The sequence below is a fragment of the Diplotaxodon limnothrissa genome, linkage group LG20, assembly GCF_057381915.1.
Source record: "Diplotaxodon limnothrissa isolate DT_005_m linkage group LG20, D_limnothrissa_male_GT1.1, whole genome shotgun sequence".
NCBI lineage: Eukaryota > Metazoa > Chordata > Actinopteri > Cichliformes > Cichlidae > Diplotaxodon > Diplotaxodon limnothrissa.
Window position 1 is genome coordinate 29,961,546 of NC_140615.1, and position 72,089 is coordinate 30,033,634.

A 72,089-nucleotide genomic window follows, 5' to 3' on the forward strand; every position below is an offset into this window, starting at 1 on the left:
ACCAGACTTGTAGAGAGGGCCTTGACTCTATTTCAATCTGCAGTCAAATATAAGGATGTCCATAAGTGCACATGGCACCACAACACCCTAGGGCACAGGTCGATGATTGATTTTGGAATTCTTTCATCGGATCTGTGGCTGTATGTTCTGAACCTTCACGTAAAGAGAGAGACTGACAGGGTGCACCCAAGTGTATAGTGAGGGATCACTGGGAACGTGTTGCAGAGGCCGAAAGTATGTCTGTAATCCCACTGACACGCTTTCTATAGAGGAAACAGCGTCTCGGGATGAGGGGAGGGTGACCCTAATCCTTGGCTGACATGCCTCTGAAATGTCACGTGGAGATCTGGGGAGGTGCCTCCGGACTGACAGACTGGGGTAGTGGTTCCTATGTTTAAGAAAGGGGACTCGAGCGCCTGCCTGTCAGGGAAGGTGTACGCCAAGGTTTGCCTGTTAGTCAAACCTTAGATACGGGATAAATAATGTGGGTTTTTTTTGTCCTGGTCACAAAACAGTGGACCAGGGTCTTCATCCTCAAGGACATCTGAGGGTGCACAGGACTCCAGCCAGACAAAGATCATCTAATGAAACTCATTTTTAAATGCCTTCCTGTTGACCTGTAGGCACATTCACAACTCTCAGAGATTCTGGGTTCTTCTGTTTATGTTAAGTTGATTATTACAATTTAAAATGAAGACATTTGAGAATTCAACATGTCAGCACAACCATCTTTAACGTGCGTGGCAAGTATGCCCACCTGATATGGTCGTAGTCTACGCCCTCAAAGAAAGGATTGGACTTGATCTCCTCCACACCCGAAGCCCCAATCCTGTGCTCCTCCTCACAGCAGAACCTGTAAACTCACGATCAGTTAGTACAATGCAATACAAACACCTCAGGTGTTAGAAGCCATTAGAAAGTTGACATTTTTTAAACCTCCATGGTCCGCATACAAAACAAGAGTGACAACAGCATGAACTACTATGACAGGATGGGAGATGAAGGAAAGCAGAGGTGCACTTGCCTGAGAATGAGGTCTTTGGCCTTCTCCGATATAGGCACCTCTGGAGGAAAGACGAGTGTTTCTCTCCAGTTCATCACTTTTCTGTACGTCTCCTGTGGCGTCTCTGAGCAAAATGGAGGATAACCTGCACAGACCAAAAAACAGGAATCAGATATTATAAAAGTCCATCTTATAATAACCTCAAAAGGTGAATAAGATTCATTTCCTGAAAAATTACCTATCAGCATCTCATACATGATCACACCCAGGCTCCACCAGTCACACAGTTTGTTGTATCCATTTTGCATGAAGACCTCTGGAGCAATGTAGTCCGGTGTTCCCACTGTGGAGAATGCCTGATGGATAAAGGAAGGGGGTCAATACATAGGATGAAAGGATGGGAAAAGCTACCACCTTTGTTTAAATGTTACACTTCCCACAGACAGGCTTCACAAAGACATTGCTTTGTCTGCACCGGGTAAGATCAAGATTTAACTCAGGGCTGATCTAATCAAAACAAAAGGAAGTGAGATTGTAATTCTAGCCACACAATGTCATGCTTCCTTTGTGCCATACATTTACATTATTATAATAAATGAATATGAGCTTTATATGTCGGTAACATGCAGGACTTTATTGACCGTGAAAAGCATAACACTGTGCTTTCATCCTTCAAATGCTGCTGTCGTCATAAGTTTCAAGAAGAGCACATTATTACACTTTTTCTGTAGATTCAATGAATTAATAGTTTAAATAATGAGCATTTCATTACAGCGGGGGCAGAGGAGTGAGGGGAAGACATGCGGGGTGGACTCGAACCCGGCCGTCCGCTCTCAGCCTTATGGCATGTGGTCGCCCGCTCCACGCACTGAGCATTTCTTTTTTACATTTCAAATTGTACAATCAAATACTCCCGTGGGTTTCTCTTTTTATTCACAACTAGTAACATTTGGCTCTGGGGTTTATCGTGAGCCCCTGACTGTGGCGCCATGTACGATTTCTAACAACTATCCCAATGACAAAAATATTTCCATTAACATTGTTTTTGTGGTGTTACCAAATCCAATCGAGCACAATACCAAATAGCAGACATTTTCTACACTTTCTAATCACATGTGTGTTCAAACCTACCAGCTGCCTCCTGTTCCTCTTCCAGGTCTCTGCTTTCCTCTTAGAGTTCATGTTCTGGGATGCTGTGTAGGCAAGACAACTCCATATTAAAAGCTACGACTCCATCACTGTGCATACAAACAGCGAGGCTCTCATCAGTCATTGAATACATAACATTTGTGCCACTGAAGGTGAGTGCAAGTCTTCCTCACGGTCAGGCCTGCTGTTTCAGCATGATGTCTATGATCACTGTGTGAACACAACTGTGAAAAGGCTGAGGTGTGCCAAACTATACAAGAACCAGACTGAAACCAGTCACAACAGCTCATGTTTTGAGGCTGCACTTCAGCCAATGCTTCAATACACAGAAATGTACCATCTGGTACACCATCTGGAAAGTATCTGATTGCCAGTGGCTTAATTTGTCCAGCATGACAATGATTTCACCCACACTGCCAAAGCAGTGAAACCATTCTTGGATAGACAAACACACAATGGAATACACTCAGACTGGCCTGCCCAGATCCCAGCATTATGGAGGCAGAGTGGGATCACGCTGAAAGGATGATACAAATGGGCAGCCATCATCCAAATAAGAGCTTTAGAGTGTTCAGGAGAAGTACTCCTGAAGACTCCTTACAGAAATAATTAAAGAGCGAGAGAGAGAGAGCGAGAGAGAGAGCGCGCGCACCTGTGCTGAGGAATAAAAGTGTCCGACTTTCAAGTAAGGCTGCAGCGATTCATCAAGTATTTGGAATAATTCAACACATTTGGAGCTAAAAACAAACCTGCAATAGAAACGTATTTAGAAGCAGCGCGTGAATAAAACGTATAACGAGCCCACACAGCCGCTAGTTTTAAACAAAAACACTGATGAATATGATGCTGTCATAGTTTGATCACACACACACACAAACACAAAGAGGTGGAGTCCTTACAGACAGTGAGTGAAAGAAAGTGTTTGTCGTCCAAAACAGCAGCGCTGCTCCTGCGATCACCATTAAAACCTTTACTTTGAAAAAGTAAGTGTCCTTCATCAAAGCAGCTGATCAACAAACTCCAACATGAAGAAAAGCAAACTCAGCAGCTGCTGTTTGTTTCACACAGAAATCTGCAGTAAGCCTCCAGAGATTGCATTTAAACCTGCAGATGAACTGCTAACTTAGCCTGTTTGTACAGCAGCTTTCCTATTTGATGCCTGCAGCAAACGGGGGGAGTCTAAAGGGGGGCATTGGGTGTACTGGACCATATTAAGCCTTTGTAACACTTTTCAGATTAAAAGTGTTAATTGAAATGAATTAAACATTAATATTTAAAAATAAATAAACACCTTTTCACAAGCCAGTAAAACTAAGACACTGAGCCAAGCAATTTTAGGTTGTTATCAGAATGAATGAACATCTGCATCACAACATCTGTTTCAGCAGCACAGCAAACTGGCCTTCCTTCACTGCAGCCAGCACACGCTCCGTGTAAGGCTTACAGTCACTGGCTGCACACAAACCCACACACAAACACTGAACATGTGCACACCAGATACCTCATCCACGAGATAAAACACTGTCAGAGAGAACTTTAGAGCATTTATAGATTTTGGCACTTAAGGAAGTGTTTTCTTTTAAAATTTTAATGTAATATTTTATATAAAAACAGCCTAAGGGTTGAGTTAATGTTACAGTTTCTAAAATGGAAACCACTGAGCAGTTCATTTTAAAAGACCCGTGTTTATTCTCTTTGTATATTAAATATTTATTATTGCAAAGCTATTTCTTATACGATTCATCGATGGAATAATCGATAGATTACTCAATTACTAAAATAATCAATCGCTGCAGCCTGACTTTCATCCTTACTAGAACTGTACAAATTCTGTTGTGTGCACATTTTAATAAAAGTCTTTTGTACAGTACTGTAGGCCCAGATATTATAGTCACCATGTCAAATGTGACTGCAAACACTCAGACACTGTGTAGAAACATCCAACTTATAGCAGTATTCCTAGCAATCCTGCACATTTCCTGTCATCTGATTTATGGAAAACTGAGCAGAGGAGGAAGTCTGCTCACACTGACCGTGGTCAAACTTCTGAGCTGTGAGCACTGTTTTTAAGGAAACAAGTTAAATGCAAGCAAGTGACGGGGGCTGCATGCAAGCCATATTTGAATTAAATGAACTTTGCTGACTTTGCTTACTGAGGTCATTGGGCAGGCTGTGGTTCAGGTTCTTGTAGAACTCAGTCCGATGAGCCCTCTTTAAGCCTGTGCACAGCCCAAAGTCAGACAGCTTCACATGACCCTGAAACCAAGAGCACAACATTACACATAGCAGCAAAGTATGACGTCATACCAGGGTCACAAAACCAGACGTGTGCCCCACTGTGACCAAAGGTCAAAGTTCCTCATAGATAAACAGACCAAACAGAAACTCAGTCTAGCTATGGTCACATGTTCCAATCATTTTAAAAAAAATGGTGTTTCCACAGAAAACGTGAGTGTAGTAAAAACGAGAGCTCGGACGCACCCTGGAGTCCAGCAGCAGGTTGTCTGGTTTGATGTCTCTGTGGATGAAGCCCAACTGGTGGATGGAGTCAATGGCCAGCACCGTCTCTGCTATGTAGAACTGCGTAGCCTCTTCTGACAGAGTGTCCTTCTTCATCAGCAGGGTCATCATGTCGCCTGCACCACAGCAGCAGAGAACAGTCATTCTACAGGACGGATGAATACGGTTTCCAGCACATTTAAGCGGGTTTATTTTACTAATTAGCATCAACGTCTGTGCAATGCATCGAAAAAACAAAAACAAACAAAACACAGAGACATGAGAGTGTTGTTAATGTGAAGCAACAGGATGACTAGTTTTTTCCCCTAAACTATTTTTGACTGTGAGTGATGAAATCATAACTGACTGCCAGACTTATAGAGGGGTGCAGCTACAGTACTATTGAAGATGACAACAGCATTCTTGTGTCACAGCAGTTTTTCATGCTGAGCAGCGCCCCGTTCGTACCTCCAGGTAGAAACTCCATGATGAGGTAAAGGTTCAGCTTATCCTGGAAACTGTAGAACATTTTGACCACCCACAGACTGTCGGCCTCGACCAGAATGTCTCGTTCAGCACGGATGTGACCAACCTGTACATGGACAGGAAGAAGGGGTTACACACAGATGTCAAAGGGCAGCACTCCAGGGTGTGTATCCTGTAGCTCACCTGTTCTTTCTCAAGCATATCAGCTTTGCGGAGGATCTTCATAGCATAAACATGACCGGTGTCTTTCTTCTGCACCAAGCGTACCTGCAAGTAGAAATCAAGAGTGCTCATCAAAAAGCTGATGATGGGTGTGGGAGCTTCTCCTGCCCAGAAGTTAGCCTCTCTTCTTCTTTCACTGATTGACTGCAGGATGGATGGAGAGGACTATGGAAACCCGTTTTTGCCACTAAAAAAAATGTATCCTTAACTCCAAATTTTGAGTTATTTTCTCAAAAATTTCACTTATTAACTCGAAATTTCAAGTTAGCTCTGCCAATCTGCGTGAACGAAGTCATTTTCTTGTTACCCAGAAGCATATGGCGCAGAGTAATGCGCACTCAAAACCGGACCGCAACAGATTTTTCGAGAGTACGTTTGCTGATTTTAACGCCATGTGATTCAGCTAATAACACAAGGATTTCATCATTTGTGAAGCCTGGCTGAAAATACTCAGCAATTCATTCATGTGCATTCATGACTGGCTGTAATACTGGTAGCTTAGCTGTAGCAGTACTTGAGGGCTTTAACTTCCAGGTAACAAGGAAATGACATCATTAACGTAGATTACTGATTGGCAGAGCTAACTCGAAATTTTGAGTTACTTTTCTGAAAATTTCGAGTTAATAAGTCAAAATTTCGAGAAAATAATGTGAAAATTCGAGTTATGGATACTTTTTTTTTTTAGTGGCGGAAATGGGCTTCCATAGAGGACAGATCTACTAATGAAGCAGAGATTCTTTAAATGATGGAATTTTTTTTCTAATCAACCAGGTGAAGCGAGTGCACTACACTCTGCAGTGATATGCTGAGGGACCAGCACTGGAGCTAGTAACATGAGGAATCAGCAACATGTAACAGTCAAGACGTGGTTACTTGTTACATTTGGTTTTTTTAAATGCTGTAACAAAAAATATCTCAAATGTGGACAAAAATAAAGTATTTCTTATCTCATGTTCCGTTGGAGTAAAGTTCTATGTTCACTGAACCTTTAAAGCAACAGTTTAAATCAGAATGAGCTCCCCTCAGTCTCCTAGCATAGACCAGCTACAGTATCAGTTTCAAAATCCCATGTGGGCTTTTTGCCTAGCTATTGCATTCACAAGATTTTTACAAGACTTGACGTCTAACCTTCACCCTGAGGTTTAGGTCACCGACATTTAAACTCATCTGAAATTTTCAGCAGATACACCTACACTATCAATTTGAAACTTCGTCACCTCATTTTAGAGTTATTGCATTAGCAAACTTCAACGTGTACGTCAAAATTGTAATTGGTGCATTTCTACACAGTGATGAGCAGAGTTAGAATTGTTTCCGTTTTTTTCCATGTTTCAAAACAACAGCATCAAATGCTTTTTACCTCTCCGAAAGCTCCTCGGCCAATCACCTTCAGGGATTCAAAGTCCTCCAGACCCAGTCGAGTACGTTTCAAACGCAGAAATTCGGTCTCCTTCCTTGCATGCTCAGAGCGCCGGATACATTTCTGCAGAGGACACAGCACTTTAAATACACTATACTGTTTAATTCACACTTCAGAGGTGTCTTATTTTAAAGCAATAATTAAAATTTACTGTTAAGCAAATTAAGATGTAAGAAAGAAAAATGACTTCCAACAGCCCAGCTTAGATTACTGTCTGGTGGATTTTCAGTGCTTCTAGCTAAAAGAATGAAGAACTGTTTACTGTTTAAGGGACTGCCAGTGAAAGTGGACGGTATAGCCATGATTTTTTAAACATAAAGCTCATTGTTGCAGCCCGAGGTAGCACAAAGGTGATCCCTTAGACTGGTTTATAGTTGAAATCCCCCCGTGTTATTGGTTCTGTTACCAGTTAGTTAACATAAACAAATGGAAGTCTACTGACCAAAAGCAACCAGACTCATTTTTAAAACTTTAAGTTCCGATTTCTTTTTTAAATGCAGCTACAGAGGCTGTTTGAGAGCAGGGCTCCATGCTGTAAATTAGCCTTTGTACATGAAGCGTTTCATGTCCACTGTGAGACTTTATTATACTCTGGAGCAGACACAGACAGCTGGAGATACAACAGCTGATTGGTTGTTCCCGTTACACTCTTTGAGTATAACATTTGAGTGCACTGATTCTTATATAGTGTTTGTCTACTCTCCTGGAGTACTCAAAGCGCTCTATACAACATGCCTCATGCCAATAACACTCATTCATACAAGCACTTTCTTCTATACTTTAGTGCTGTGTAGCTAACATTCATACTCAGATGGTTAGTATCTTGCCCAAGGATATTTGGCAATCCCTGGTAGGGCCAGGGATCGAACCACCAACCTTCCAATCAGTAGCTGACCTGCTCTACCTGACCTACACCAACACGGAGATTACACACACTGTGACATAAGTCTCCAGAACACACGGGTCAGTAAACACCTTACTCACCTCTTCATCAGCCAAGCCCTCCTGATCCATAACTTTCTCCAGCTTCTGCTGCCTGAAACCACAGCACAGCTTATTACTGGTTACAGGCACAAGTTATTATGTTTCTTTATTAAACACATGACAAACACAGAACAAAGCTTTAGTGCACTTTTACTACCCTATCATTTTCATATAGCAAAAACGTTCTGTACTAAAAATGCAATAAACCAGTCAGGACGAGGTTATGACTATACTGTACTGTGAATGTCACAACAGGAAGTGACCCCTCCTCAGTGTAATACTGACAGGAGCCACATCCTGATGAACCAAAACAAACAAAGTGGGTTGTCCATGCATTAGCCATCAGGTTCAGTTGTGCTGCGAATTCAGTGGTTAGTTGTTTTATTTGGAGGACAAATTAATCGGCCCACTGTTTTTTTTTGTAGCTCATAACTAAAGCTAAAATGGCAACGTTAGCCTTTGTTCATGTAAGAAGCACTAAAGCTTGTGAGCGTTACCTCATCTCTCTCTCCTCATGCTGAGCGATGAGGTTACTATAGAAGTTCTCCAGGGTCACTTTGGCCATGGTGACCCTCTCTTTGGTGTGGTTACTCATGGAGGGGTACGAGGTCTGGCTGGTCATTGCCATGCTTTACCTGAGACAATAAAAAGAGCAAAGAGTTGTGCACTGAAGGATGCAGAGAAGACATCTGCTCTATTAAAACATGTTTCGTGTTATGGTAATCTCAGATTTCCCACATCTAAAAATACTAAACTATGAAATAAGAAGACCGTTGGTCCACAGAAAGAGGAAGGAAAGTAGCAGGCTCTGCTGCCTGTGACAATGCTGCTATGAAGAAACAATGAGGAAATCTAACATGTAAAAAAACTGACACCAGACCAGAGGAGGATATTTTAAATATTATGTGGAAGGGCTGGGTTAGAGTTGCATTTAAGTCAGGAAATTGAGCAACTGTTGATTATTGTGCTTTAACACAACTGTGCAAAAGCCTTTTCCCACATGTCACTTTATGTTTTGCTAGGAAACAGTTTGGACCATTTGAACAAGCTTGAACAGTCATACTGATACAACCAGGTATCTATATTACCTTTGAAAACAGCCTGAACTCTCTTAAGCAAGCTTCCAACTATTTCTCTCAGTCATCTTCAGGTTTATCAGGCTTCCTGATGAATATTCCAAAAGCTTTCTTTGGATGATGTCTGCTAGTGATGTGCGCGACTAGTGGACTAGATGATCGTGGACGGTAGGGCAGGGCGATATGGCCAAAAATATATATCATGATATATATTTGAAAATTTGCGATAACGATATAATTTCTGCGAGACAAAATACAACTCCACAACTTTACTAACGCAAAAAAAAAAAAGCTCATCCATTTATTTTACTTAAACAAGCAGCTGGGTTTTTTTTTTTTTTTTTTTTTTAATGTGCATTAAAGCTATATAAACATTTAACAGTGCAAACGCAAATTCCAAGTTTAACCAAAATGCATTTCCAGTAGAAATGGGCTGAGATATCCTGAGCATAACCATGTATAATATCCACTTAAGTTAAAAAAAAAAAGAGGTGCTTTGCTACATTAAACTGCAGTGTGCCAAATAAAAAAGTCAAATACGTATTTTTAGGGCTGCCACAAACGATTATTTTGATAGTCGACTAGTAGGGCTGCTGAATTAATCGAATTTTAATCACGATTACGATCTGGGCTTTCAACGATCATTAAAAATGACTGCGCCGATTATTTGCACCTCCCTCGTGCTTTACTCTCGCGCTGCTTGGGCAAATCAAGCGCACCTCTCTGCATTTCGAACACGCGTCACAACAATTAAGAGAACCCAAGCAAAGCTCGGAAAGCTAAGCAGAAGTTATTTGGAGAGGAGAGAGTGACTGCTGTTGGTTGAAAAGAGAGGTATAAAAAAAAAAAAAAAAAAAAAAACAACAACACTTCAGTGGTGTGGAAACATTATGGGTTCGCGGAGTTAGACGTGGATCAAGTAGACACAGTGTGTAAACTTTGCTGCAGTGTAGCTGGACCACAGAGCAACACTGCAAAGTTAACTAAACATAGATGTTTAAATTTTTCATTTATTTCTTATATTGCAAACATTTGCACTGTATTTGCACACTATTTTATATTATTTTTTTAAAGTCATTATTCAATACATTGTTATTGTTAACCCTTTAAAGCCGGTCAGAGCAGCACGCTCCGTTTTGCGTAACTATTTTTAAATCCCTGTAGAACCGGAACCGCGCAAGCTAGCGCAATAATTTTTTTGCATATGAAACCGGAGTTGTTGTACTTACATCTTATGCCATCAGCTTGTCCTCGGTCACGGTTTCCTTCCACATATAGCTTTGCAAAAATTTTATAAAAAGCGCTTGCAGGAACAAAAACATAATATTCCAGAAACACGCTTTGCCGATCCGATCAGCTGTTCGTAACACTTCCCACATTGAAAAAGACGTCAGCGCGAACTATCGCATGTCCGCCATTTCCTGCCCGAAACCGGAAGTGACGTCATTTTCGCGGAAAATGTAGTTTTTTTACTTGTAGGCCTTAAAAGCCTATACTGGTGTTTTTATAAGTCATGTTTGACTCTATACTTTTCTGAATAGTTTCTGGGATGCTTAGAACTTCAATTGCACTGCTGGAAAAGTTTATTTTGATGCACCTGCTGTTTTCTTTGCAAATTTGCATCATAGGATTGTTTTTCCTGCAGTATATAAAAATTGCTATATCTCCAAAAAAAACTATGAAGACACTCAAAATAAATTTCCTGTTGTTGTAAACTATTTTTTGCAACTTTTTTGTATTTAAAGTTTTGAGGGATAAACCTCTTAAATTTCTCTAACTAGAAATGTATGTAAAAAAACAAAACAAACGATTTTCAATTTTTTTGTAGTTTATTGCACTTTTTTGCAATTAATGTAGTTACTGTGGACTTAATGCATACATATCATTAAAATATGAGTTATAACAGTTGTATTGATGTATAGCAACTTGAAATGCTCCCACAAATGGCACTACAACATGTAAAAAAAATAATATAAGCTCTGGCGGACTTGGTTCTATAGTAGGTCTTAAAGGGTTAAATAAATATCGTCAAATAATCGAGATCTCAATTTCAGTGAAAATAATCGTGATTATCATTTTTGCCATAATCGAGCAGCCCTATCGACTAGTCACCGATTATTTTTGCGATTAGTCGACTAATCAGATCATGCATCCATTGGACGTAAAACGTACAGCTTATTGCACCAGCAGCATCTGCTCTTATATAACTATCATTAGCTTACAGCTTTAAGTGTTTAAGGTATGTGCTAACTAAAAATAAAGACAAGATGATAGTTTATTACATTTTAATGAAATTTGCAGATTGTTTCCGTGAAGTTTAATAAACTCCTTGCTATCTAAAATATAACAGGACACCGGAGTATATTCTCGAGCATCTCACACTTCTGATAATCAGTTGTCTGCTTGATTCAGCTGTGTAAAAACTTTAATCTCAGACAAACCGATTTACTCAGGAACAAATAAAACACTGGAAAAAGCCAAACAATAACATTTTTAAATGGTAGACGGCCTGCATTTGTATAGCGCTTTTCTAGTCCATAGGACCCCAAAGCGCTTTACACTATTCAGTCATTCACCCATTCACACACACATTCACACACTGGCGATAGCAAGCTACATTGTAGCCACAGCTGCCCTGGGGCGCACTGACAGAGGCGAGGCTGCCGGACACAGGCGCCACCGGGCCCTCTGACCACCACCAGTAGGCAAACATGGGGTTAGTATCTTGCCCAAGGATATTTGGCATGCAGCCAGGATGCAGCCTGGGATTGAACCACCGACCTTCTGATTAGTGGCTGACCTGCTCTGCCACCTGAGCTACAGCCAGGTTTAAGTTATCTAAGTGACTTATATATGTTTAACCTGAGTAGCGAAAGATGGCGGTGGGTTTGAAAACTATTTGCCAGGAGTCCGGTGTTCTCACCGGCTCTAGTGAGCCTTGCCCCCGGCGAGCTATCGAGCTAGTGGGTAACAGATGTCTCCGAAAACGTCTGAGCGCTTTTGAAAATATGTGTTCTTGATAAACTGAGCAGATATTTGAGGTTTACACAGCTACATTCTCGACTGAAAATATGTTAAACGTTTATTTTGTGACCCAGAAAGAATAATAAGAGTAATATTAAAACTAACTAGCTGCCGCCATTGTTGGAAACTGAGCTGGGCTGCGCTATAAATTCTGGGACACAGCTTCTTCTTCTTCTTCTGGGTTTAACGGCAGCTGGCATCCTTGTACACGCAGTGCTGCCATCTTCTGTTTCAGTCCGTTATTACACTCTTAAATCCCACTACTTATTCCTGCGTCTTTTGTGACCTTACAAAGCTTCAAACGACGCGTCGACTATTAAATCAGTCGTCTGCGATTTTGATAATCGACATAATCGTGACTAGTCGACTAATCATGGCAGCCCTAGTATTTTTCGGACTATAAGGTGCACGGGGTTATAAGGCACATTAAGCGAAACAAAGCAGTCAGATAAATCAAACTTTATTCAATTCATTCTTCTTGCTTCCTCCACTTCTGTACCATTGATTCGTTAATGCTGTATTCTATCACAGCTGCTCTATTCCCATGTTGTTGTAGTATATTAATGACTAACTTCGTATTGTGGCTCAGAATAGAGCTGCTACTCTAAGGAGACAGGAGGCAGTCGAGGAGGTCGCCTCCTGGGTAAAGTATTCCAAAAAATCCCAAAATCCCGAACACCGCTGAAATGGAGCCTCAAACCATGACAGACACTCCACCGTGTTTACAGTTCGCTGTAGACACTCTGAACAACTATTTCTTTAGATTCATTGTACAATCAGACTTGTTGCCACTGATTTTTAGTCTAGTTTTTGTGTAATTTGGCACAGCTCAGCCTTTTCTCCATGTTTCCTTTACTTGAGAATGGCTACTTGACAGCCTACTCTTTCATTCATGCCTGTGCATCTCGCAGGTGCTATGTTAGGGCTTTGGTAGGTCTTTTAGATAATGTTCATCTGTAGACAGTTTTGTCATACTGGGTTTTTTTTTGTGTGTCTTATCAAGTTTCCTCAAATTTTTAAGGAAAATCTGCAAACCTCGCTGAGATTGTGAGTTTTTGAGAATCAAAAGTCAATCAAAAATACTATTTCATTCCTGCCAAACTGTTATGGCTGACGTACAGCTAAAGAAGAAAATAAATCATACATTTGTGACATAGGCTGCTAGTGAAAAAAAAAAAAAAAAAAAAAGCCATACAATTTAAAATTGCATTCAAGTTGTTTGGTATGTGTAGATGAAACACTGGTTCATCCCTTTTGTTTATGATTGAATGATTCATAGGTCAGTTTGTGACACACTGGACCTAAAAAAAAAAAAAAAAAAAAAAAAAAAAAATGCAGCTAACATGTTTCATGAATCACTGTTATGACCTGAAATCCAAATATAAAACTGTCATATTCAAATGTCATGCAGCAGTTATATACAACCATTTATATTAAAATGCATTAAAATGCTGACAATGCCTTGTGAGTTTTTGGGAAACAAAAGAAACAACTAGACTGCACACCAACTACACACTCCAAACACATTAAATGTCACAAATCTCACCACTGTCACAACTTTCCTCAGCAAACAAATGTCACATAATTTATTTGTTGGGTTTGCGAGCACAATCAGCTTGCCTCCAGTATTTCCTTAGACTATCGCCTTTTTATTGTTTCTTTCTGCACGTATTATTAGAATCAGGATTGTCGTTATTTAGCCAAGTTTGTGCACACGGACAAGGAACCTGACTCCAGTTCACACTTTGCTCTTCTGCAAGGAAGAAGACTCTAAAGATGTAAAATTATTGCATATACTGCTTATTTATTTATTAATTTATTAATTAGGGATGTTCAACGTTTCCTCAGATCTCTTAGTCTACTACACGAGGAAAATTTGTTTTGACTAACTGACTAGTCTAAAAACCAAGAAACACGCAGGTATTAGGTTGAATTTGATACGCAAGTAATGGAAAGTGTCAAACTAACAAAGGCACCTGACACCATGAATCACATTCTTCAATAATGAATCATGCTGCTTAAATGCACAGCACCTCACATCACGCCTTGCCAACACTGCACACTTACTGCAGACCGACAACGCAGAAGAAAAATGATGAAAACAAATCGACGTTTAACATGACATGAAAACACAGAACGCGTTCACGCATTACTAAAATATGACATCCGAAAAACGAATGAACTGTGTAGTGTGGTGCTTAGTGCTGTGCACACTGTTTGAATGTTCATGACAGCCACTGAATTAAAAGTTTAAATCTAAAATAACAAAATAATAAATCATCCGCTTATCTGATGTCGGGTTGCAGGGCAGCAGGGAAGCCCAAATCTCCCTCTGCCACCTCCTCCAACTTATCCGGAGAAACATTGAAGAGTTCCCAGGCCAGCCAATCGATATAAGCTTCCCAGTGTGTCCCAGGTCTACGCTGCGGCCTCCTCCAAGTAGGACATGCTTGGTCTAAACACTTTACCGAGGAGGACACAGCTTTAGCCGTGTCCTTTCAATGTGGAGGAGTAGTGGGTCTACTCTGAATCCCTCCCAAATGACTGAACTCTTTATCTGAGGGAGAGCTCATCCACCTTTTGGACAAAGCCAATTTGTATCCGCAATCTAATTCTAATATTGTTAACAAAAAGATTACGCCTACATTTACAGATTCATGGTGTTTCTCAACAACAATGTGTCATCTGGAGGCAGATGGCTAACATTCATGACACAATAATATATCGAATCGTTAGTCTGCCTGCCTGTTGATTCTTGCACTCTCACTACGATCAGCTGATTTCAGTTTGGATATGGACATTAGCTTTATTGCACAAAAGGATGAGAGCGCAATGGTAAAGTGGAGGACAGATACAAATGCCTCATACTGTTAACACAACTTTGGCTCTTTGAAAGCACCTGCACAGCAAGCATGCTAACGCTAAGCCGAGAGCCCACAGTGATGTTAAAGCTGAGTAAATGCTGACCCCAGACCAGCACCGTGATAAAGTGAGCCACAGCTGAACATCAACAGGTAACAAACTGATGAACAGCCAGGCTGCAGCTTCCGTTCTACCTGTTCATGTTCCTACAGTAGAATCTCTGTGGATCACTTTAAAGTGTCTTATATTTGATTTGTGTCATCAGCTCTGTTTTCATACCTAAATGCTCTGAGAAAGCTCAGGTGCGTCCTCATTAGGACAGGGATTTGTGTTGGTTGTAGCCTCGGGTCTATATTGTTAATTGGTCATTATGAGACAGTATTTCAGATCATTCAACATGAAAGTAATGTAACAAATCCTAGGTGTAATCAAGTAACCTACTGCATTACCTTCAAGGAAAGTGTTCTGTGTAATATGTGCATTAATTACTTATTTGAGTAATGACAGGAACACTGATCACAACAAAGAGTGGCAACACCTTCAACATGCACAAACATGCAATTCATTTGCATGAATATGATGACTTTGATATGCTGCTTAGAGATGGTGGTGACTCAAAGTGGAGCCAATGAGAATTGATAAGTGATATCTATAATGGAGTAGAAACTGCTCACTTCTTCCCCATCCCTGATGATTACAGGACCAGTGCTGCTGTTTTGGATGCTGGAAACATGTTTCTCACTCAGCGTCTCAGTAACAGCTCAGCCTCTTTGCTCTTAGTGGTGTGCACGCTCCATGTGACAACATCATATTCACTATGTTATCAGTGTTTTTGTTTATAACTGGGGGCTGTGTGGGCATAATGTTGTTATTCTTTTTATTCACACGCTGCCCCTAAATACTGTTGCAGGTCAGTTTTTAGTCGCACATGTGGGTGAAGCACTCATGCTACAGAGTGGCACATCATTGAAGCAAAACCTTTTACAATTGAATTACTTGATGAATTGTACACTATACTGTTACATAGTTTGTGACAAAGGATTCAAATATGTATAAAGAAGGAACTTATACATTGGACTGTTTAACAATTTGTTAGGAAAGCACACAGGCTTCCACTGTGGGAAATCAGCACATTTCCAACCTCCAAACCACCACTAATCCCTAAGAACCACAAGTATTATCTCACCAAGTTTATAATGGTAGACTGACAATGTCATGATCCCCTGCAGCCTGTACAGCTAACATTAGTAACTTTAGTTACATTTGGTGCGTGGGAGAGTAAATTATTTTTTATGTGTAGTAAACAAATTCTATGAAATTATGCACCACGTAACACAATTAGAGAAAAACAGGGGGGGGGCTATGTCATGTTTTGTCAGACGTTTATGACGTTTCACTGAAGTCCACACCGTCTGCCTTTTTCCGCAAGTTGCATCTGCTCAAAGTTTTATGATCTCAGATAAACAAGTGCATTAAAAGAGGAAATAAATAAAACGCGACGGTCAAGAAATAGCATTTAAACCCGACAGGAGCCAACAACACGTAGTTCCGGACGCACGCAGTGCCGAAAGAGTAAAGTATTACGGATAGAGAATGACTTAAGCCAACACTCACGATCCTTCCTCATTCTCTTGAAGTTTAGAACTTTAAATTTACAAAGTTTCATTAATCTCACTCTACTACACTAACTTGCTATCATTAGTTAGCTAGCTAGTTTGCTATTAAAGTTCCTGCCAGCGTAAAGTCAGCGAGGGAAAACATAAGCGATACCCAATACTTCCTTCAAAATAAAACGGCCCTTTTTCGAGGAAATGTTTCGCCTCAGCTTTGAATGTATGCGTCTTTATTTTTTTAAAGCCTTGACCAGAAAACACCGGCCTTCGTATCCACTGCTTTACAACTTGACTTGAAGTTCTCCAAACCAAACAGCTAAGTGAAAGTTAGCTAGTTAACGTTAGCTACTCTGCTCAAAGCGCCCCAGTCGTTTGTCACAAGTACAATAAGGAACAAAAAAACATATTCGTTACTTGTTTCACAAGGCAGCGAAAAAAAGAAAGCAGCTACTACAGCAACTTGTCGTCGTTTAATTCCACGTTTTTAGAGTTACTCTTTGTTCGCTTACCTTGGTCGAAGGTGCGGTAGCTGTCGCCTCTTGCTCTGCTTTGCGATGAGCGTTGCGTCACCAGCAGTTTGAACTCAGCGGACACCTAGCGGCGCATCATGCCCTCCTCCGTGAGCCAGCACAGGAAAGAGTGGATTTCTCCACTGCTCGTCACATACATGACACTTTGAGCGTTCACTCAAACACGTGGCGACATGTTAATAATTTGATTCTCATAAGACGACCGAGAAACAGCTCAACGGCATTACTGCACTGTACTGTAAGCTAGCAACATTATTTGACAGCAGTAACAAAGCTCTTTATAGAAAATAACAATTTTAAAGGAATATAAAAATAATAATACACATTTAAAGGAAATCAAGAAAGCTTTAAACTCAGCAAACAATAAAGTTACAGCTATAAAATAATAGGCTATTCTCTGCATAAAGAGAAATGAGTGGCCTCAAGTTTCGCAATAATATTTATTTTTGCTCTGTCCGGTATTTAAAGACTCCCTGTGGCCTCTTTTGGATCCTCAAAGTCCAATTTCAGGATAATGTATTGCTGGTAATGCTGGGAAAAGTTTCACACAAGTGTAAATGGATAATTAAAGATTCATAGTTAACTGTATAATTAACCATGAAAAAGTTCGGCTGCAAAGTTTTATTAGAAATCAACCAAGAGTTATTTTTAGGTTTAGTATCACTCACAGCACATGTATGTAGGGTAGACCTCTTGTTACACTATCTACGCATGAATTGCTAATAATTGATAAGTCTTTCAATAATCATTTCTTCATTAAATCAGAGCTTAAGGTGCTGCCTCCAAATGGGAAATGTTTTCATTTTTGCATTTAATTGGAACTAAAAGCCATTACCGTCAACAACAGTCTGATACATTGTATTGTAAGTTTCTGAGAGTTAATAGCTTGAGTGATAGGCGGCTCACAGGACAACTCCAATTCTTTATTTGTACTATCCTTTCATTTCAGAGTGCAATGAGACATCAAACTTCATAATTTTCAATAAAAGAAAAACTGGAAAAATTGGGGTGTTGTTTAAATTTTGACCATAAAAAAATTATTAAATTATTTATGTATGTTTTTCAGATAGAGATGTCAATAAGTTTAAAAATGAACACCACCTAATGCCCCCATGAATTTGAAGCAGTGCTAAATATTATGAAATATTTTACATACAAGCAGTGAAAGGAATGAATTTACAGTACTATATAGCTATTGTTAAAGCCAAAAAACCCAACTGTGGACAGATTCCAAATTCCATGGCTGTATTTTTTGTATTTCTAACTGATGTGTCATTGATATCATTTTAAAGGAAAGAGGTTCCCTACATCTTTTTTGCAAGATTGAGAATAAAAATGAAACACGTCAATATTAAACTGAACTACTCTCCATTTTAAAATCTTGATGCTCAATCATCCAGGTAAGGAACGTCTTATGTTCTCTATTTAAAGGTTGCTAGTCTTGATCCAGTAACTCTATACAGTAACTCACTCAAAGTCACACAAGTCAGTTCTGACCCTGGATTTCCAGGAGTACAATCTCTGTGAGATCAGTTTTGGCAGACAACACATCTAAGCCATTCTTCCTTCTGCTGGCTGTTTGTTTATGGTTTAACACAAACTATTGTGCCAAGACATAAAGAAACAAAAACCCACTGCCTTTCCCCATGCCCTCTTGATAAACATTTGAACCTAGCTAACATATGGCTTTAGCTTTTAATAACTGCCCTTAAAAAAAGAGACTAATATTGTGTTATCTTTTAATATAACAACAACAAGGTGAAAAAAGACCCTGACCCATAAAAAGTACAAAGTACTTTCTCTCCTCAAACTTTTGTGTTTTCCACAAACTGACCACTCGAAAACACAGACAGACTGTCAGGTCAACAGTGTCCTCTAATGTGGCATCCAACCCAACTCTACCCCACAGTGTCGGTGTCCTGCATAGGCCAGTTTAGACTAGGCCTGGGTATCGTCACTGATTTCTAGAATCGATTCAATTCCGATTCACAAGGTCCCGAATCGATTCGATCCACGATTCGATTTAATTCGATTCGATTCGATTTAAATCTGGGAAATTTTGACAGTCAGAAATATTATAATTCAGATCAGTACATTTACATATTTTTGTATCAATAAAAAGGAAGCTGACACACGCAAGACTTTATCACAGGTGTAAGCGTCACAGCAGATGCCTTTGTGTCAAAGTAGCTGAAGATAAAACACAGAAAAACATGAAGGAGATTTTCCTGGCCTGGGATTTTATAAAAATATTCTGCAGTACATCAAAAACGAAAGAAAACCATTAATCAACATATGAACATTACCTCTGAAGTTACAGCGGTTTTATTAGAGACACGGCTAAGCGTTTTGCATTTTGAATAATTTTAAAAAGTTTAAATTTGTTCAGTATTGAACAGCAGAAATGAGGTTTTCTTTTCGGAAGAATGTAAAAGGGAAAAAAACAGCGGCTGACAGCGCTGTAAACAACAGTAGACTTGTGCGTAACAAGCAAGCGAATAATGAAGAAAGGGAAACTGTTCTTGAAGTACAGAGAGAGAGAGAGAGAGGGAGAGAGAGAGAGAAAGAGAGAGAGGGGGAGGGAGAGAGAGAGAGAGCTGTGCATCGTGGTGGAAGCAAAACAGTAAAAGTCAGAGTGAATTCATGACGATGTTTATTCAATATTGTTTGGAGAGAGATCAAACTAACAGCTTTAGAATCAGCGCATAAAGGGCGTGAACACAAAGCGCGGACCCGCCGACAGATCAGAATCAGCGAGCTGTCGGCTTTCAGCCCCGACCGTGAGAAAGGTGACATCTAACTGATTCTGATCCGTGGGTCACGCTGTGTGTTTAAGTCTTTGTGCAGAATCCGTGTACCTGCTCTCATTTACTGTCTTAACTGTTTGGTGGTTCTTGAAATTTTGTGAGGTTTCACCAGAGATTCTGGCATTTCGGGTAAAATAAATTTATATTAAAAAAATCGATTCAGGATTTTAATGAATCGATTTTACGTTATCCAAGCCAGAATCGATTTTAATCGATGAATCGATTTTAAAAACCCACCCCTAGTTTAGACCCTTCTTTGGGTGCTGAAGTGCCCCCAAATTGTATCACAGCACACCTAAAAATAACTATCAGTAGTAACAGTAATGTATAGTATTAATTTCTGGCTTTGTGTTCACCTACAGGATAGAAAGAAAACAGGTTTAACGATCCCGTGTTGTTGGTGTCATAGTGTTACAGTGCGCTCACACAGAGGTGTTTTGGTTGCATTTGTTATCTCTTGAGTTTCAGATTCATTTTTCTTTCCCTACTCTTGTTTCTACCAGACAGACTGTTAGGGCAAATATGTGATATCACAGAATTACACAGTACTCTCTAATGTGGCAGTAACAAGCAATGTGACGACTGACCCAGGTCAATCATCCTCCAAGCTCTAGTGTCTGCTTATTTCCTCTCCTCTAATACAGAACTGCTCAAACCTGGGACTGGTGCTTGTCTTCTTTTTTATCTTTGTCTCTTACCAGTGAAAACCTCTGACAGGGACATGCATCACAATACACACAAGTATATTCTTATAATGTTTCTTCACATTGCTCTGCAGCATACATTTATTATACCAGCAGAGGTCGCTGTACACCCTCCTCATGTACTGTGTGCTGCATTGATTGAAATGTAAATAATCCATATTTGATTTTTAATTGTTTATTGTGATGTCATGATATTTGCTGTAAATCTGTTCCAAATGTTTTTTTCTTCTTTTTCAGCAAACAAAAAAAACTTTGAGGAATTGATTTTAACATTTTAGAACCTTTCATGTCATGAACCTTTCAAGTTCTTCATGTCTTGGTTTCAAAAATATACTAGAACTGCTTTTCCTGTACAGACCCGCAAATCCTGGACCTGCTTAGGGACAAATGAGCTTGAAAGACATTTCATTCTTAATCTATAGCAGGGGTGGGCAACTCTAGGCCTCGAGGGCCAGTGTCCTGCAGGTTTTAGATCTCACCCTGTGTCAACACACCTGAATCAAAGGATTAGTTCATTACCAGGGGCCCGTTCTTCGTACCTCGCTAAGTAGGTTAGCCGGATTAGATTGTTGACGATTTCGCGTGATCCTGGATCAGTCGGTTCCCCGAAGCTCATCCGGGACTTGCTGTCATAGCAACAGAGCCGTAAGCGTAAACCTGCTCGGGAGCAGGTTTACTTTATGTAAACAGGATTAGATCGCGGCCACGCAGGTATGTCCGCTTCATTTATACGAAAGCAACAGCGATATTTTTCCACTGTTTCACCATAAATAAATATTATCAATGTAACTAAAGATAATGCAGCACTTGATCCTTTTATTGATGTCACACAGATACATACAGGTCATTTCCTAAAAAAGGGAAATGAACTATTAACATTCTATTACATGTATGTGATTATTACAGATGTAATTCATATTTCAGAGTAGTAATTGTAAATTACTTCGTGTAATCAAGATGAGAGACCACGGCTATAAAAGCGAAGGTGGATTTGGGAAGCCTGTCGCAGCCATGTCCTGTCCGTATACGCGACCAACCCATTGCGGAAGGTGCAAGATTGATAAGGAGAGTCCTCAGAATTCAGCGTATATTGCGGGACAGACAGGATCCTTTAGCTCAGCGCGACAGTGTGCTCATAGAGAGATATCGATATTCCCGTGAGGGTATTATTTACTTAACCAACTTGTTGACGAGGGGGTGCAGGACCACCACCTGTCTTTTTTTCCTCTGCCCTTTTCTTGGTTGCTGTTATGAACAAACTAACAGAGTATTACAGGCCAGTATTACCTTGCCAAGAGACGCAAAGCAATCTAAGAGATAAATATTACCATTCTGTAGAATACTCCTGTATTCCACTTTTACTTGTTCCCATGTTCTTGTGGGTCCTGTTGTGGCTCTAATGTGAAAGGGGATATAATATAACATATTATAATATAATATAATGCCATATGATATTGGACAATATAGTGTCATATGATAGATCTACCCTACCGCCTACTGGTGTTGGCCAGAGGGGCCGATGGCGCGATATGGCAGCCTGGCTACAACCGTAGCTGCCTCCACCAGTGTGTGAATGTGGGAGTGAATGAATAGTGGTATCGTAAAGCGCTTTGGGTGCCTTGGAAAGCGCTATATAAATCCAATCCATTATTATTATTATTATTAAATTACCTACGAGTTTGATTTGTCAGCAACTTTCTGCCAGCCCTCTCTCCTTGCTTTTGCAGCCTTTGCAGTGTTCTCTTGCGTTTTAATTAAACTCTGAAACTCCTGTAATCCCTCACTCATGAGTTCTTGCTCTGCTGCCGGAAAATACCGAGCACGCCCCTTCGACATTTTCGCCGACCAATCAGCGGGTTGCCGATCAATGTTTCTACTATCGATGCGTAGCCCCTTTTACGACACCCAGTGATGTCACATTCCTGCGTCCAGCTGTAGTAATCGTCAACAGCAGGTGTGTTCGGGGAACCGGATTAGCGAGCTCACGGTTAGCGCGATGATTTGATCTTGGATGTGTCATTTGATCTTGGATGTAGTAAGCGACGTACGAAGAACGGGCCCCAGGCCTCTGGAGAACTTCAGGACATGTTGGCTGTGTCCCAATTAAGAGACTGCACGCTTGAAGTACGCATTTTAAGTGCTTCAAATGCATGCTCCAAATGCGCCGTCGATTTCCCCAAATATCAAGCATGGTCCGGTGCACGCTTCGTGGTCCCATATATCCCACAATTCATAACGCGGCGGTGGGTGTGGATAATTTTGCCGCAAAATACGGCAGACGGGAGCGGCTGAAGAGGTTGTTTTTTTTCCCCAAACTTTATTGAAACCATAAAGCGAACAGTCAGTCATTCCAGTTCAGTTTGTACAGTAGACATACACGGCAAATAAGAGTAACAATATACAGTACAATGAAATAAGAAGGATAAATAAATAAAGGATAAAAAAAGAAGAAAGGGGGGAATGTGACAGACTTCATAACAACTTTGTATTTGAAAGTTGTGACAGCTCATTCGTTAAACATTTCTGAATGAATTTCAATCAATGACAAACCTTTTTTATTGGAAGTTAATTTAAGAGAGTTAAAGTACTATTCAGTTTCAATCAAAAACAAATTAAATGATGGGGTTGAGTTTTGAAATTTACATTTATGTATATGGAATTTCCCTAATAAGATGGAGCGGCCGAAGAGTGAACTGTCAAAAGTACTGAATATGACGTCACTTATTTATGTGCGAATGTGTAATAATTAAAGTCAGTCATATATCCACAAACACAACAAGCTGAAAGTCAGTGATATATATATATATATATATATATATATATACACATACACTCAACAAAAATATAAACGCAACACTTTTGTTTTTGCTCCCATTCCCCATGGGATGGACTTAGAGACCTAAAATTCATTCCAGATACACAATATAACCATCCCTCCCAAACAGTGGTCACAAATCAGTCCAAATGTGTGGTAGTGGGCACATCTGCTATATTGAGATAATCCATCCCACCTCACAGGTGTGCCACATCAGGATGCTGATCTGACATCATGAGTAGTGCACAGGTGTACCTCAGACTGCCCACAACAAAAGGCCACCCTGAAATGTGCAGTTTTGTCTCACAGCAAAATGCCACAGATGCCACAAGCAATGAGGGAGCGTGCAATTGGCATGCTGACAGCAGGAATGTCAACCAGATCTGTCGCCCGTGCATTGAATGTTCATTTCTCAACCATAAGCCGTCTCCACAGGCGTTTCAGAGAATATGGCAGCACATCCAACCGGCCTCACAACCGCAGACCTCGTGTAACCACACCAGCCCAGGACCTCCACATCCAGCAGGTTCACCTCCAAGATCGTCTGAGACCAGCCACCCAGACAGCTGCTGGAACAATTGGTTTGCACAACCAAACAATTTCTGCACAAACTGTCAGAAACCGTCTCAGGGACGCTCAACTGCATGCCCGTCGTCCTCATCGGGGTCTTGACCTGACTCCAGCTCGTCGCCGTAACAGACTTGTGTGGGCAAATGCTCACATTCGATGGCGTCTGGCACGTTGGAGAGGTGTGCGCTTCACGGATGAATCATGGTTCACATTGTTCAGGGCAGATGGCAGCTGAGAATGTCCCAGTTCTTGCATGGCCAGCATACTCACCGGACATGTCACCCATTGAGCATGTTCGGGATGTGCTTGACCGGCGTATACGACAGCGTGTACCAGTTCCCACGAATATCCAACAACCTCGCACAGCCATTGAAGTGGAGTGGACCAACATTCCACAGGCCACAATTGACAATCTGATAGACTCCATGCGACGATGTGTTGCACTGCATGAGGCAAATGGTGGTCACACCAGATACTGACCGGTTCTGGGTCCCCAGACCCCCAATAGAACAAAAAACTGTAAACTTCCAGGGTGGCCTTTTGTTGTGGGCAGTCTGAGGTACACCTGTGGACTACTCATGGTGTCAGATCAGCATCCTGATGTGGCACACCTGTGAGGTGGGATGGATTATCTCAATATAGCAGATGTGCCCACTACCACACATTTGGACTGATTTGTGACCACTGTTTGGGAGGGATGGTTATATTGTGTATCTGGAATGAATTTTAGGTCTCTACGTCCATCCCATGGGGAATGGGAGCAAAAACAAAAGTGTTGCGTTTATATTTTTGTTCAGTGTATATATATATATATATATATATATATATATATATCAACCATAATAATCTGACAATACTATAATATTGGCCATATTATATTTACATTGCCACAGTGAGATGACTTTAGTCTCATGAACAACATTAACTAATTGTTATTTACTAACTAATCTTAAATGACTGTTCAGCACAGAAATGAAGCCCAACAATCATGTTTTACAGTCCTGTGGTCTCAGCCTCAGATACTCAACTAATCAAAGTGATGTAATGACAAAACTGAATGACCAACAAAACATTTTTCTCCTTCATTTCTGTCAAACAAAGCTGTATGTAACGTGTCTCGCGGTTAGTATCATGGTTGCTAGGCAACCTGAACAGCGCGACGATGCGTATACCGTCCCATTTCACAAGCCTCTCACTTCCGCACTTCTCGTACTTATAGTACGCACCGTACGTAGTACGCGTAGTGCGCGTACTTCAAGCGTGCAGTCTCTTAATTAGGACACAGCCGTTGAGGAGGTCATTTAGCCATTTAAATCAGCTGTGTTGGATCAAGGACTCATCTAAAACCTGCAGGACACTGGCCCTCGAGGCCTGGAGTTGCCTACCCCTGCTCTATAGGGTTTAATAAGATGCTGGCTCACCCTTTTTCATGTATAACAGCTTCAAGTCTTTTGGGAAGGCTTTCCACAAGGTTGGAGAGTGTTTAGATAATCTTTGAGCATCTGCCAGAAGCGTATTTGTGAGGTCAGACACTAATTTTGGATGAGAAGGCTTCGTTTGCAGTTTAAGCTCTAATTCATCCCAAAGGTGTCCTGGCAGGTTGAGGCCAGGACTCAGGCCGCACACCAAACCCACCCGTCTTCATTGACCTTGCTTTTTTGCATTAGTGCACAATCATGTGTAAACAGGATGGGGCCATCCCTAAACCATAAAGTTGGGAGCATGAAATTGTCCCAAATGTCTTGGTGTGCTGCATCCGACACTTTGCATTTGATGATGTTAGGCTTGTATGCAGCTGCTCGTCCATGGAAACCCATTCCATGAAACTTTCTAAACATTGTTCTTGAGCCAATCTGGAGGTTACATGAAGTTTGGAGGCCTGTAGGGATCGACTGCAGACAGTTTGTGACCTCTGCATATCCCTCAGCATCCACTTCCACTTTGTTAAAATACTACGAACAGCTGCCTTTGGAATATTTAGCAGCAATGATAACTGGACTTGTTGCACAGGTGGCATCCTATCATGGTACCACGCTGGAACTGACTGAGCTGCTGAGAGCACTGTGGGAGTGTATATAAAAATATATAAACGTTCATATATGTACATACATGGATTTTTTATGTTAAATTTCAGTTATTCACTAAAAATCGGAATCATTTTATATCTTATTCTAATTGTGATATTGCACAGGAGTCTTGATTTAGTCTTAATTTTTTATTTACGTTTCTGGGAAGCATGAGGCAAATCAGTGGAGCTGATTCAAAACACGTTACCTAAAACGTTAGCAACCACAATACTGATACTACAGTTAACATGACTTACAAACTGCCTGCTCGTGTACGTTTGCCCACTAAATTAGTGATGTGTCGGTCGCGAACGAAACGGCTTAGAGCCGGGTCTTTGATGTGAACGACGCGAGCCAGCTCCTTATCGCAAGCCGAGGGTTTTTGTTTTTTTCTTTCTCTCACCCGCTCTCTCACACTTTTTTCTGCTTTACTCCTCATACCAGCCTTGTGCTTTGCGCTGGGAAGAGGGGGGAGGGGCGGGAGTTACACTCTCAGTAGCACAGGAACATACAGAGCAGGAGGGAGAGACAGGTATAGTAATCATCCACAACTATTTTCAGTTGCAGCTGATAAAGGATTTAGAAAGTTTATTCATGCAGGCCCATATGACAGAGAATGTGCATCTTCTTTTTGTTTTATATTTTAATTTACTTAATTGTGTTGTGGTTTGCTGTGTTTTGTGTTGTTTCATTTTAAATTTGTTTAAAAGGAAAAAGCTGAAAATTTAAATAGTTAAAAGTTAAAATGTGAATATTTTGTTTTTGTATTATATGATTTATTTATTACATTTTATGTGGAGTGAATAAATAAAAGTATATTTACGGTGGCCCCTAGAGACAAAGCACGTACAAACTCCAAAACACGTAAAAACTCCGAAGCACGTAAAAACACCAAAACACGTACAAAGGACAACAGAAGTGCTCAAGGATGCTAGGGGCAGTGTTGAGCTTTTGTTACCTAGTGTGGTAGTAACAGGTAAATGAACTTTTTTTTTTTTTAATTATTTGAATATATATGAGTGCTTGTGTATAAATACACAAACAATACACACATGCTTTCAATTGTGTAATTTAAGTGATCTAGGTAGCTCTGTTTTGGAAGTTCAGTTAACGCTAGAAATGTGTTTTGGAGTTTGTACATGCTTTTTGGAGTTTTTGGAGCTGGTTCGGAGCCGAAAGAGTTGTCTTTTTAGTGAGCCGAGCCGAAAGAGCCGGTTCTCTAAAAAGAGCCGGAAAGCCCATCACTACACTAAATAGAGTTAAAATGATTCCTAACACCGGCTGGATCACTAGCTATCATTAGCTAATTTTAGCTTTCAGAACTGCTAGTGTGGTACAGCCCGAGTTCCAGCACTAGCCAAGGAGCCCATATTCAGTTATAATCTGTTCTAAACTTTACTGTCAATGATGTTTCACCTTTTACAAAGACAGAGAGCGAGCAGGGAGGAGAGCGGTAAGAGGTGAGAGTTGGCACATAGTCAAAGTGAACACTGCAGTTATAATGCTAAGCTAGGTTTAGCATTATAACTGCAGTGTTTGTGCGTTTGTGGCAGTGCAAAGATGAAACAAGGACGAAGGAGAGACAGGAGACACACTGAGGTGGAAAAATAAATGTTGAACAAAAAATGTAAAAAAAAATAAAAAAAAAAAAAAAAAATCACAAAATAATTTGAACATGCATTTCATGGATGCTTCACTGCACAGTGAACAATCTACATAGAAGCATCCATGGATATGATCAGTAGCCATTAACAGGATTCACTGCACTCCAAACACAGCTGGAATACAATGGAAAAGTGGGGAAATCGATTTCCCCACTTTTGGATACGGTGTACCCACTGCCCCGCGTTAGTCTGCACAATAAAGTGAGAGTCTGTGTGAATCTGAAAACTTTAATTTAATAAATGTAATGAATGTAATATCTTAACAAGGAATGGAAGCAATTTCTCCAAACTGACAAAAATCAAAGATCCACTTCACAGTGACATTGTGTGTTTTGTGAAGAGGCCATTACTAAACAGATGTAAACTCACAAAGCAGCTAATTATTAATCATTTGATAATTTATTCTGTACAACACTGGCTGATGGTTTCTGACTGTCTCTGTAAAAATAAAATAAAGGTTGGGTCAAATGGATCTGACTACAAACAGGTAGAGCAGTCCCCGCCAACAGCACATCCCTAAAAACAGACATATATACACTATGCATAAAGACATATGTACTCTTTTTCCTGTGCATGCGTTGGGAGTACATGTCTACTTTGAACATTATGCAGAGACAGCCACAGTGTTGGATACAAACTGCTGCTCCACCCAAATATACATCTTCTATCAGTAGCCTTAAAAACAAACTGCAGGTTCATGAACTTAAAAAGCTCGTCTTTATTTGAAATGAGTTCCTGATTATCAGAAAGGCTAAAAACCACCACAGAGAATTTAAGTCCTGCATTCTGCCAGTGTTTCACATTGTGAGGAGCAGTCACACAGACATACAGTAATTCACACATGAGAACATAATTAATATACTCCAAACTACACAACACAGAAAACACAGTGCAATATTCACATCTATATACCCCTTTATACAGCCATATTTCTATGCAGACAGCTAGTGTTTCTTTGTCTTCTCCTTTTTCTTCTTCTCTTGATATTCAAGGATCTTTTTGTGAAATATTCCTGCAGGACAAAGGAAATGCAAATCAGGTTGGACTTTTACTGCAGCACAATTACCAAAGAAGTCAAGTGCATGACTTAACATAAGTCACAAATGTGAGGACTTGCTTGACTAATCTTAAATAAAGACTTGACTTTGTATTCATAGCACAATATTTCTCTGTTTTATTATTGGAAAGCACTTTGGTCAACTTTGTTGTTTTTAAAAGTGCTATATAAATAAAGTTGGATTGGATTGGAATATTTGGGCATCAGACAGACTTTAACTTTCCACCATTTCAAATAAAGAGCTACAAACTTTAAATGAATTATATGCTTAACCAGAAGGAGAGTGACGGAGCCTAATGATCAGAGAGCAATCCTGTACACACACACACAGATTATATATCTACATGTCAGGAACTCAGTGGGGATGTGGCGTACAACACTAGAGGCCAACTTCAAGCCCATAGCGCAAGTCACCATCAAGTGTGGGATCTACCAATGAGACGCTCTATCATGTCATCATTTCGTCCTTTATTTTGCTCAGACTTCTAACACACTGGTGTACATGGTTGTGGGTGTTGCACCCAACCTCATGTGGCTCTTACTCTATTCCAATCAAATGACTGGTTCAGTGAAGCACACAGGCCTTTCCCTCTCCTCCTGTCATTTGTTCTTGAATTGTTGACTGGATTCTGGTGGCGGTGCTCTCACTTGGGTATTGTATCACTTCCTTGTTATCACTGTATCATTTATACTCCAGGGTTAAACTGGGCAGAACAGTTCAGGTGTCCATGTTACATTTGTGGTAGTTCAGCATCAAGCTAGTGCTACTGAAGAGAAACAAGCATGAAAAGAGTCAGGGGTTTTTTAAATTTCAAAGCAAAGTTTCACAAAAAGCTCAACAAACATCAGCAAACACACACTGTGTGTTTGCAGACGTGTCCCTCCCTCACTTTTATGCTCATTGTGTCAGATGTTTAGCTACTCCTCGGCCTCATTTACTAATAACAAAAAGTTGAAGCCTATTTGCAGCTCTGGAGGCCAGGATTAGTGACTTGACCCGGCTTAGCACCCTGGAATATCCTGTGGTAGCCAGGCCCATGTAGTCAGTGGGGTCAAAGGTAGCTGTGGCAGGGGTGTGGTCTCTGACCCGCTGCAGTGAGCTCATCGGGCGGTGCCGGGATGACAGAGGGACAGGTGATTACGATGGGACTAATGACTCTCTACCCTTTTATAGTAAATGGCCTGGTAAATGGCCTGTATTTATATAGCGCTTTACTAGTCCCTAAGGACCCCAAAGCGCTTTACATATCCAGTCATCCACCCATTCACGCACACATTCACACACTGGTGAGAGAGCAGTGTGCAGTGGAGGAAGCCACAAGGGCACCACAAATGTGATAATCTGGAAAAAAAGAAGTAAGCCTAAGGGATTAAATGTTCCACTAGAGAAGTCTTGTGCTGCTACGCTCAGCCTTTGACCAAGTGACAGATATTGTCACTTGGTCAAAGGCTGAGTGCACCCTGGTGCACCCTGAAGTCATGCAGGCACTGTTTTAGGTCGTCTCCCGGGTATCCCGAAAGAAATACTGAGAGCACGTCGTTCATGTCTCACACACTGAAAGAACTGCACGAATAAGTGGGCATTAAAGACTGTAGACTGAAATTATACAATCACAGCTCATATATTTAACAAAACATGCACAGTGAAAAGTGTAGAGTGTGAGTCCCTGGGATTGGGATTACTTCCTTTATTTACGAGCTGTAGTTGAGTACTAACCTTGCTGTGGTCCAGGCTGCTGCTGCTCCACCTCCTGGATAAACAAGTCAAACATCTGCGTCTGAATGAACTTCTTGACAAAGTGTCGAGTGACCTTGGGCTCGATTGCCTTGTAGAAGCTTCTCTTATCAAACACCCCACCTTCTCCAGCTCGTGCGTATTTTACATATGAGGCATAATGGCCAACTGTTTTCACGAAGAATTGCAGGAAGGCTTCAGAAACCACTCGGTTTAGCTCCTCCCCCACTGAAGGAGAGGACAGAAAGCATTTAAGAATGATTGAAGAAACACTGTGCTACATGTGTTCATGTGCTGCTGTTCACCCACCTGATGCATTTTGTCTTGTACTTAGAGCCACTAATATTTCAGCCTGGAGCTTTGGAGGCAGGATAGTGCCTTCATCACCAATCTGCAATTGTGACAGAAGCCCTTTTGTTAGCTACAAATCCTGACCTAAGGACTTTAACATTTTAGGTTTTTCATCATTTGACAACTCTTACTGAAACAATGAATGGGTCCTTTTTATCCTCAGACAAATCAACCACCAGCAGCTGTGTTATACACAAAAAAGGACCAGAGTAAGGACAGAGTGCCAATATTAACACCGTAATATTAACACCATCTTTTTGGTTGTTTTTATGGTCTCCATGTTAACTCACATCAGTCTGGTCAGTGACTTGGTCCAGCAGGCGCTTCTGGACTCCCAGTAGATAGGGGGTAGGTGCCATCACTACATCGATGAGGATTTCTGGAACAATGGAGATGAAGGTATGCTGCCAGGTGAAAGGGTAGAGCAGGGCTGCTACTGCATGAATGACCTGAGACAATGTGCTGCAGACAGACAGAGTCGACATCAGAGGTGGTATCGCGATGGTAACACATGTTTGTGATTAAAAAAACAATTTTTCTCTTCTTCTTTTATAGCTTAAGTACACGTAGCTGCGCCTCACTCAATGTTTTAATATGTTAAGCAGTAATACTGACTGAAAGGTGTAGATACAAAAACACACTGCTTCATGTATTTATACGAGTTTTCTTTTCAAACAATAAACATGTATTATTATTTGAAATTTTGTATCCGATGCAACAAGAACTAAGATGTCAGGGATGGGTTAAAGCTGTGATTGGCTCTGTCCAGTCCCAGTGTTTTCACACAGCAATGCTAGAATCTAATGTAAGAGTGGGATGTAAAGTGGTGCATCAGAGGTGCATAGATACCAGAGACACTAAACTGAGCAGTTGGCAGTGTTTCGTGTTGTGTAATCAAACTGAGCACAGATCAGTTAATTATAAAATCTACAAAGAGCATTCGGTAGTGAACACAAACATAACATTTGTCAACAAGAATCTATCACCCAGAGAGATCTTTGTGTCTGTGGTTAATATCTAAATGTTCGGACTACGGTCGTTTCAGATTTTGGAGAAACTATAAAATTCATTCCTTTGACTTTAGTCTCACATAACATGGCCCAGGATCTTCTTCTGCACATCCTGAACTGTTACTACTATTACACTGTTGGTAAATTACCCACAAATCTTTCTAATCCAGTCGTTTTTGCAGCTGCAGGCCTTACACTGACTTCCCCTGTTTATAGAGTGGTACGACCGGGGCTACGCTGTGCAGTAAATGACATAAAAGTATACCTTGGTATGATTAAAGTATGTGTCTGAGTGTATAGACGATGTGATCTACCCAAGTTCATCTGCGATGAAAATGATCCGTCTCTCCAAGACAGCCGCTGCAAACACCAGCAGCACTTGCTGGTCCGTCAGGCAGCTAAAGAGCGTGGCAAAGTTGACGTGTTCCAGCCAGGAATCCAGCGGCCGGGTCAGACTGATGATCTGGTGGAAAGTCACCACTGTCACAAATATGTCAACAGTGGTGCCAGCATGTCATCACTCAACTGACAGGGCTCTGCTTTTCAGCTCTTTCTATATCACCGTTTCTTTATATTTATTCTTCTTCCACTTTAAAAAACTGCCCATAAAAATGTCTTTACAAAGCCAGAGAACCATGTTGTCCCCCACCCTGAGGTCTGGTCACAAAAAATGACCACCATCAGTGAATACCTGAGATGACTGTGAGCTGTTGAAACATGGTCTATGACGGGTGTCAGGTTTCTGCTCTGAGACAGAGGCTGGGTAATGCAAAACATGTTCAGACAAGTCCTCAGAAACATGCCAGCCTGAGGGATCTCTTATAGTCCCTGGGTTACTGCTCGACATGGAGCAGTAACCCAGGGACTAATGGAGTTAGAAGATGAGATAAATGAGAGTCTTTTCTTAATAGACATCAAAGAGGCGCTCACTCTGACCTCAGTGCCCGACTCAGGAATGAAGCTCTTAATCTCCACTGTGTTCCCTGGTGCTGGGAATTGAGCTTCTCTAAGTTTCTGCATGAATGGATAGATCATGGCCATGGAGATCTGCCGGCGCTTCTCCACCTCGTCGAATATCTGCACACATGGGAGAGAATAGTCACAAACTCAAAGTACGACATATGCTAAAGCAAGATTATTTTATTTTACTTGTGTTGTTATTGACTTAAATATCTAATTTCAATTTGTTCCGTTTTATGGACAAGCTGTCTCAAATCCTCACAGTCAGTAACACAATTAGTTAATCATTTAGTTTCTACCTTCACACTTGAACATATGACATACTTCTGCTTTGGCTCTCGGAGGAGGTGGACGCGTCTTTCACCCCCTCCTTCCCTTATTTTCCCTGCTGCTGCCTCTATGTCCTTGTCTGGTCTCGTCTGACTCTAACCCCGAGAGAGCCTCTCATTCTCGCTCTTGTTCTCTAAAAACTAAAGAAGAAGAACTATGGATTTGATCAACTGGTCCCTGAATGCAATTGACACTCTATTCTCGACGAGAAGCGTCCCAGATGCAGCTGTGCACACTGGCATACTCCCCCATGTTGCTTGTCTTGTGTTTTTATGGTGCGGTGATATTTCTGTTTTTCATGTGCTAGAGTTTTTGTCTTCTCCTCATGCCGACTCCTTTGGGGATCAGTATGAGCAGACATTCTTTTTCTCTCCTGATCTGCCCTTTTGTGTTACATATTTTGTTGTTTTTTCCTTTTGCGCCCTATCCTGACCTGTCTCCCCAATGTGAAGTTTGTGTATTGTATGTACGGTCGGCGAGGTCTGTCATCTACTTCCCATTAACACTGTTGGCATCTTCTGTCGTTGATGGAGAATGAAATGTAAAAACAAAGCTAACTTTCCAGTTTAGATGATTTATCAGCAACACCTTCCCAAGATACTGTAACTTGCTACCTTGTATCCTCGCTGTGTTGATACTGGTACACATGAAATCCCATCTCATCCCAACCTTTGTCTTTTATAGGAATGCCATAATTACGAAGCAGGATTTCATCTTCAAATTCAGGGTTCATTCTGGGTTTTTCTGTACCGAACACGTTTCTCTTCTTCCTCACTACCGGGTATATCGCCATGGTAACTCATGCTGCAACCATAACCTATTGCGGAGCAGATTATGTTCCAGATTAGAGGTCAACAGGTATGAAATCACTGACTACTGACCAGTAATTTCTCTGGAAACTAGTATCAGCAATCCTATAAGACAGTACTGTAGTATAATATATAGTATATAGTAGGATAGTAAGAGGGGCTAAAGTCTTTATAGTCTCTTAATATTTTGTTGTTTCCCAGGTGATCTGTAAAAAAATATAAATTCTTAAGCACAACTTTATTGATTTTTTTCCAGCTGGCTACAAACTATTGTTCTATAATAAAAGGACAATAAAGCAATAAAACACAGAACATCAGCTCATCTGATGTTCTGTGATTATAAAACATCTGTTTGTGGATGACCTAATATCACATTTGCATGTTGAATAAGCTGCTTTTAGATTTTTATTTCTACTGCAGCTGCAGCTCAAAGAATACAAACTAAAACGACTGTTTAAAATCAGTTTCAATGAAAAATTTCAGATTCACACATATGTATAAATACAGAGTTGTGATATTGATTAGTCAGCTTTCTTTCTTGGCTTCAAATAGCTAACATTTATTAAAACAGCACCGGCCTTTTTAACCAAAGCATGTTGCTTTCAGACTATGGGTTTAACTTCCTCATGTATTTCCAACAGTATAGTTTTATCTTGCTTCATATAAGCAGTTGCTTTACTGAAAGTAATAATAATAATAATAATAATAATAATGGATTGGATTTATATAGCACTTTTCAAGGCACTCAAAGTGCTTTACAATTCCACTATTCATTCACTCTCACATTCACACACTGGTGGAGGCAGCTACAGTTGTAGCCACATAAGTACACATAACTGTGATTGAATTGAACTGAATTTGACCAATTTAATTTATAATCGCACCAAATCACAACAACAGCCACCTCAAGGCCCTAAACCCCAACCCCAACACTACCCCTTTCATGTGAATACACAGGGAAATCCATAATGATAACCAGCATTGTGTGACCGTGTATTCTGACTGCGGATGTTAGGATGATGCCCTGGGTGTGTTTAACCTGCTTACAGGGCTTGGTGCCAACTAAACCAAGTACTATTAACTGCTACCAAAGTAATCTGACTACGCACAACCTCTGCAACAAGTTTCCTAAAATTCAGCCAATTTTTCTTCCAGAGCTGTTGTGCTGAACTCACCTTGGAGAAGAGCCCAAAACAAGCCAGTGTACTAATGATGCAGTAAGCCTCAGGTGGTCGCGCTCCTCTCCCTCCTGGCTGTGGATCAGAGAGTGAAACAAATATCAAACAGCAGTTTCCAAATGAGGACACTCTGCAAAGGACAGCTTCTGAACACTGACCAATAATCTCCTGCAGTATCCATTTCTTCTGCTGCCATCGATCTCAGTCAGAACAAAGGAGAAGGTCTCACTGAAAATGGACAACAACAACTGAAAACAGGGGCTGTAGGCTGGTTTACACAGAACAGAACCCTGAATACTGCTCAAAGGTTAAAGACCACCTGATTGACATGCATTACCTGTGGTACTCTGTCAAAGGAGCCCAGTTGATGCCTTCTGGGAAACAAAAAAGTGTGATTGCCTTTAAAGTCTTCTCCTCCTCCTCCTTCTGAGATCTCGCCATTCCATCTCTCTGCAAGTAAATATAAAAGTTTAAATCACTGTTTCCAAATAGATACATACATCATATGTACAACTGATTATAACTGTACAATTGTACAAAACAAAATTAAAGGAATACTTTTTAATCAGAGTATATCATTACGTTAACTGAACCTCTCTGATATAGATTTGGACAGTTAAGTAGCAGAGCAGGTCGTTTCAGCTGCTTTGGTGTTCATTAAATTAATGCAACAATTCCCAGAACAGACATAGTTTTTTTTCACTAGTTTTGCATTTAGCCAGGGTCAGTGTCAGCACTGTTAGCATGTCAGAGAGAATATTATGCTGCCAGTAAAATGACCAAGTGATGGTCTGGCACGCATATTCATGGAGGGACACACAGACCGCCAGAGGCTAGGCAGCGCCACCCCTGACTACTATTAGGTATCAGAATGAAATCCATGGATCCACTGTCAGAACCCTGCTTTGGTGCTCTCCTTAACCAAATCCAAAATAACTCCAGTGAGAGACAAATATATTTTGAATGACTGCTCTATCTACCAGTGGATAGTTTTGCCCCTCTGGTGTTGGTGCCAATTCTTTTCTGGGTCCTTCTCATGTATTGCCATTCCATATACCTGTTCATCTTATCTGCTATAATGGCTGATGTTAGCTTCCATGTTGTGCTGAGACAGATTTTAGCCGGTAGTTGGAAAAGACGGGACCCCTCTGTGGGGATCAGGACTGTCCGGGCTTTCAGTTAGACAGTGGGTTCATGCTCATTTGGGCTGTCAGATGTTCATGGAGTGCAGTTAGTTTTGCCGCATGATGTTAGAGGCAGTGCTGTCCCTTCTCTCAAATCCTTTCTGAGTATCTTCAAAATATACACAGCAATGACATTAGAATGTCATTCGGAGGCCGGGGACTGTGAGTGTCAGCACCACAGTCCAGGATGAGACAACAAACATCCACAAGTACATCAGTAAGATGGCCCCAACTGACCGCATGCTCAGTGAATACCTCAGGCAGCAGAAACCCAAGAAAGAGGAGGAAGAGGAGGAACCATCGTGGAAGGACAGGCCCCTGCACGGTATGCACCAGCGGCAGATAGAGGAAGTGGCTGATATTCAGAAATCCTACCAGTGGCTGGACAAAGCTGGACTGAAAGACAGCACAGAGGCACTAATCATGGCAGCACAGGAACAAGCTCTGAGTACAAGATCCATAGAGGCTGGGGTCTATCACACCAGGCAAGACCCCAGGTGCAGGCTGTGTAAAGATGCCCCTGAGACAATCCAGCACATAACAGCAGGTTGCAAGATGCTAGCAGGCAGGGCATACATGGAACGCCATAACCAAGTGGCCGGCATAGTGTACAGGAACATCTGTGTCGAGTATAACCTGGAAGTCCCGATGTCAAAATGGGAGACGCCCCCAAGGGTGGTGGAGAATGACTGAGCTAAGATCCTGTGGGACTTCCAGATACAGACGGACAAAATGGTGGTGGCTAACCAACCGGACATAGTGGTGGACAAGCATATTTGGCCTTCACGATCATACTGACCTTGGGAAACTGGTAGGTAATCTGAGGTTCGTAGGTATTGCTGTCCTTGGCCTTCTTGAGGCTGACCACCACCAGATACTCAAAGAAGTACTGACCACTGGCATAGCGGTGCTGCCTGGTTGTGTTCTCTGCTGCCTCCAGACCAGGTGGCTCTGTAAGCTCAGGCTCTTTGACTCCTATGTGAAGATAAAAAAGAAAACACAAACACATTTAGTGTGCTTGATCATGCATTTCCCAATAGTTCTTATTTGTATGAATACAACACACCAGTTAGAAATTGGAGAAGTTACAACATTAAAGACCATATATGATACACACAAACACACTAATGAGAGATATAAGAGAGAGAAATGCGAAACACCAGCTACTGTTAGACAGAGCAGTTCCTTGAGACTATAAGAGTAGACTGACGACCCTATTCAACCTATGACTTGATGCCTCACACATGGTACCTGGAATGTCTAGAACTACAGTCTAAAGAGCTTGGAAAAAAAAGTGTCTGGACTGACCTGACTGAGGGGTTCAGGCCTGTACAGAAAAGCAGTGGGGACAGAGCAGCTCCTCCTTACTAAATCCTGCACTTCATGCAGAGTTGTGCTATTGAAGTTGGCCTGTAGTGTTGTTCGCCCCATCCCAGTCTGATGAAAGCTCTTAGATCATGTATAGTTCTAGTCATTCCAGGATTTATGTTTGTGACACAGAGTCATAAGCTTTCTTGTAGTTAATCTAGGTTGTGCACAGTTGGTCAGTCTGGTCTAAAAGTCTAAAGTGACTTTTCTATCTACCAGAAGTAGTTGATAAGTAAAATGCTTGACCTTGTCTTCAGCAGTCAGTTATATCAGTGGATACTGGATTTTCTCAGTGACAGTCCACAGATGGCAAGACTTGTGCCCCACACCCCACTGGTGGTACTCATCTCAAATAGGAATAAGGTGAGGTGCACAGTCTGAGGGGTGCTCCCATAACAACTTCTCCCTAAATCATCATTGCTTTGAAGTAGCAGAGATGGAGCATTGTGAAGGACATCACACTGTCACAATCTTTTCACCCAGCTCCCCTCTGACAAACAGTATAGCTTAGCAAATCCACGAACTGCCAGGTTCATGAGGAACAGTTTTTATCCAACAGCCATCACTAAACTGAACTCTGCCCATCACCCTGTGACACCAAAAACAACTCTCTCCATCAGTATAGATTTTTTAGACATTGTGATTCTGTTGTATGCAACACATGCAATGACAATAAATGTATTGTATTCTACTGGCTGGTAGCTGAACTGGACTTAAGCACTTCGAGGCGTCTGTTGTTGTGATCTGGCGCCATATAAATCAAATTTAATTTAATTCATTTTTAATCATTGTCACTGTTTCCATCTTCTCAAACTTACATTGGAAAAAATAGAAGCTCCTTTCTATAACATTTTATTCACATCCTCACTTTGCAACTACTTTTAGTCCATCCATCCATTCGCTTCAGCTTATCCTTTTCAGGTTCACGGGGGGCACCGGAGCTTATCCCAGCTGGGGTATGTCACACAGTGGAAATTTGTATCTATCTTTTATATTGGACCTGATTTTAGTGTTTACTTCTGAGTGTAGTTTTTATTTGCATGATTTTATGATGTTCCACTGTGGACCTGCTGGGTATGGGACAATTAGCTGATAGTGATCACCTGCTGAGGCATGGGTGTGTCCAGATGTGGCCTATCAGCTGTTTAAAAGACCTATTAAAAGGAAGCTAGGTGAGCACTGGGGGGAGAGAGGCCCCAGAAGGCCAGCGTGGAAAAGAGGGACCTGCTGCCTGATCGTGGGGGTGTGACGACTCATTTGGAGACCGATCTGTCAGCATAATGTGGCGACCCAGTGCCGACAGCGGGAATGGCGCCAGCAGGGCACCTCTGCATGCATTTGTGAGTAGTGTCTCCACTGCTGTTCAAAAAAGGGAAATGCTAAATGGACTGGTTCTTTGGTTCTTATGTAGTGCTTTTCTACTCTGCTTCAGCATAATGGCTTTAAAATTATAATCATTCTATTATTAATTATTCAATTATACTTAAATATTATAATAAATATAGAAACATTTCACTGCCCTGATGTCTGGTGGAGACTGTACTGCACAATATTAAAATCTCTGCCCTTGATGCACTGGGTTATTTAACCAGTACTTCCTGTGTTGTCACAACAAATGCGCGAGAGGAAACGAGATTTAACGCTGGCCAAAAAAGACCTAGCATCTGCAACAGAACACTGCTCACATCAGCTCAGCGGTGCACGTGAGGTCAACCACGACTACAGTCACACATTTGGAAACTGTGTTGACATCTAATCACGACGTGTCCAAATGTCCAGCGGCACCTTCAAAAATCAGTTTTCAACAGGATAATACTCACTGTCCCTTTTGCCTTTGCGGAAGGAGGACCAGATGGCACTAAACCTCTTGAAGGGCCCTTGTCGTCCGTCATCTTCGCCTGATGGAATGGCACCTGGAGAAACCAGCAGCTGCTCAGTACTGAAAACATACGTCGGTGCTCACTTCCCCATACCTCCTCTGCTCGTTTAAAGCCTCATAAATCTCTGTCCTCTTTTCCAGCACTCTAGCTTATCAGATTTCTGTTCAGGTTAAGTCCATTAACACCATTATGCCTGAAATAAATGTGAAACTGTGACTAACATGTCCTATGAGTAGACTATAAAACTCACAAGGCAGTTGTTTTAGTTGAGCATTCTTTAAGACTGACTTTCAGTTATGAAACCATTACTCGAGTACCCAAAGGAAAGATGATCTGCACTTACCATGCTTCTCAGAAACATCCGTGATGATGTTACCCATGGGTTGTTCACCTAAACAACACAACAGAATACGTGAATGAAGATGTCCGAGTCAGCTTCTGTCTATGTTCTGTGCACGTACACAAAAAAATGACAGCTACAGGTATTTGGATTGTATTAATTAAAGTATAAGAATGCAGTGCACTACAACAGTGAGACGTTAGAAACCAATGAGCTGGAATTGAGCCCTTTAGACCCCACGCCTTAAGTCGCCCTGTGTAAATAACAAGCGTAGCTTTATGATTAGCAGCTACGATGTACTGAGACAACAGCCCCTAACATGTTTCTGTTACCTAGCAACAAAGCTTTTGCTACATAGGTCCTCTTTATTAATCCCGTGTTTATACTGCAGCGCTGACAGTCTGCTGAATCATCTGTTTGTTTTACACTCTGAGGAAGGAATTTCCCCCAACTTGTGCTTCACATCATCTCAGAATCAAAAACACTGGAGAGCAAGCCTTTTTGGTAAATAGACAGCATCAACAACAATGTGTTAAATACCATTTAAACTGTACATCACTTAAGAACTTGGTGATAGGCTGGTTTCTATCACCAAGACAAACAAAGACAAAGCTCAAGTTTATCAGTTTGTTTCAAAATCAAAAAGTATTAAAGAGGCAATCAAAGGCAGGGAAAGAAGTGCTTCGGACAACAAAATACATTTAAATATATAGTTAAACAACATTTTGTCCTACAAACTTTGGAAGCTTATCTATCTCACATCCACAGCCAAATAAAAGTGAAAGTCAACTATACCAGTGTTATTTCTGTGGGGTTTTCTTTCTATATTAAATAGATCCATCACCAAGTAAGCAGTTACCATAAAATAAGTAAATCTTTGTGTCTAAAACACAAATAATCATTGCATGGAAGACAGTTAAAGTAAGTCAGAGACATCAGCATCCGAACAAAGACTTAAATTAGTTCCCAGTGGGTTTGTAGTCAGCGGCTCTAAACACCAGTCTTTGTCGCTCCTAAGCTCCCATCTAGTGTTTTTAAGCTGCTAACCCAAACATAGCAGGCTAGATACAACCCTGTTTCCATGCACAACTGGCAGACTAAAGACAAAGGCCAAAAAGAGAAGCCCTGGCTGCAGCAGGGTCACTTGCCTTGGGAGACCAGCACAGCAGCCATACGACGACGAGTGATCGAGATGTGAACCTGCCAGCTGGTCAAAAAATAGAAAAGTAGACAGACTGTCTACTGGCTCACCTATGAAACCATGAAAGTATCACTTCCTCTAAATAGATGGTGTTCACTGAAGGGTCCCTGAGCTCAGATAAACAGAGTGAATTTGGCTCTTTTCTAATCACACTAACCACTCACAGTACTTCAAACCACTGTTTGACCATACAATGAAACTGAGTTTTGTCCCGGAAACTTAAAGTTATCCAAGTTTATCTACCTCACATCCACAGCCAACAATTAGAATAGTATCTGGAAAAAACTCACATGCACAAGGCGATCGTGTAAACTACCAACTGAAACCCCCAGCCAATCAGAGTGTTCAAGCCCTGAACCATTTCTGTCAGTCAAAAACACTAAGTCACATAAAGAGGGGGGCTCTCAGCAGGGAGCAGGTGCTTCAAGAGTCAAGTTGCCAGCTGAACTCAAGACTTCAGGAAGTAACTAGTTTCTATCTTAAGCAAAAAAGTAAAAGTAAAGTTAAAATTAATACATCCATTATAATTCCCAGTCTCTCACACACGCATATTATTATTATTATTATTATTATTATTATTATTATTATTATTATTATTATTACATGCCAACTTTAAGCCAATTGCACAAGTCACCATGAACTGTGGAAGCGATAGATCGATAGATATACACATAATGCAATTAAATAATCATTTTGAAAACATATCACATCATATCAGGAGGCTAAAGTATACGCTGACTGTGTGGTTGGTGGAAAAACAGAAACAAACAAAAACAAACCAAAGACAGTTTCTAGGTTAGATTCAATCGATCCGTCTGAGCTGAACTCTGTTAAACCAAAGTTCACTTTGAACACCACAGCTCTTCTAAATCATTTTGAGCTAACTCGTTTGTGGTTGTCACTCCACTCTTTGCTGCATGTACATGTTGAGCGACCACACTCCACACACAGACAAATTGCAGCCAGAGCAGATTAAATAAGCAGCTGCAGGACACAGTCCAGGTTTCACTTCAGTCTGGCCAAGTCCCTGACAATGTTTACTGAGTCTGCAGTACACAACTTTGGCATTTGCAATCTGTTGTCCTGTGTAAACACCAGTGGCAGTGCCTTCCTACTCAGTAACTTGCAGAACTGTGCTGAATGAGCCCGCGGGACAAAAACACGTCTCAGGTTGTGTTTTAGTGTCAGTTTGACTCTTTCTTGACCCTACACACTGCTGCGTTTTTGAGCTACTTCTTTTCAGCTCTGATGTGATGTGGGTGTAAAAAAAAAAAAAAAAAAAAAAAAAAACAGCCCTCCCTCGGGCCCACAGGGTCTTAAACATGTTATAACAAGATGCTGTCAAGTCAAAGGAGGTGATTAAAGCAAGACTAACTAAAGCTGCCTGATATCCTGTTTCCATGTTCTTGTTCATTCCTGCAGCCTTTATATCACAAATCTGCCAATTTATCTGTTTACCCAATGGAAAGTTTTATCCATGATATAGACTGTTTCCCTTCATAAGCACCATGTGTTTTCCACCTAAGCCTGCGCTGAAAAGGTGTTCTTCCAGCAGCTAATGCAGCTAAAAGCAGCCTTTCAAACTGGCTGTCATTTCACCTCCTGAGGCTACAAGGCAATCTACAGCAACATCCACAACATGCGCACAGTAGATGAACTAAAACAGATGTGAGGGCAAGCTTACAGACCATCACAGTTCAAGCTGACCACAAGCTAAATGATCATATGTGCACCTGACACAGCCCCAAACAACATTTTAGGCTCATACCATGAACACAGCATCACGACAAGCTCAACAAGTTTCATGTCACGGACTGTAAACACATCACAGAGGTCAAGTATTTAGGTCGTAACCTCCACGCTGCACTTTATGTCAGCTGTAAATGAACAGCAGAGGTTTCCCTACAATGAAGTGGAAAAACACCGATACACACATGGGCGCAACCTGTTCGAGATAAGTTACTTCAGCAAGTTTCGGCAGGTACCGTGTTTGTCGAGAAACTACACCGCTCAGTAACATCATGATAATAACTTAGGTGGACTCGGGTTATCCAGCGGTAAGACTTCTCTAATATCCAGTACTCACTCCATCTGTTTTTGGGGTTCGTCAGTCGGACTCCTTTCCGTCTCTTCTTCACAGTCTCACTCATTGCTGCCGCTCTACTGTCGGGGGTTCCTATCAGCACACTCAGTAACAGCACGGCAGTATTTTACCATCGTCATCCCGCTGCATGCTACACACATAGCATTTTAACCTCGCGCTCAACTACTATGTACGCTGAAGTAGGTTACCGCTGTAGGTGCTGCGTTCGCGTTATGTGGGACAAACGAAGTGTTGCGTGTTTCGTTCGGTTCTTCGCGGTTTTATCGTCCCACTCTTGAGGACCTGATTTGCTTCTAGAAACTACCGAGCCAAGAATAAAAAGCCAACAAAAATACCATAAAATAAGTAGAAGAAAGTTAATGAGCGGATGTTGGAGTCATGTTGTCGCAACAAACCCGATATTCATGAACGCAGCACTAGAGCCCTCAAACATTGCTTCATTTAGTTATTTTTCGACGGAAGCGGTTAGCTCTTCCAGCTGTATGCAGCAAGCAGGCGGTGACTTGAAACAGCAGCGTGCCAACTCAACTCCAACTCAAACTCACAAAGCACAGTCAGGCCTCCTTAATTGGTTTTCTGTCAGAGACATGATGAGACTGGATGACACCTCTGAGAAATACTGTTTGTTAGTGAGGGCGCCTACGGGAATTAGTGATCAGGTCAGGTACAATTAAATACGACCTACTCTTTTAAAGAATTCAGAACGCTCTAAAACTGAAAATTGCTCTTTCCACAGGATGAATCCATTTTAGATCAAAAGTGTACAACCACACCATGGTACTATGTCAATTTCAAGTCATTCTGATTTTGCCTTCCAAAATAATGGCCTGTTGAAAATGCCCATAACTTACCTAACTTTCAGTGATTTCAGAATGCTCTAAAAAGGAAATTTTCTGTTTCCACAGAATAATTTCACTTTAAATCAACAGGATACAACCTCACGATGTTACCATGTCAATTTCAAGTCATTCTGATTTTGCTTTCCAAAATAAAAGCCTTTTCAAAGTCAAGGCTGGCTTGACACAAGTGGGAAAACTGGGATGTTGTGAAACACAAAATATAAATGTTTTAATCACAGGGAATGTTATCTTCTGACTGTAATCATTGAGCTTCATGCCAATATGTCGTGTATGAACTATCGTATTTGTCTGAAGGATTGTGTATAGTCCGTGTAATAACGATGCAACCGTAAAATATAAACATTAGTACGCTTCGTTATATTTAATATTACTGTAGGCATAAGGATAAATTATGTTACAGGCTCCTGGGACGAGTTAAAGCTGGATATAATGTACATCAACAAATGAGAAACTTTAGGACATGTTTTACTCAATTACCTGCAGTGTTGGGGAGTAACGGAATACATGTACCGCCGTTACGTATTTAAAATACAAAATATGAGTAACTGTATTTTAATTTTATTCTGCAACCTAGACATCCACATTACTCACTCTCACGTAACACATACTGTACATATAGGGCCTTGGGGGTGGACACGTTTTACAGCATCCAGAGGATGGTCGGTGTACTCCAACCCACCTCTGGCGCTGGTGCCCTACCCTCAATTTTAAATGCATTTAGACACTAAGGGTTTTCGGGAAGAGCTGTGCTGCTCTCTGAGAGGAAGCAGGAACCATGCTCTCCTGAGTTTTAAATGCACTTTAGAACAGCACACATCAACACTACATATGAGCGGGCGTAGGGAGGTTTGAGGTCTTCACTCACCCCGGTTCTGTTAGCCGTCAGGGCTGGGGGGCTGGGAGGAGGTGCTGGCCGTCAGACTGGGGTCTGGGATGTGGGGCCTCCCTGCTACTGCAGATAAGGAGGTGGTTCGCTTGCCTCCACCCCAGAGAGAAGGGTTACATCTCCTGGGTCTAGGTGCGGCTTGCCCCTCTGAGGGCGGGGGTACCTGGACCTGGGATATAGAGTATGTTTGGGGAGTGCGACTGTCTGTGCAGTGTCTATTTGTGTCTGTCTACACGTTGGGTGAGTGCCGAGTATTTGGTTGTGCATATGGGGTGAGAATGCACGTCTGTGTCCGCGTGTGCCTGTTCGTCTGTGTCTATATGTCAGGTTGGGTCTTAGACTCAACCTCTCTGGGTACATCTCAGGCCCTCTAAAGTACGGAGGCCTATCTCCCCTCACCACACTCCCTGCCGGTGGCTGATGCCCTCAGACGTTGGTGTGTTGGTGGTCCTTGTCGTCTGGGGCTGGGCGCTCATGTATGTATCGGCTCACTCCTGGTGGCCGATTGGTGGGGCCGGGCGCCTGTGGCCCAGCTGGGCTCCTTCCGGGGGTGGGATGCCGTCAGGCCTCTGGCCTCTGGGCCTGAAGCTCGGTCCTCTCTGGCACAGCTGGCTGCCGGCAGAGCCCGCGGGCACGCCACTGCAACCCCCTCTGGCCTCTGTAGCTGCGGGGTGACCTCTCCTTTGGGGCTCTACTCAGCTATTCCCAGGAGGGTGGCATGGTTCCCCCCCCCTTTGGTGGTCCTCCTCGGGTCCTTGTACTCTGGGGCCTCTGGATATCTGGGGCCTGGATCTCCTCCATACCTGCTTCATACCCTGGTGGACAGGGCTATGGCTCCCCACACTCCCTAGCAGATCGTTACATGGAGAAACCTTTGGAATACAAGCATGCTGATCCACACAGGTGTACACACGGGTGTTCACAGACGCGGACTACAGCTTTCTTGGCTGCTGCCTCAAAGCACATCGTGCGCTGTCTATCTTGCGTGCTGCACAATATCGTTTATTATTTAGTATCTACTGTTATCTACTGCTAGCTAGTTTATTGTGATGGTGCTGTTTTTTTTATTATGTTGCTCTTTGTTGTTTGCTTTCTCTTCTGTTTTTTTTCTCCATACAGGTGATCCAGGTGTTTTGTTTGTTTGTTTTTTTGTTTGTTTGTTTGTTTTTTCTTCTCTCTCTTCCCCCCCTTTCTCACCGTCTCTTCTCCCCTTTGGTTTTCTTTCTCCCTGTCCTATCCCCCAGTCATGTCTGTCCCGTTTCACAGCAAAATCTCCAGTGTTAAATTAACACTAGAGAGTGTCTATATGGGTCCACACCTCTGAGTGTTAAATACAACACTGTTGAGTGTTAAATTAACACTTCTGACAGTGTTATATGTTTAAAAGTAATGGAATACATTTTAAAAGTAACCTTTCCAACACTGATTACCTGTCATATTCAAAAATACGTGATTTTAAAAGTTAAAATAAATTGATATTCAGTAAACTTTCACGTATTAGTTTGATCTGGTTTACGATGGTTTACTTATCTACAAATGCCCTGTCATGCAAAGAAGAAGCCCGGTGTGAATGCGGCGTCTCCTCTGGGCTGAAGTAGAAAACTCTTCTGACTACAGGCGAAATTTTGCTGTTTGTATTAAAGAGGAGAGAGACCACCCGGCTCGTTCTCAGCGCTCACTTAAAAAACCTGCATCTCTGGTGTGGGTATGCATCAGTGCATCAGTGACTGTAGAATTGTCCACTGAAAGATATATACATGTTTCAGAGCAACGTATCCTCCCATTCAATTTGTCTGTTTGAAGGAAGGGCTGGCAGATTTCAGCAAGATAATGCTAAACTGCACACTGTATCTCTCACAGCAGCACGGCTTCATAATTTTTAATGCACAGGTACAATACACAATCTTCACTTTTCTAATTATTCTAAATATTCTTTGCTATTTAAACATCTTTCAGTAACCTGCTCTGCTCTGTTTGCACACTACAACCTGGGTTTGCCACTTATCTGCACTCTAATTTTAATAACTGTACAGTACTCTGCTTTGGTAACTATTGTCCACGATGTAAATATGTAAAAATTGTGTTTCTGTTCTGTGTCCTGTTCTGTTTGTATATGTGTGTGGGTTTTTTTTTTTTGGGGGGGGGGGGTTTGCTGCTGATACAACCAAATTTCCCCTTGTGGAACAATTAAAGGATTATTCTATTCTTTATTTGGTTTAGATCTACATTTTACAGTGTCGCAACACGAGCTTTGTATTTATTTTAATCTAATCTGACACTCTGTCTGGTTCCAATTAGCTTTTAAGCATTGTCCACAAATTTTCACTAGTGTTAAAGTCACAGCTATGGAAGGATTTCCAAAAGCTTAACATTCGTCTGCCAGTCAGCAATTGCCAGCCGCCTCCCTCCTTAGGGACTCCATCTGTATGGCCTCCTGAAGACCTCTGTCTTCTCAGTCACCACCAGCCTGTTAGCCAGAGGGTTTGTCTTTTATTCTGTCATCACCAGCCCGGGCACCTAAGGAGTCCTGTCACTTCCACAAAAGTAGCCCTCCTTGGCCTTTCTTCCATTTATGGTTTTCTAAGGGGTCCTATCCCCTTTGCCGATGCCAGCCTCCAACCAAACCACTGGAGGTCTTTTTCATCTACACCAGTTGGCCACCTGTGCGGCTCCCAGAACACCTCCTCCGTTGGGCTCCTGGCCGACCCGTCGAGCTGCTCAACTCTTGTCATGGATTATCTAGCCATCACCTGAACTCTTTTTCTGCCTTGGTTTTGTATACGTCTGTTACCTGTTTTTCATTTTGTGTTTTGGTTTCAGTTTTGGTCATTTGACTTTCTCCATTAGTTTCAGCAGTGCTGCCAGGTTTCCCCTCCCCCCCGTGTTGTCTCCTCTTCTTTGTGATGTCCGTCCTCGAGGTTGTTTGTTTTCCCACCCTGCGGTTCCCTGGTGTTGACCTGCATTTGTCTTGGACTTTTTGTAACTTTGTGAATAATCAGCATTAAAACTACATTTCTATCATTTACACCTGGTTTCCTGAGTTCTGCATGTATGCTCACCACACAGCCATTTCCTGACAGCGTCCTCCTTAGAGGGAGTGGATTTGTTGAAAATAGGTCAACCTTGTTTTATGATAATTCATGAAACAAGACCTTTCACATTGTTTTCACTTCTTTTTAAAAATGACTTTCATTTTCATTCTGTATCCGAAAGCTTTTTCTTAGATTCAAACCACCAGTATTTGTGTTATTTGTCTAACTGTGTCTGAACACATCTGGAGAGAAATGCTGACAACACAGCTGCAGTACTTTTGAGGATTGTCTTTATCCACAAGAATTACAACCAAAAGTAACAAGCAAGGCCATTTTTATATACTTTATATAGTCCAGGCTGTTTAAAGACAGTGTTTGAGTGCCATGAGTTTACATTACTGACTCTGCATATTAATGGGGAACCTCTTAGATCAAAATTCCCAAATAAATTGGCTATTTAGGAATACTGCTCACCTTTGTCGGTGAGCAGTATGTTTGAGCTCAGTCATACCTAGCTAAATTTCATCAACAAGAATGACGAGTACCAGAAGCAGTCATGCATGCTCAGTCAACTAAGCATGGGGGAATCATGTGACTACATGATCTCATCTAGTCACATGACTACTTGACTCCTCCATATTTCACACATGAACTGGAAGTATTTGGGTTGTTGCTATGTCCCTTCTTTCCCCACCTTTGGCTTTCTTGGTAAAGATTTTGGTGTTTCTTCACACCTGCATGTTTACCTTGCTTCAGTGTGAGCAATGACATTTCATCTAAAATTCCCTATTTACTGTGTGTGAATAAAATTTTGTATTGTAGAAGTAGTTTAAAGTGTAAATAAAAAAAATTGTCACACACTGCATCTGCAGACGACTCTTTAAGTCAGCTGGTAGTAAGCAGTGTTGGTCAAGTTACTTGAAAAAAGTAATCATTAACTAATTACTGATTACTTCCTCAAAGTAATCCCGTTACTTTACTGATTACTTATTTTCAAAAGTAATTAATTACTTAGTTACTTTTTAAAAACACGATTTACAACCTGAATAGGTGATAAAGTGATAGATCTTTCAGCCCAATTCTACTTTTTCTACATAATCCATCATACAAAATGTAATCAAATGGAAAAGTCCCTTTTTAAAACTTGTTTTATTAGTTTTAATCTTTTAACTTTATGCATCAAGCAAAAATTTAATTATATGCAACATTCTCTGACTGGAAGAAATTTGTTTAATATTTAAACCGATTTTCTGCACATTCCAGCATATAAAACATATCTTTTTTTGTGTGTTTACACTCACTCTTTCAAATAGATGCAAGTAAAACACAGCAGAAAATAAATAAAGTCAAAGACTCAGTGGTCCTTTTGCTCTATTTGCACCTGCAAAGCAGGAGTAGGGTAGGCGGAGGTTTACCCTGGTGCAGGTGTGCCGCAGTGGTCAGTGGAAGAATCCACGAGTTTCTCTGAGTTTCCCCATTACGTCATAGCTACTCGGTGCTTGCTCGGAAGTTCAGGGGTTTTTTTCGCTGTAAAAGAAGTTTTCTTCCCACGCACAACGGACACTAATGTTTTGTCACTTTTTATGGAATCAAACTCAAAGTAAGGTCAGTACTTCCACGCTTTAAACGCTGCACGCTCATACTCTCTCCCGCACTAAATACATGATCCATTGTTGATCTGCACACAGCTGTTGTCACGAACGTCGCACTTGCTTACGTCACTGTCGTGAGACATTCTCGCAAAAAAAAATCACGATTTTAGTAACGCAGCGTTCCTACGGGAAAGTAACAGTAATCTAATTACCATTTTGCAATAGTAATCCATTACTTTACTTGTTACTTGAAAAAGTAATTGGATTACAGTAACCCATCTCTGGTAGTAAGTGAAGGAGGTTATTGTGGAGTGTGATAAACCGCTGATGGTGATTAGCCAGTTCTGGGCACATGAAGATGCACAGGTGTTGAAATATCCATGGGAACAATACTGAACACAGAGCTGCCCCAGTGAGTCCATCACAGTGTGAACATTAGCTAGAACTTGTAGTAGAAGGAGCTTTGCATGTTTGAGTAGAAAGGTGTTATATTAGTACCAGTCCACATTAGCATTCATGTTAAACACATACCTGTCTTCATCATGTGTTTCTCACCACCTGAGAGCTGTGAGTCCCCATCGTCATCTGGAACAGATTCTGGGATTGGAAATGAGTTTGGAGATTATTATTTATTATAAAACATAAAATCAATCAATCAACCCTGACTCAGTTTCATTCTTTACAATGTAATGTCTTGGCACTATCCTATGGATGCTGCAGTTTGATTTGGACTTGGTTTCTCGTCTCGGGCTGACTGTTTTTTCTTTTTCATCTAATCTTTTTTAACATCAGCATTGATTCTGGTTTTCCCTTCATGAGTGAATGTCTGAGGGGAAATGTCACTTTTATGTAGTTGGACCTAAAACACTCTTATTGAAGTTTTTACAGTCACCTTTCTTTGTTTGTTTTTGCCTTAAGGGCGCATGCTTCTCTTTTACAGCATTGTCACTGCTTCACCTCCAGGCAAAGGTGTTTCCTTATTTAGAGAAATGTGACTGTTCTTATATGCAGGTGGTATGCCACTTGGTTTATTTAACTCTGATTTACTAACACAGGTATGATGGGCAGGTGTGATAGATTCTTCCTTAGCCTCCCCTCGTGTGACTGAACTGCCACTGCCAGAAGGTAAACCTGTGTAAACCTTTATTTGTGAGTTACACTGCTCTTGCTAGAATGCTGGTGATTGTTTAAATGAACAATCTTCATCTTTGTTTGTTTATACACTTCTAAATTGTACACTTTGACCAGTTTAGTGATGTAAGTATGTTGGCTGAGAGACACTGTTTGTTCACTGTGGGCCCCTCAGGCTGGGGCCTATCAGTAACACTAACTCCGATGTACACAACAACAGATGGCAACAGATTAGTGATATTACTGATTTATTACAGTTAATTGGTACATTATCAAACATGGATTGATTTAATTGTCAACTTGAAAGGGCTCAGAAAACACTGTTTTCTTTTAGTGCTGTGACACTGTAAATATAAGGCCTTATTTATGAGAATATCTGTGCCTGTGTTTGCATAATGCTGCATGATGGTAGTCAGACTAGCACAACAGGTTTCTGACCTTTTCTTGATGACTCTCGCGTCGATGAAAAAGACCTGAGGCCCCTTCGCCGTGTAAATCCACCGTCTTCACTGTTGATCCTTTCTGGAGGCACAATACAAACCGACTCAATGAAAAAGTTATTACTAAGCTGAACAGAACATTCTTGATTACATGAACACATCTATGAATTTGTATCATCACTGTCCTACTTTTGACTCGGAGAGACGAGAAACCAAAGCTCCTCCTTGTGTTTGTAGACAGTTGCTGCTCCAACTTCTATAAAAAAAAATCAAATGACAACTAAGAAGAAACGACATCTTTGTAAATGTTCAGTACATTCACATTAATGCAGGAGCTGTCAGTGATGACCTGTAATAGTGCAGTAACAGAAGTCAACATGTAATAAGTTTGTGGTGTGTTGCTGAAACATCTTCAGTACGCTCTTGAGGAATGAGGTTTGTGGCACTTTTGTCTTCCTGCAAGTCCTCTGCAGACATCTGTGTATACGTAAGTGCACAACATGTCACTTTGGGGTCATCTAACTAATGAATGTATTTCTCATGTTTTAGTTACAATGACTACTGTAGAGGGAGAGGATGACACACATGCACACAGCTATCTGTGTTTGGCAATCTTTGTGAGATATTTGCTGCCATTGTTAAGTATAAGTCTAACAGCTCAGTGCCAAACTCATTCCTTACCAAGACTTTATTTAACCTGAAGCAAATCTCGACACTCAAACAAGACTTTTAAGGGGCGTAAAAAATTTAAAAACTTCCAACTCTTATATTTCAAACACTATTATTATTGAAAACAAAGATATTTAGATATATTTATAAATAAATTGCCTCACTCTAGAGCAGTGGTTCTTAACCTTGTTAGAGGTACCGAACCCCACCAGTTTCATATGCGCAGTCACTGAACCCCTCTTTAGTGAAAAATAAAATATGATTTTTTTTCAAATTCAGATATGTTTTTTTACTGGTGCGCAAAATAAGCCGTGCATGTCATGGCAGAGGCTCTGCCGAACCCCTGAGACCAACTCACCAAACCCCTAGGGTTTGATCGAACCCAGGTTTGCTCTAGAGAAAGCTGCAACCTGCAATCAGCCATTCTGCATTGCTTTTTACTTTTTATTTTGCAAGCACTGAAACTCTGGGTGTATGTGTTTGGTTTGTTTCTGTGTGTAGATAACTGTTTTAAACTACAGATTAGGGGTGGGTTTTGGTTATCGATTTATCTATTAAAATCGATTCTAGCTTGGATAACGTGATATCGATTCATTAAAATCCTGAATTGATTTTTAAATATAAATTTATTTTGCCCGAAACGCCAGAATCTCAGGTTAAACCTCACGAAATTTCAACAACCACCAAACAGCTAAAACAGTAAATGAGAGCAGTTACACGGATTCTGCACAAAGATGTAAAAGCACGGACCCCACGAAACATCAGAATCAGTGAGATGTCGCCTTTCTCACCCGACAGCACGGGCACGGTCGGGGCTGAAAGCCGACAGCTCACTGATTCTGATGTTTCGGCGGTTCCATGCTTTGTGTTTGCGCCCTTTCTGAAACCGCAGGTTTTTATCTCTCTCCAAACAATATTGACTGAACCAGCAGCAAAAGAAGATCCAAACTATGGATCACAATTCGCTTCACATAAACATCGTCATGAATTTCCTCTAACTTTTGCTGTTTTGCTTCCACCACGATAAAATCACACTTCCTGCACAGCTCTCTCTCTCTGTACTTCAAGAACAGTTTCCCATCTCAAATCTCTGTTTTCTGCATTATTCGCTGCGCTGTCGGCCGCTGTCTTTTTTTTTTTTTTTTTTATAACTTAAATGACCTTGGACAAGAGAGACTAATTTCTGCTGTTCAGTACTGAAGAAATGTAAACTTTTTAAAATTATGTAAAATTGCAGAATATGTTTAAGGTTACCTGCTATAAAAAACCGGGCCAGGAAAATCTCCTTCATGTTTTTCTGTCTGTTATCTTCAGTTACTTTGACACAAAGGCATCTGCTGTGATGCTCACTTTTGATAAAGTCTCGCAAGTGTCAGCTTTCTTTTTATAGATATAATAATAATATGGAAATGTACTGATACGTGATCAGAATTATAATATTTCTGACTGTCTGAGGCAAAATTTCTCCGAATTGAATTGTGGATCAAATCGATTCAGGACCTTGTGATCGTCACTCGAATCTAATCGAGCGATTCGATTTGAATCGATTCTAGAAATCAGTGACGATGCCCAGTCCTACTACAGATCCTGGGTATCTTCATTGGGATATACATTTTGAGAGACAAGCTTGCTTATAGGATATTAAGATTCATCCTTCAGTTAATCCAAAATGCTGCAGCAAGAGTCCTGACAGGGACTAGAAAGAGAGAGCAGATTTCTCCTGTTTTGGCTTCCATTCATTGGCTCCCTGTTAAATCCAGAATTCAAAATCCTGCTCCTCACATACAAGGTCTTAAATAATCAGGCCCCATCTTATCTTAATGACCTTGTAGTACCATATCACCCTAGCACTGCAGGCCTACTTGTTGTTCCTAGAGTATTTAAAAGTAGAATGGGAGGCAGAGCCTTCAGTTTTCAGGCCCCTCTTCTGTGGAACCAGCTTCCAGTTTGGATTCGGGAGACAGACACTATCTCTACTTTTAAGATTAGGCTTAAAACTTTCCTTTTTGCTAAAGCATATAGATAGGGCTGGACCAGGTGACCCTGAATCCTCCCTTAGTTATGCTGCAATAGACATAGGCTGCCGGGGGATTCCCATGATGCATTGAGTTTTTCCTTTCCAGTCACCTTTCTCACTCACTATGTATTAACAGACCTCTCTGCATTGAATCATATCTGTTATTAACCTCTGTCTCTCTTCCACAGCATGTCTTTTATCCTGTATTCCTTCTCTCACCCCAACTGGTCGCAGTACATGGCCCCGCCCCTCCCTGAGCCTGGTTCTGCTGGAGGTTTCTTCCTGTTAAAAGGGAGTTTTTCCTTCCCACTGTCGCTAAAGTGCTTGCTCATAGGGGGTCATATTATTGTTGTGTTTTTCTGCATATGTATTATTGTAGGGTCTCCCTTACAATATAAAGAGCCTTGAGGCAACTGTTGTTGTGATTTGGCGCTATATAAATAAAACTAATTGGACTGAATTATAGCCATCTGGCTGCAGTACACAGTAACCCACCCCAGGTTTTAAAAAATTATTGAAGAAGAAGATGATGAATGGATTGTCCATTTTTGGCTGCCATTTGGAACATTACTTGGAATTCTTCAGGTACCAAGGTGAAAATATAAACTTTGTACAGTATTCGATGTAGACTGACCGCCATGTTTTGTCCTTCTATGTAGCAAGTTTCCAAAAATAGCACCTTAAGTGGTATTTATGTTTAACACTTGTGCGTGTGTGCGTGTGTGTGTGTGTGCGTGCGTGTGTGTGTGTGCGTGTGTGTGCGTGTGTGCGCGCGTGCGCGTGTGAATAGTAAACTGTCACTACTGAATCCCAGTTGTTGATGAGTTTTTCTGACTGTCGACTGAACATACTCAGCTGAGCTGCACATACTGCATGAACATTATTGGTCCTGCATGGAAAGACAGCCACTATTTATAACAGAGCAAAATGACAGGACATGATTAGGCCCTATGGGAAAACTCCCCGGCAATATAAACCACATGTGTAGAAAGGAATGCATCGCAGTAGGATCAGTGGAGCATGGTGGAAAATATTTGAAAAATTAGGTTGCAGCAGTAAAACACAGGTGTTTTTCTTCTTTTGCCAGTAGTCGAAATGATCCCTTATTAAGCTCTGCAGCAGAATGTCCAGGAAGGCTGTTCAGACTGGGGATGATACACAAAGGCAATCAGTGCTTATTTATTATGAATAATTAGAGCTAATGCATAAAGGTGGAAATACAAGTTGGAATTTTGCTTTTTAAAAACAGCTTCTGAATCAAATTGTCACATTTAGCTGACTCACTGATCCTCTTCAGTATAAATATGTGCAATTAATCCAAACATGGTCTCCTCTTTATTTTATTACTTTATGTAGGAGGCAGTAAAGGTCTGTTCAAAGTCTAGAACAAGTCCTGCTAACATCTGTAAAGCTAACAATTACCTTTATCTTTACAATCTATTTTGTTTGATATGTACACAAGCTCCAGCATAAATGTCTATATCTCTCTTTCTCCAGTGTTAGTTTCACATCTGTTTCTCTTTGGCTTTTTATGTTTAAAGTTCAATTTAAAAGCCTTACAGTCTCGAATGATCGAGTCCTTTCATATCTAGTTCTCATGGTACCATATTATCCTGACAGAACACTTTACTGTGAGAGTGAAGGTGCACATGTGGGTTCATGAGTGTCCAATATGGCAGGCTTTCAACTATCAGCCCAACGTGTCAATGCACACATCAAGCAAATATCTCTAAAATTAGAAACATCCTGTCTCAGAGTGACGCTGAAAAACTAGTTCATGCATTCATTACGTCCAGGCTGGACTACTGTAATTCATTATTATCAGGAAGTCCTAAAATCTCCCTGAAAAGCCTTCAGTTAATCCAAAATGCTGCAGCCAGAGTGCTGACAGGGACTAGAAAGAGAGAGCATATTTCTCCTGTATTGGCTTCCCTTCATTGGCTTCCTGTTAAATCCAGAATTCAAAATCCTGCTCCTCACATACAAGGTCTTAAATAATCAGGCCCCATCTTATCTTAATGACCTCACCGTACTGTATCACCCTGTGAGAGCTTGTGGCTCTCAGAGGCAGAGCCTTCAGCGTTTAGCTCTTCTGGGGAATCGGTTCCTAGTTTGCATTTGGGAAACAGACACAATCTCTGCTTTAAAAATGATTAAATGTTTTTTTATGAATATATAACATCTGCAAGGTATTGTGCGGTAATTTCACAGATAGTGTATTTTATTTGACCAAAATTGCTAAAAAAAATGACAGAAAAAAATAGAAATGTATAATTTATATTATTCTTAAGATATCCACAAACTTGATGACTGTGAAAAAGAAATGCCTGTGAAATTACAGGCTTACTTCATTCAAAATATAATCAGTATTAGTTTATATTACTTTATTTACTTTAATTACTTAGTTTTTGTACTATAAAAAATGTTAGTAAGAAGGCAAAGGGTTAAATTACAAAGCTTCCTGCAACCAATTTTACATTTGTGCAGGGCGGGCACTCAACACTGTTTTTATCAGCAGTTATCTTTCAAATCAGCACAGACACACATTGCACGTTATTCTACAAGGATACACTGTGGAATTTCCAACCTTTTGAAAGAGAAGCTGAAGACTTTTGTTCAATAACAGCAACAAGAGAAAATTCAGAGGAGGAAAACTTTATAGTTTGTACCAGGTGAAGAATGAGAAAGGGACCAGACTAAGCAGTGATATAAGCACCACGGACACTCGAACACTATAAAGTTCTTGCAAAAACACCAACAATTATTTTGAGGGAGGACGAAGACCACTCACAGTGTGCAGCAGGTACCACGGTACATGTTGCATCTGTAACCAACTGTAACACACTCAAGCTAAATAGCAATAGCATGCTAACATAACACAGTGTCTTTACGCCAGCTTGGCACCAAATCGTTGTGACCCGTCATATTACACAAATTTAACAAAGGTGTCAACTAACGTTTATTAAACTGTTGAACCAACTCATCCCTCTCATGAAATTAAGATCAGAGTGGGCTCGTTGTTTTTCCAGCCACCTGTACAGCACCAGTGGTAATAATTAGGCTAACGGAATTAAAAGTAGCAGCACAGGAAGTGTCCTAATTGTGTTCGATTTTTTTTTCTTTTAGATGTTTTTAAGGACAAGGGTAGCCCTGCGACAGACTGGCGACCTGTCCAGGGTGTACCCCGCCTTTCGCCCTATGACAGCTGGGATAGGCTCCAGCGCCCCCCGCGACCCTGAAAAGGATAAGCAGAAGCGAATGGATGGATGGATGGATGTTTTTAAGGAGAAATATAGCAAAGTGAACTGTGTTGTTGTTGTATTACAGCAGTACTATGGTACTATAAGTGTAGCTAGTGTTTTATTAAGCTCTATTACAGCTCTATCTTAAGCTCTTAAGCTCAATATTCAAATCCATCAGTATGTGCATCTATAATTAACAGTATATTGTTTACTATTACATTTTATGGATATTTAAAAAATGATAATTCCATTATGTTTATGTCAGACTATACATAAAAACCATTATACAGTTGATACAATAAACGGTAATGAACAGTAGATACTAGTTTAATAAAAGTATTTTTACTATTTTTTTTATTTTAGTTTCATAGGCGCTGTATCATATTATTACAATCACTATGAAATAAACAACATGAATGACATAATAAGCCCCACTAAAGAGGACCTTTCAGTGATTTTAGGCCTGAGTAATTATACCAGGACAGTGTTCGACCACATTATTGGATCATTTCATTGTTTTAACACATCTAAGTACATTTTATTTTGTAAATACAGAAACTTTTGAGACTGTTTGGCCTCCCAGTGTATGTATACAAAACACCGTAACAACAAACTCTGCTAACACCCTTATTATGCCACTAAACATATGTCTTTAAAGAACACATAGAAGCTTTGAATAAACACACCTGATCCAGCCCTAACTATATACTTTTTCAAAAAGGACAGTTGTAAGTCTAGTCGTAAAGGGAGAGAGGGTGTCTGTCTCCCCAGTCCAAACCGGAAGCTGGCCCCATAGAATAAGGGACCGAAGGCTCTGCCTCCCTTTCTCCTGTTACGTACACTAGGAGCCACAACAAGCTCGCCGTCTGAGAGCCACGGGTTCTCAGGGATGATGCGGTGCTATAAGATTATTACGATAACATGGGTCTGATTAGTGAAGACCGTGTATGTGAGGAGCAGGATTCTGACAGAAACTGAACAGTATTCCTGAAAAACTCTGTTTTTGTCTGATCATTTCTTAATAACAAGTAATGAGCACGTCACTAATTTTATATAGTATATGCAAAGAAATCCGACCATAAATTATATGTAATAATCACAAATGACTTTCATCTCTGCTACAAAATACGTACACTGAAGGGGGTTAAATTTGTCCTCAAGAAACAAACTGAAAAAGAATGAAGTTGACATCAAGGCGTAATGAGTTGGTTGTAAACATGTAAGACTCCATTCAGTCCCCACGAGAAGGCGGCAGCAGGGAGAATCTCAGGGTTTGACTCAGGAACTGAAGCTGTATGACGACTGTTGTACATATTTCAGGATGTCGGTGTGGCAGTTTGAGCTCCAGCTGATCTGGCTGTCTGGGGTATTAATGCTTAATATCTGGAGTTAAGAGCACACTTGTTGCCAAAAGCTGTGATTTAATTGGTCAGATCTGTTCATTTGCATCAGCAGAATCTGATAAAACTAAGATTAGTTAATAAATAAATAAATAAATAAATGCAAAAGTAACAAAATTTTTTCACAGATTTTATACAGCCACCGTAGCCAGGCTGATAAGTATTAGTCAATCATTAGTGAAGATCTGCTTATGTCCACAGTATTTTATAGAAATATTTCATAAGAGATTAGAACACGCCCGGGTGGTAAACTTTGAATTATAACTATGTAACTTGGTGCAGCATGGTGGCCCTGTTTGCCTCACAGCAGGAAGGTCCTGGGCACAAATCCACTATATGCCTGTGTGGGTTCTCTCTGGGTATAATGGCTTCCTCTCACAGTCCAAAGACATGCACTTAGTTTGTTAATAGTAGGTTAACTAGTGATATTAAATAGGTGTGAATGATTGTCAGTCTGTGTTGGCCCTGCAACAGGTTGGTGACCTGTCCAAGGTGTGCCCTGCCTCTTCCCTTGGACCTGAACCTTTTTAATAAAGTATGGCTGTTGAAAATCTCTACCACAACAAGGTAGTAAAATATATGCACTGCGTACATGTACTTTAATGTATAACAGCTCCGTTTTTTCAGACACTAACCACCATTTAATACATAAACATTATACAGGAAGTGGCAGAAATAAGGGTTAATAAGTTCTCCAGGCTGCACCTGTCGTGATACTGCAGGTTGTTACAATACAAAGTCATCAAAGGTGGTTTTTAGTCAGTGAAAGGACAGTGTAAGCAGGGTAAAAGTCAAACCTATAACATTATTGCTGTACCAAGCAGCTTTATAGTAAAAAGCAAGTAAAAAGTTGTAGTGTAAAAGCTGATAGCTGAAGTTAAATATAAATATTTTGTGGCTTCAAAAGTCGCAGACACTCAGTCAAAAACCTTGCAGGCGACTGGTGTGTTATTGTGATGTAATTCATGATTGTCAAGGTCAAGATTTGATTTATTTATTTAAACCTTATATATCACCCGTCTTTTCCCCCAGCCGGAAACAGACTACATTTAATCTTGTGCAAAATTAGCCTGAAAATGTCAGGTTAATCAAAAACAGCCACACAAGTGTTGCAGTCCTTGAACTTTAGACACAAAGACGTAATGGAAGTAACAAACTCACCACCTGCGTTTGCTGGGATATCTCGTCCATTTTTCCTGATTTATCCACTGCTAATATTAGGTCTCTGACATACGGTTGATTTTATTTCTTCCCCGGTAAACAAGAAAATGCTCCTCTTGACAGCATATGTGTCAAACAGTAATGAAACAGCAAGTGCACATGCATGAGGAAGTGCAGCTGTTGAAACGTGTGGTTGACGGATTTCACTCTCAGACTGGGATTTCCTCTTTCAGTGTTAAACCACGGTACAGTGACGCAAGCAGCACAATGCTGTTGTGTGCCGTGCAGTCAAACCTGTTCTTTAACTGTATAACTGGTTAAGCGTTGTATTTCTTGGAACATTTATTTTAAGAGCGTGTATAGACCTGCCAGGGTTGTAATCTAATACTGCACAATCTGTCGGCGAGCTTTACGGGCCTGGTGAATGTTGTTTGTTGTAAAAAGTGCTTTGACTTCTCTGAATGAGCCGAAAAGTGCAACAGGAATTTTACTTGTACAGCACATGTCATTATGTTCAAATCGAGGTAACTTAAGGCAGCTTCAAACAAACTTGGATCTAGTTCTAGGACTAGGTGGGACAAAATGTACAGGGTTCAAACCACAGAGCTTTGTGAATTTATACAAAGATTTGAAAGGCATTTCTTAAGGCATTGGAGGCAAAAGAAGAGAACTCAGTGCTGAGGTAACATGGTCACATTTCTGTGAACCTGTAAGCACTCTGGCTGGTGCTGATGATGAGTCCTGCAAAAAGTGCATTTTCTGTCCCTCTTTTTCTGTTGATGTAAAGATCAACTGCAATTTGAGATTTTTTGATATTAGCAAAATATTCTAAAATGAATTTCTCAAAATGCACTATGGTGACAAAAGCATTTGCTCATCTGCCTTCACATGCGTATGAATTTGAACAATATCCTGTTCTTAATCTGCAGGGTTTAATAAGATTTTGTTCCAAGCTTTGCAGATATAACAACTCCAACTGTTCTGGAAAGGCTTTCCACAATGTTCAGGAGAATTTCTGGCCATTATGCCAGAAGCGCATTTGTGTCATCAGACACTGATGTTGGATGAGAGGGCCTGGCTCGCAGTCTCGTCCCCATCGTGTTCTACGGGATTGAGGCTGTGCAGCTCCGTCAGTTCTTCCACACTAATCTCACTCATTCATGTTGTTTTGGACAGCTTTGTGGACTGGTGCGTAGTTATGCTGGTGCAGGAAGGGGCCAACCCCAAATTATTCCCACTAAACTGTCCATGGTGGTTCGATCCCTGGCCTCTTCAGTTTGTATGCCAAATATCTTAGGGCATGATACTAACCTCAGGTTGCTCTCTGATGCATCCATTGGAGTATAAATATGGCATGGTATGAATGGCTAGTAGTGAAAGGTGCCTTGCTTGCTCAGGTACAGTAGAGAAGAGCTATATAAGGTCCATTTACCATTGATCTTGGTATGCTGGTAAGCACCGACCATTTTGCTCGCTGTGTCAGACGCTGATCATGACCCTCACCTATGGTCACAAGTTGTGGGTAGTGACCGAAAGAACAAGATCGGGGATACGAGCAGCAGAAATGGGTTTCCTCTGAAGGTTGGCTGGCCTCTCCCTTAGAGATAGGGTGAGGAGTTCGGCCATCTGGGAGGGGCTCAGAGTAGAGCCGTTCTCCTTCACATCGAACGGAGCCAGTTGAGATGGTTCGGGCATCTGACAAGGATGCCTCCTGGGTGAGGTGTTCCGGGCATGTCCCACCGGGAGGAGGCCCCGGGGCAGACCCAGGACACGCTGGAGAGATTATATCTCTCGGCTGGGAATGCCTTGGTGTTTCTCCAGACAAGCTGGAGGAGGTGGCAGGGGAGAGAGAGGTCTGGGCTTCTCTGCTTGGGCTGCTGCCCCCACGACCCCGCCCCGGCTAAGCAGAAGAAAATTGATGGATGGATCATGTGTCTTTGTGGTTGGTCATGCAGTTCTAGATTTTTGTAACCTGGCACATTGCACCGCGGCCGGGTTGAAGACACGGGCGTATGATCGTGTCAGTTTTTCCCAGCATTTTATGATGTTCCAGTACAGAAATGTAGATACATACAGATATACAGAGGGAGACGTTGGAACAGTTTGAAAACTTGAGTTTGTAAAAAAAAAATGTAACAAAGTCTTGGTTTGTGTTTTAACTTCCTCTCCTCCCATATCATTGCTTATGTGGCATCTAAATGGTGACAACAGAGGCTTCCTTCCTTAACGGCAGGTGTAAGTACAAGTGACTGTGAAACGAGGTTGTGGTGGCGAGCAACCGTTGTGGCGGGATTTCCTTTCACTCCAAATTCACTGCCAATACTGAAAAACATCGCCACACCATAAGTCCCCCTCTACCAAACTTGACAGTTGGCACAGTGCAGTCAGACACGTTCTGTTCTCCTGGCAGCCACCAAACCCACACTGGATTCGTCAGTCCAGAGAACCATGGCTCGAGAATCCAATGGCGGTGACATAAGCACAGGATGCAATGGCTGCAGCTGAAAGTGACTTCTATCAGGTAAACATGTTTGCTGAGGGCTTTTTTGGTGCATGAATACAAAATTACAAGTTCTCCATAAAGTGACTTGTGCTGCTGTTAAGCCATTAATAATTGAAAAAACTTTGGCAAAAATGTATTTTATCTACTGAGTGAGACCTCGTACAAATCCGTAACACATATATTATGATATTTTTTTTTTTTAAAAACCCAAAAAACTAGTTTGCACACGCTGGGGTTAGCGTGACACTATAACTAAAAGAATGTAATTTCTATATATACATTTCTAATATACATGAAATTCTCTCTTACATTCATGATAAATAAAAAAAGAATAGGGTCAGCTTATATTTCCTTCTAATCATTTATTGGATTGTGTTGCAGTCTGAAAAATGTGGAAGTTGCAAACACACTTCAGTCAGATCATTAAGACGATTAACAGAGAGGGACTTTTTACTGATGATGTGATGCTTTCAAGTATTAATGATTATTGTGGTGTGCTTCATATGGTATTCGTGGTTAGCACATCCTGGCCAGGCGGTACATGTTCTCATGGCCTCCTTGTGGTGCTCTCCAGTTTAGTCCCAGAGTCCAAAAATATGGCAGGGTAAGTGATGGTTCTAACGTTAATGTGAGCTTAAATGATTGTCTGTGTCTGCCTCTCACTCTGTGGCAGCTGAGATGTCACTATGAAAGAGAAGGGTGCAAATTAAGCATTTATTTCATTTTGTTTTTAATATAATTATTTTAGCTAGATTCATATTTTTGGTATGTTCCAAACACAAACATGTCTTGCAAAAATACCTTAAAACTGGTGAAAATTAAACACAGATGAAGGATAGCTGGTTCCTCCATACACAGATAGCTACCACAGAATTTGATTCACTGCAACTGAAGCATGAACCTATCACAGCAAGGCATTTTTTATCAACCCCAGTATCCAGAGCAATGAGTTATATGTGTGTGTGTGTGTGTGTGTGTGTGTGTATATATATATATATATATATATATATATTTTTTTTTTTTTTTAAAAAGCTGAGTTGCTTTGGAACCAGCCTGAATGGCAGCTGGATGACAGATGGTTTTTGCATGTCACCTTCATTCTGTATGGATTCTGGATGTAGACACTTAGTCAAGCACATAGTTAAGTTACTCAGAACATCTCCATTACATCAGGATTTCTTCACTAATACTGTAAATACTGGTGATATATATCCCGCACAAAACAGTGAATCAGCAGATTTAGTTTTTAGTATTATAATTTTATCACTATCTCATTATTTGGGACGTTACTTTAGGGAGTAGCAACATCCAATAAGTTCATGAACTGACCAATCAGTATTGTCCAGACCATAAAATACACAGTGGCTTGCAAAAGTATTCAGCCCCCTTGAACAGCCTTGAAACAGAATTCCACGTGAAAGACCAACACAAAGTGGTGTACACGTGAGAAGTGGAACGAAAAAGATACATGATTCCAAACATTTTTTGCAAATAAATAACTGCAAAGTGGGGTGTGCGTAATTATTCAGCCCCCTTGGGCTGAGTGCAGTCAGTTGCCCATAGACATTGCCTGATGAGTGCTAATGACTAAATAGAGTGCACCTGTGTGTAATCTAATGTCAGTACAAATACAGCTGCTCTGTGACGGCCTCAGAGGTTGTCTAAGAGAATATTGGGAGCAACAACACCATAAAGTCCAAAGAACACACCAGACAGGTCAGGGATAAAGTTATTGAGAAATTTAAAGCAGGCTTAGGCTATAAAAAGATTTCCCAAGCCTTGAACATCCCACGGAGCACTGTTCAAGCGATCATTCAGAAATGGAAGGAGTATGGCACAACTGTAAACTTACCAAGACAAGGCCGTCCACCTAAACTCACAGGCCGAACAAGGAGAGCGCTGATCAGAAATGCAGCCAAGAGGCCCGTGGTGACTCTGGACGAGCTGCAGAGATCTATAGCTCAGGTGGGGGAATCTGTCCATAGGACAACTATTAGTCGTGCACTGCACAAAGTTGGCCTTTATGGAAGAGTGGAAGAGTTTGCAGTTTGCCACAAATCATGTGGGGGACACAGCAAACATGTGGAAGAAGGTGCTCTGGTCAGATGAGACCAAAATGGAACTTTTTGGCCAAAATGCAAAACGCTATGTGTGGCAGAAAACTAACACTGCACATCACTCTGAACACACCATCCCCACTGTCAAATATGGTGGTGGCAGCATCATGCTTCTCTTCAGCAGGGACAGGGAAGCTGGTCAGAGTGGATGGGAAGATGGATGGAGCCAAATACAGGGCAATCTTGGAAGAAAGCCTCTTGGAATCTAGAGACATACCCTAAAAGACTGGCAGCTGGAATTGCAGCAAAAGGTGGTTCTACAAAGTATTGACTCTGGGGGCTGAATAATTACGCACACCCCACTTTGCAATTATTTATTTGTAAAAAATGTTTGGAATCATGTATGATTTTTGTTCCACTTCTCACATGTGCACCACTTTGTGTTGGTCTTTCACGTGGAATTCCAATAAAATTGATTCATGTTTGTGGCTGTAATGTGACAAAATGTGGAAAAGTTCAAGGGGGCCGAATACTTTTGCAAGCCACTGTATACAGAGTAAATACATAATAGTGTCTTAAACCCTACATTCTCTTGTTTCTTTGGCCAAGTGTTTCTGTTGACTAATGATAGAGCATGTTCTTTTCTGTCACTCAGCAAACACACATCTGTTTATGGAGTTAAAAACTACATGTAGCTTATTTTAAATGTGCTACTTTCTCCAAACAGTGTCTGATGCAATATTTAATACTATTAAATAATGCAAAGCTTACCCTTTCCTCTCTAAATTTGTCACACACTTATCACATCTGCCACCACATCCTGTTCATCAGGCATTTTAAAGTCTTGTGTTCTGTGTTGCATTATTGGCACTGTGGCTTTATAAAAGCTCTTCACCCTGTGAAAGATGGAACTGTTTCTCTCTTCATTCTGACTTTGACACTGGACGTTTTGTCTTTTAAACTAACCACAATAGATGATAGCGTGCCAATAAGGTGATGGGTAGCAAATGTATTATGATGCATAATTTGCATTTTCTTTGGAGCAGATCTGTTGGTATGATACAGGAAGTTATGTAAATGACGAGTTGTTGCAACTATGAGATGGGTGGGTGTGCCTGGGTATGTGCTGTGTGCGTTTATATGTTACACATCTCTGATGGTTTAAAGACTTTGTGCTGCTACACTTTACAGCAAACAATGTCATTGCTCAGCCTGTACCAAACATGATGAGTGCTGCCAGAGAGTAGAGCTGTTCTAAAGTTTTACATGGTGGATAATATATCAAGCACATTGTTTGTAGAAAGATTTTTAAAACAACTGGTTTCAGTCTAAAGTGTTTTATCCTCTAATGATCTAGAGTTTAGTAAGCTTTTTCTCAGTGGTAAGGAATATAAGGTCCCACTTTATGTGACGTCTGTGTGATATTTACTAGTCCATGATTGAGATGGAGATCTGAGTACAGTGAGCTCACTGTTATGTTCTAGAGACCAGCTTGAAATGTTATGAGTTTTGTGACATGATGTACATGTAAATGGAGAGTCCTCTTCACATGCTGAGGTTAATTATGGAGTTCCACAGGCTTCAGTGCTAGGACCAATTCTGTTCACATTACACATGCTTCCCATAGTATATACAACCATGAAGCTAGATAACACACATCAATTAGTTACACTGCAGGAATGTCTTAAAGACATAAAGACCTGGATGGCCGCTAACTTTCTGCTTCTTGATTCAGCTCAAACAGAGGTTATTGTACTCGGCCCTAAATATCTTACAGATATGGAATCTAACCAGATTCTTACTCTGGATGGCATTATCTTGGCCTCCAGTAACACTGTGATGAACCTTGGAGTCATTTTTGACCAGGATATGTCCTTCAATGCACATATTATACAAACTAAACCCTTTGACACAAGCCAGGGTGGGTCAATGCCTTCATGTTTTTTTACGACAAAATTCTGACCCTACCATCCAAATATTCTAGAGCAGATACAAAACAGTTATTAGGCTTTTAAGTAAGTTATTAATTAACAGAAAACCCCCTCAAAAGTTTAATAAGCTAAACCTTTATTATTTGTGTTAGCTTATAATTTTTGTTTCTATTAGTTGTACACAGTCTAGTAAGAATATTAACTTCACAAACTTCACAAAACATCCCCCTGCTTAGCCTACATAATATATTGATTGCCAGTGATAACAAAGCAGATTTTTAATATTTGGTGATTAATCCTGTATTACCGTATTTTTTGGACCATAAGGCCCTCCAGATTATGAAGCACATTAAGCAAAACAAAACAGTCAGATAAGTAAAACTTTACTCAACTCATTCCTCATTGATTCAATAATGTTGAATTCTCTGGCAACTGCTCTATTCCCATGTTGTTGTAGTATATTAATGACTAACCTCGTATTGTGGATGGATTATCTCAGTTGTTCTGCTGACTGAAGTTTGGTCCATTTACAGCATCCTGCCATGCGATTGCATTTGTCCCTAACCATCGGGAACCCTCACGTTAACTTTTATCGAGTAGAAAAAAGTTAGCGTTCATCCTCCAGCTTCACTATGTTTATGTTATGCTAGAGCTAGCGATCACATAGCACAGCGGTCCCCAACCCCCGGGCCTCAGACCGGTACAGGTCCGTGAGTCATTTGGTACCGGGCCGCGAGAGTTGAGGCTCAGGTGTGAAATGTATGGTTTTCAGGATTTTTATCGGTTTTCAGCGTTATTTTGTTATCGTTTTTATTGTTAACTCAGTTTTCCTGGGTCTTTTCACGTGTGTTATGAATAAATCTTCTTTTTTTTCGGTGTCGCGGATAAATACAACAAAATAAAACTAGTACCGGTACCGAAAAAAAGAAGATTTATTCATAACACACGTGAAAAGACCCAGGAAAACTGAGTTAACGAAAAAAACGCTAAAAAACCTGAAAACCATGCATTTCACACCCGAGTCTCAACTCTCGCGGCCCAGTACCAAATGACTCATGGACCGGTCCGAGGCCCGGGGGTTGGGGACCGCTGGTCTAGACCACAATACTAAATTTTGCTCTACAAGGGCCTAATATCCACTTTTCAGAAACTACATTAGGTAAAAAGATAATTCTTTGTTTTTATATTCATCAGGTCCCAATCAGCCCAAATAGCAAAGAGAAATTAAATATGCATGCCATGAAAGAGTTCAGGCCTTATGAGGTTCAATGACACATGATGAAAATACTCATGTTAGTGTTTAATTTTAAAAAAAATCATCTGATTAGAAAAATAATAATCTCTTTCAAGTTGTTTTGTTCACCATAGGTTCACAGCCCATCACACTCAAATGTCCACATCTTTTAAGACTCCCCAGCTGAATAGGCTGTGCCTGTTGACCCTAGCTGGCTGTTTATCCCAGATTAGCGTCTCCTCAAACATGGTGAGAACCTCCTCACAGAAAGGCCCCCGCCACATGGTTGAGTCAGACTCAGGAACTTCTTGGCGTGAGACAGTAGTGCTAACCCCTGCACCACCGCAGAGTCATGGGATAAGTACCTTTAAAAAAAGCCCCTAAATATTAGCCTCAAATCTCAAACATGTTTCTTTTACAGTAGTAGGGGGAAACTACAGCTCAGTACATTTCTTTGACTTTGTCTCAGGCTGCCCTATCCATTATGGGTTTGGGGTACCAGAGAAGCTATAAAGATGGTCACTGTGTAAGAAAGTTTTTCACGCTGAAGGAAACTATGATTTAGTAGCCTGAATAAAGGATTTTGCCCCACGCACAATACACAATGATTGGGAAAAACACCAATCATAACCCTATGAAACATATAAGACAAAACACACACACACTTAAAGTCTATGCTTTTTACAAAGAAAATGACATAAAAGTGTACCAGCAACTCACAAACTATCATTAGATTCTGATTCAGATGTTGATCAGAGCTTGCTGCTGCACATTTTGTCAGCTTGTCTTTTCATGCTTCTTTATAGCAGGAAGTGTTGAATGTAAAGAAGCTAGGTATTTGTTCACTTTGTTTGACACTTAATAACTTAACAACATGAAGCTGTAAGCTATGATGCTCTATGAAGAGCCTTTAATTTCAAAAATTCAACTGATCCTCCAAGCAAAGTGTTAAAGTTTTGATAACCTTAGAGAGCTAAGCCAATTTCAGAAGGTGAATATAAGATGGAGACCCCTGGTGGCTCAATCTGGCACTTTCCCCTGACTATGCAACAATCTTTTTCCTCACAATCTGCTGGATTTATTCCTTCAATCATCTGTATACATGTCTAAGGAGCTTGAAAAGAAAAGTGTCTGGACTTCTTTAAATGTCTTGAAAACTTTTCATCCAAGAAGCTTCTTCAGTTCTAACAACAACTGGTGAAGAGTCCCTGATTTTATGTCCTATTGGGAGTGTTCCTCCAGAGGGTTGTCGACCCAGTATTGATCATGTGCCTAATCACATGAGCATAGGTGTAAACAGATGCAACAGCTGTTGCAAAGATTCTTGTTTTTTCGTACCCTTTCTTCCTCACACTCCCTCACCTCACCAGATTCACCTTGTTTCCTTTTCTCACCTTTGATTGGCTTTGGAGTTTGCCCTTAATTGCACTCACCTATCACACACTGACTATCAGCCAAGGTTTTGGGTTAAGATGGCTTCTTTCACTTCTTTTTCAAACATTCTGTCTTTTCTGTCCAACATGTGAACATTGGCGTCCTCAAAGAGTGACCTTTGACCTTTAAATGCAGCTTGACAGCCGAGTCTTGCACTCTTCACTACACTGCACAGCTACGCTGTGTTGTTTACTTTGTGTTTAGGATGAACCAGCATGTGTCTGAAGTACACTGAGATGTCGTGCTTGGAGAAGAGTTTCCTGAGATTCTCTGATAAACCCGAGATAAGGAATGACGATGTTGTTCCGTTTGTCCTTCTGTTTCTCCCTAATTGATGTGTGACCAATACGTATTAGCTCATCCTGTTCTATTCTATTTCAGATCTGATGATTCTGAGACGTACTATTTGCTAATCATTCCAAGATGGATCCAGAAGGCTTTTGTTCGCTGGAGTTGGACTCAGTGCACATACTTCACCCTGACTGTTTGATCACACAGATCTGTGTAATTTGATTGTTATGTTTAATTAATCTATCTGTATACCTCACGATATCAGATTAACAATATAGCTTCTCACAGGACCTGCTGTTTTTCCTGCTATCTTTTAAACTGCATTGAAACAAATCCCACAGTTCATGTTGACCTGCTGTTGCTTTCACACACTTTGTCTTCCTTTTATGTACCTGAAATCACTGACTCTGTTTGAAGTGCAGTTTTTGGCACTTTGCTCAGGGCTATATTTTTCAGCTACTGAAGCTGCTGCCTGCATACACTACTGACAAGAGAAGAAAATAAAATCAGCCACAGAAAAGCAGTAAAATTAACTGGTTTCGATTTACTCTCCGTCTTCTGGTTTCAGTCCAGCAAAACACAAAGGTGGTGCTGTAACCAGTATCTGTTTTGTTTGCTGTGTGACATGTAAAAACACATTGTGTCAGAGATGATTAAACAACAGATAAAACAGAAGTCGGAGACAAAATGGTTCTGAATGTTTGTAATGTAACACTCTCCTGGATACGCTAAACAATGATCTTCTTGTTTATGTAGGTAGCGTTCTGTACAGTGCAGCCCAGCACTCCCATTTTAGATCATCACAGGCCTTTTGATCCTTTCTGTAATAGAACATCGAACATCTTTGCTCTCATCAGTTTTAGTTTTTGTCTCTTTTGATGATATCCTTCTCTGGTTTTCTCAGTTTTCAGTAGTTTTATTATTTTTATCAATAGTATTCCTTTAATTTAAGTTTTCTTTTCTCCCCTCTGTTTCCATGGTTAAGACTGTCTCTGTTGGATATTGTCATGTGTCATGTGTACATGACATTTAGCTTCCTCTGTCTCATCATCTTTGATCTCTTTCAGATCTGTCTTGTTACCTTGGTGTTTCCCATCTCCCTGAATTCCAACTGTATTTACGCCCACAGTTTACCTTAAACTTTGTTGATTGAAACTGGTGGGAGGAGAGATGCTGACGGTGTTGGGAGTGTGTGGCGTGAAGTTTCTTCAGTTTGATTAACTATAAAAAATTGGACTTGATTTGGATAATGGTTATTAGATTTGATAAACTGTACAGGAGGACAAGAGGAGGCGGGCAGGTTTCAGCCAAAGGCCTGTACAGGCCTGGTAAACCACAAACTCATGGCCTACCTCTTGGCCTCGGTTATCGTTCAGGAAGTATTAAGAAACTGCAAACAAGAAGCCACCACTGCCATCATTGTGTACTATCAGAGCCAGCCTCATGCCTGCAGCTGGTGAGTGGAATTTGGGAGGGTGGAGCAGAGGCAAAAGGAAAGAGTGTGGAGATGCTTCTCCAGATAGTGAGAATCTACCTCAAAACAAGGAGGAGGGATTTAAAGTGTTTGTTAACGTAAAAGAAGGTGGCAGGTTCTCTTCTGCCAATCCTTTGAAGTTTGTATGGGTAAGAGAGCGAATGGTAGAGGGTCTACCCCAGTACTCCTCACCTTTAAAGATGGTTTTTTACCAAAATAATGCTGGCATACAGAAGCTTCACTGTGAAAGAGTGTGAGAAGGAGGTAAAGCAGACTGCAGACAGTGTGACAGTGTGACAAACAGCGGCTACTCCAACTCTCTATACGACGGGTGGCCCAGTTGATATGGGGATTGTGGCGCTTGAACCAAGGATAACCCAAGACTTTGAGAAATCAGGGGATGCGAAAACAAGAAACCGGAGAAATTCGCGATGATTGCCCGAGAGAATTAATGAGACCGGTTCCATTTCATGGGTGACCGAGGGCAAGGGCTGACCATTGAGGGCAACAACTGAAACAGGGACCTTTAGAAGCCGTGTTTTAATACCAAGGAGACGTACCAGACCGCTGCCAATCAAATTTTGTTCAGCCTCGGAGTCTAAAAGAGCTTGAATAGAGTAGGTCTTGGTGTTATTAGACAAGACAGTGGAGAGCTGCATGCGGGGAACCTGAGACCAAGAAAAGGTGCCACCCACCAGTTACTGGTGGGCCCCGCCTTTTAACCGAAGCTGGCAGGACCATCGCGTTCAGTTACAGAGTCGGTGTGTCCACGGTGTGCCAGATCACCCCCCAGGTAGCGACGGCCATCTGGGACTGTCTAGTGGACAACTTCATGGCTGTGCCTTCACCTGGAGACTGGCGGTCCATCGCAGAGGGATTTCAGGAGCGCTGGAACTTCCCTCTCTGCTGTGGAGCTCTGGATGGGAAGCACGTCCAGACAAAGGCACCCCATGTATCATATAGGAGACACACACATTGATATACACTAAATATTTATTCCATTTCTTTTTTGTGGTGCCCAAATGTATGCACCTGCTTGATTTTGTTTAAACAATTATTGCACACTTTTTGTAAATCCAGTAAACTTCTTTTCACTTCTCAAATATCACTGTGTGTGTCTCCTGTATGATATTTAACTGACATTTTTTATTGTAACAACAATTTATACAGGAAAATAATGTCTATTAACAATGTTGCCCAAACTTTTGCATCCCACTGTATTAGTATGTTTTGTCATTAGTATAATATGAAATAAATTCTACATGTGTCAAGTCATGTGCCAACATTTGCTGTGTAGTAGAACTGAGACATTAGTCATTATAAAAATTTATTTGAAAAAATATTAAAATTCTCACACAGACAAACATTAAACATAAATATATAAAATATAAGAATTTACAGAGAGACAGGAATAAAAAGGACCAGCTGCTCTCCAGAGCAGGAACAAGGCTGAGGAGGAAATGCTCCATTGGAGACTGATGTGGCCTCTTCAGGGACACCAGGATGGCCAGCTCCACCACCGATGGACCGTCCTGGGACCCGTCCCTCATCTGTGTCGGAGCTGTCCTCCTCTGTGGGCCTGTAAAACAGCACAAAACACAAAGAAATGAGAAGACTGCTACTAGATTTTAATTTCAACATCGAAAAAAAAAACAAAAAACAGGATATAATCAGATTGGTTGTAGATATTTAGTAATGGTGATCACCGAGTAAAAAGCTATCAGTGCTTGCTGT

At 40.9% G+C, this 72,089-nt stretch overlaps 2 protein-coding genes across 5 annotated transcripts in view; both read right to left on the reverse strand.

The window, feature by feature from the left end:
* Positions 1–16,906, reverse strand: part of LOC146611155 (serine/threonine-protein kinase 38) — a 19,964-nt gene extending 3,058 nt beyond the window's left edge. Inside the window, exons 1-12 of one of the 3 annotated variants that reach the window (XM_085343964.1) lie at positions 16,848–16,906; positions 8,261–8,398; positions 7,764–7,815; positions 6,720–6,842; positions 5,321–5,404; positions 5,120–5,243; positions 4,634–4,788; positions 4,306–4,408; positions 2,135–2,196; positions 1,242–1,359; positions 1,025–1,148; positions 758–853 (exon numbers count right to left, since the gene is read on the reverse strand). In XM_085343964.1, coding sequence (XP_085200090.1) covers positions 758–853; positions 1,025–1,148; positions 1,242–1,359; positions 2,135–2,196; positions 4,306–4,408; positions 4,634–4,788; positions 5,120–5,243; positions 5,321–5,404; positions 6,720–6,842; positions 7,764–7,815; positions 8,261–8,391 — 1,172 coding nt within the window. In that variant the 5' untranslated portion in view covers positions 8,392–8,398; positions 16,848–16,906. Of the gene's footprint in view, positions 1–757; positions 1,149–1,241; positions 1,360–2,134; positions 2,197–4,296; positions 4,409–4,633; positions 4,789–5,119; positions 5,244–5,320; positions 5,405–6,719; positions 6,843–7,763; positions 7,816–8,260; positions 8,399–16,847 lie in introns of those variants that run through there. The other 2 variants (XM_085343963.1, XM_085343966.1) reach the window with 2 other exon arrangements.
* A 10,935-nt stretch (positions 16,907–27,841) lies between these two features.
* Positions 27,842–59,549, reverse strand: dennd2da (DENN/MADD domain containing 2Da). Of its 2 annotated transcripts, XM_085344166.1 has the most exons (17): positions 59,432–59,549; positions 51,132–51,198; positions 50,941–51,024; positions 49,903–49,968; positions 39,700–39,747; positions 39,297–39,389; positions 36,908–37,083; positions 35,262–35,374; positions 35,083–35,152; positions 34,922–34,999; positions 32,584–32,724; positions 31,962–32,110; positions 30,928–31,099; positions 30,769–30,819; positions 30,596–30,677; positions 30,269–30,514; positions 27,842–28,506 (listed from the first exon to the last, which is right to left on the reverse strand). In XM_085344166.1, the coding sequence occupies exons 1-17, from the start codon at positions 59,459–59,461 to the stop codon at positions 28,439–28,441; spliced, it is 1,734 nt and encodes a 577-aa protein (XP_085200292.1). In that variant the 5' UTR covers positions 59,462–59,549; the 3' UTR covers positions 27,842–28,438. The 2 variants fall into 2 exon arrangements, with proteins under 2 accessions (XP_085200292.1, XP_085200293.1); XM_085344167.1 differs by lacking the exons at positions 49,903–49,968; positions 50,941–51,024; positions 51,132–51,198; positions 59,432–59,549 and adding exons at positions 36,364–36,504; positions 42,984–43,253.
* Between the last annotated feature and the right edge of the window lie 12,540 nt (positions 59,550–72,089).

Bases quoted from the DNA above. Each gene is read 5' to 3' on its own strand.
- dennd2da (XM_085344166.1), bottom strand. From the start codon at position 59,461: ATGGACGAGATATCCCAGCAAACGCAGGTG. The intron at 51,025-51,131 runs GTAGGACAGTGA...TTGTGCCTCCAG, and splicing joins CTCGTCTCTCCGAGTCAAAA to AAAGGATCAACAGTGAAGAC. The intron at 28,507-30,268 runs GTTAGTACTCAA...TTTGTCCTGCAG, and splicing joins GCAGCCTGGACCACAGCAAG to GAATATTTCACAAAAAGATC.